This window comes from Hyperolius riggenbachi, chromosome 12 (genome assembly GCF_040937935.1).
Source record: "Hyperolius riggenbachi isolate aHypRig1 chromosome 12, aHypRig1.pri, whole genome shotgun sequence".
Taxonomy (NCBI): domain Eukaryota; kingdom Metazoa; phylum Chordata; class Amphibia; order Anura; family Hyperoliidae; genus Hyperolius; species Hyperolius riggenbachi.
The window spans coordinates 152,160,969-152,233,057 of NC_090657.1; positions in this window are offsets into that span (position 1 = coordinate 152,160,969).

Here is a 72,089-nt window from a genome sequence, read left to right on the forward strand (position 1 = left end):
ATTGCAAATAACACCTAAGCGTTAACTCCGAATAGGAGACCCACAAACTTTTTTTTTTTTTTTGGAATAGATTCCCATTTATGGCGAACCACATTTCTCCTTTGAATCTGACTCCAGGGAAGCAAAGACCCTCCTTCCAGTAGGTGCACTAAGAGCAGCGCGAGCATACGACATGGGCTGTGCTCTTGGAGCCTGAGCACTGGTAGAAGTAATGGCTCCCGGATTGGACTATGCCTCCAGATGAGGGAACTCCTTCCGCACTCCTGGTGACAAAATCCTACTCCGGCATCCCCCGTGCCTCAGGTTCCACCACCTCCAGTTTCAATAACTTCACTTGGCACAGTATCTGTGCTTCAACCATTAGGAGGCAATTTTGAATGATTATGAATGGCCTAAGGAGCATTCTTACCCAGACCAATAAAATATGCTCCCTGTTTCCTGGATAATCCATATCTAAATATGACTTCACTTTCCTAAGGATGAAGGTGGGAATGCCTTAACTAATTTTAAACTACTATTGGGCGGCGTTGTTGGTAACCTCGAGGTGGTGGTTCTCTCTCAATCCATTGAAAATCCATCTAATAGAATTGAAGCCGCAATAATTGGTTCCCTAAATGCTTTAGCCAGTCTTCCTTTCCGAGGCTGGAGCTGTTCTCCCAAACGTACTATTCCAATGAAAACAGTTTTACACGTATGGGAGATGGCCCAGAAGTCCCAATCCCTTGCACAGCAATGTTCACCCTTCACTCCGCTCTGGAATAAGGCACTCCCACACTTCCTCAAAGTTCCAGACCCTGGATTCTGGGTGGGACTGGGAGTTACTAGACTCCGTGATCTGGTTAAAGGGAAGGTTCAAGCAAAATAAAAGCTTAACTTATCTGGGGCTTCTACCAGCCCCATGCAGCCATCCTGTGCCCTCTTAGTCACTGCTGCTCCAGTCCATCACTGGCAGCTTGCCGACCTCAGAGGTCGGCGGGCCGCATTGCGTACATTTTTACGCATTCCCGCTAGTGCAGGAACATTGACATACATTTTTACGCGTTACTGGTTCAATGCGTAAATTTTTACGCATTGAACCAGTAATGCGTAAAAATGCATGTGTTAATGTTCCTGCACTAGCGGGAATGCGTAAAAATGTACGCAATGCAGCCCGCCGACCTCCGAGGTCGGCAAGCTGCCAGTGGGGGACTGGAGCAGCAGTGAGTGACTACAGCAGTGAGTGACTACGAGGGCACAGGATGGCTGCATGGGGCTGGTAGAAGCCCCAGGTAAGTAAAACTCTTTTTTTTTTATTTTGCTTGGACCTTACCTTTAAGGGAGGTTTTTTTAGTATTTTTTTTGACCAAATGAAAGCGCTGTACGGAATCACTAATACTCTCCTACCCGAATGCATAAAATCAAGAGTGAAATCTCCTCTGCTTGTCCTAGGTGTAACCAAGGTGGTGCCGATTTTTTTCCATACACTATGGCTTTGTCCTCAGTTGCTGCCCTTTTGGTCCCAAGTGCATTCCCTGACACAGAAAAGGCTTCCTATGCACATGATTCCGACCGGTCCTAGAAACCACCTATTGGGTGTTATTAACAACAACAATTAAAACAGAAGCAACATGATTACTCTTTAGAAACCTATCATATTATGCAATTAAAGCTATAGTACTTAGATGGGACCAGAGGGCCCCTCCTACAATACAGGACTGTGAATCTCTTATTGGAAAATTACTTCCGGTACTAAAACAGGTATATGAACAAAGGAAAATACCTAAAAAGTTTTTAATAAGGTATGGGCTAAATGGCTTAAACACTAACAGTTCACTTGACTAAGGTGGATATTTTTATTTTTTTCCCCACTATACCCTGTTGATCTTTAACTCTCTCATGGTGAGGACCACACTCGTCGACAGCTCACTGGTTTGTGGATTTTAAGTTGTTTTTTCAGGTCGGCCCCAGAATGTTGTAACTGGGAGCCACCTGTTGCTGTTTTCCTGTTTAAAAAATAAATTTTGATTTAAAAAAATTACCGTACTTCACTTTTAACAAGAAATCTCTTGCCACCGACTCTGAACTCCGCTTGGAAGCCACAATTGACCTCTCCAGCTCGGTTTGTGGATATTTAAAAAAATTGCCTCCCAGGTTCTAATTCAAGAACAGTCACGTCCCCCGAGTGCCCATCAGTAATAACAAACTGCTCCTTCTCTAAAAGTAGTATTGTAGGAACAAAGATTCATTTGACATTTTTCCAGAATTTCCGGAGGCTCAATTTACTAGACACATTCTCAGACTCCATTCTCTGCATCACTATCAAGTGAATTTTATTGGCACTGTAAGGCTCATCACCAAAAACAGTGTTCTCAAAAATAGAATTCATGACCTCAGTTTTGTTTAGCTCTCTCACCCCACTGACTTCCCACAGTTTTCTAGACACCTGGCTATCCCCATCTGGAAAAGTCATATTAGATTTAGCATGAAGTCTCACCACCCCTGGCATCTTGCTTCTCTGCCGTTATTGCCCTCAGTGTCTACTCAAGCATTGATATCTGCCTCAGGGATGGGCTTACTAGCCTTCTCATCACCACCAGATGTTTGAGCATGGCTACTATTAGCTTCACCCTTTCCCACCTGAACACATGGGACACTATTAGGAACGCCACTGCCATCACTTTTTTTTGCCAGTTGCGATGTCCCTTTTGTTCCTCCATTTTTCTAGATGTTGGAACTGGGGAAAAACTCACTTTTTTGTATTTTTTTTTTCCACTTGGAGTAGCAAATTCCTCTGATTCTTTGGACTTTTTATTACACATTCTCATTACATCAACAGAAGGGGCAGAGTCAATACTGCACAGTCATCTCCGCTATCACACAGCTGAACTTCAATAAAGACATCCCCTTTGCCATCAAAGGCAGGCTGTAATCCTTTCCTCTGCACTCCAGCAGCATCAGGAAAAGCATTGCTGTTGTCCAGCCCTCCTCCATGGACGCATGGATTTCCACGTAGAACTTCCAAATTACCGCTACGCGTAAATCGATTGCCGCCTAGCACTTCTGGGTCATTGTGACGTACATCCAATTTGTCGGGGCATACTCCCGGTGAGTGCCTCGTGGATATAGCATCTCTTCCTACACTTTCAGCTGCATCACATTTTGGATCTTCATGCCCGCAGCAGGTACAGGGCAGCTCCCTTTCTAGTCCACAGGTACTGCAGCTTTTTGGTCACTCTACCGGTGGCTACATCACCCACACTCACACCAGGGCCCACAGTGATACTTTGAATCTCAGTGCCACTACCAATCGCCTAAGTGTTTGGGATAAGGAGCTGAGCACCACCATCACACTCCTGGGCCGCTATCACAGGTAAGGCGGAAGTGTCCATCCCAGCACCCACTCACCTGACTAGGAGATTCCATGTCACTGATGGCTTAGCATAGGTTAGTCAGGTATACAGTATGTGCTCCATACGTTAGCCAGCTATATGTGCCCCCAGCATAGGTTAGTCAGGTATAGGTGCTCCCTGTGTAGGTAAGTGTCCCCCAGTATAGGTAGCCTGGAGAGAGGACCAGTGGACACACAGCAGCTGGAAGAGGGGGCCCAACTCCCCCCCCCTCACCTCAGGCCCCCACTCAGCGCTCCTGAGCCCCCCTCCAAAAATAAAAGCAGCTGCAGTGGGCGGGGAACTCTCCTCTTTCTGCTTCCAGGGAGTGACGTAGCTCTGCATGCCGCCGTCTTGTATGTCTCCAATGCTGCTGACAGGAAGTGAAGTAATTGGCGTTGGAGACATAGAAGATGAGGCACACAGAGCTCTATCGCTGCCTGGAACATGGAAGAGGCGAGTTCCCCAAACCACTGCTATTATTTCAGGAAAGGGGAGCCAGGAACACTGAAGGGGGGTCCGAGGTGATGGGACGGGGGAAGTTGGGCCCCCTCTTTGCCGCTGTGCACACTGCCCTACCTTCCTGCATTGCGGACACCTCAGGTTCACTTTAAGTTGGACACATGTTCCATAAATTTCTTTCCATGTGGTTAGGTTAGGGATTGATCACTATCTGCTTGTATTCCAGTAGGGGAGGCATATTGGGCTGTTATCCACCTGTGTATGGCCAGCATTAAGGCTCATACACACATCAGACTATAGTCTTTGGAAAATAAGATCACAGACCAATCTTACCACCCTTCATGTAGTATGAGAGCCATACTCTACACAGTCTTTTCTATGGAGCTGAACTCCACATCAGAAAAAAATCTTTGCAAGATGCTGCACACAAAGATGCTGTACAGACACAAAAGATCAGTATCTGCAAAAGATCTGTTCCTGCCAAAAATCCATTCCTGCAAATTGCAATGATAGTCTATGAGATCTGCAGATCTTCATACACACATGATTTAACTGACATTCATCTGCAGATCAAGCAATCATCCGCAGATCTGAAAATCCATCCTGGTGGATCTGATCTGCAGATGAATGTCAGTTAAATCGTGTGTATGAGGATCTGCAGATCTCATAGACTATCATTGCAATTTGCAGGAATGGATTTTTGGCAGGAACAGATCTTTTGCAGATACTGATCTTATGTGTCTGTACAGCATCTGTGTGTGCAGCATCTTGCAAAGATTTTTTTCTGATGTGGAGTTCAGCTCCATAGAAAAGACTGTGTAGAGTATGGCTCTCATACTACATGAAGGGTGGTAAGATTGGTGTGTGATCTTTCATTTTCAAAAGACTATGGTCTGATATGTGTATGTGGCCTTAGAAATGTTACCAGATCTACACTAAACAGACCTGTATTCACCAATGTACATCTGTTTAGTATGACAGCTGGGTGTTAAGCAGATACATGTATAAATAGTTAGTAAAAAAAATTGGTAACTGTAATTTTCAAATTTCTCTTCCATTGAAAAATTAAAAAAAAGTAATTGAGGTAAAGGTTTCCTTTTAATAAATTTAAGAGAAATAAAAAATATATTAAACAAATTAAAAACCCCATTATTAGATTACATATTGCAGACACTTATCTAAAACTGCTTATACATATTACAAAAAAAATTGTAAGAATATAAAAATGTAAACTTTCTCCAAACAAATTTTTTTTTTTTTGTGTGTGTATCCATAGGGATGAGACTTGTGGGTGTTACAGCTTTAGTTTCAAAGCTGCTTTTGAAATAATTGCAGGGAGGGGATACAACCCCAAAAGGTAACTGTAATATTTGCAGTTGGGGAAGATGTGGTGTACCCATAGAGCCACCCTGATGTGTCAGAGTACCTAAAGTGCCACATAAATGGAGAAATGTGCATTCTCTGCAAACACATCAAATGGGGGCCTCAATAGGTGGCTTGTCCTCTCCCAATGTGCTTCAGTTATTTTTGTTTTACACATGAAGGCTTGATGCTGACACTTGCGCATTTCAATATATTTTTCTCACGTTCCAGTGTCTAGTTCATATCCACAGACCAGTCCAAGTGTATACAGTTCACTAAATGGCCCTTGGGTAACACTTGACTCCTGAGGTGAGACACTGCCAGATGGGCCGGCTTGGGGAATCCCAGCAAGAGAGGTAGAATCTGCCGTGTCCAACATCACTGCTACAATCAGAATAATTTGCACATCCTGATTCAGTAGCAGGTGCTTCAGGAGGCCCTGTGGCCTCAGAACCAGCATAAGTTTGTGCTGGTGAATTCACAGGACACAGCACAACCACCGGCACTACCAACATGGCGGGCGGTGAAGGCTTTTCTATTGCTCGAGCATTTAAAACAGGGCAGGTTGTTTCAACTGCAGGTTCAGGTTGTGGTCTCTCCATGGGTGCAGGGAGGTTGTTACTGCTTTGAGTTCTATCTGCCTCGCGCATCCTTCTCAGTATATGCCGGCGAGCATTGATAAACCAGTTACTGAGCTAAATGCAAAGAAAACAAATACTGGTAAGCACTTCCTTCTATAAGTTGCAAGTGCTAGTAAATCACTTTCCAACACACATTAGGTGGGTCACACTCGGGTCACACTCGGAAAAAAAAACAATACTTCAAAACTGAACACTAGACTAACCCCCCAAAGCAGCTGGGGGGCTATGATGTAGCAACTGTGAGGGTGAAGGCACCTCCAAAATAGCTGGTAGTGGATGACAGATATATCTAGATTATGTGACTAAAAATAATGAAAAAATAGTATGTGGTAAGTAATTTGAGTACATATCCCAACACATTGAATAACTACATTTTCTGGCCTGTGTTGTGGCTCTGGAAGTTCATAAAGTGTACCTGAAGGGAAACGTGTGCCCCTAGGGAGTAATTATCTCTACGGGGATGTCCTTAGATCCTAAAGCTGTAGTTCATGTAGTCCATGAATGTGAATTGGTCTCCATGGAGGAAATCTCCTGGCATGCATTGCAGCAGTCACGAGTGTGTGACTTTGCCGGGGCCTAAATTGCAGCACGGTTGCAGGCTCTTCAAAGGGTAGATCAGCCCCATTTCTATGGGCGTGCAAATAGTGCAGTGGCCCAGAGCACCGGATTAAGTGGCAGGAGGGGGGGGGGGGGGGGTCCAGCCGCCGATCCCACGCAGCCTCCATCTGATTCCTCTCCCAGGCGTCCGTAGCGTTGGTAACAGCGCCTCCCAGTGATTAAGTGACCACATGTCATCACAGGGAGCACTGTCACCAATGCGACAGATGACGGGACAGGAAGGAGATAGTGGCTGCAGGGGATCGGTGGAATTGGTGGTGGAAGGTGAGTGGTAAATACACTATGCCCAATCCACCACCGCTGTGCCTATTCTCAAGGCACCTAGCTAACCTATACTGGAGGCACCTACCTATCTCACCAATACTGGTGGCAACTATACGGGTTACGCTATACTAGAGACACCTACCTATTTAATCTATACTGGTGGCAACTATATACAGGCCAACCTATACTGGAGGCACCTACCTAGCTAACCTATACTGGGGACAACTATGCCTGGCTACCAATACTGGGGGACACCTATAGCTGGCTATACTGGGGGCAACTAGTCCTGGCTAACCTGTACTGCTGACACCTATACCTGGCTCCATGGGGGGGGGGGGCACAATTGTTACGCTAGCCCTGGGTGCGATTTAGCCTAGAAACTGCCATGGGGAAGTTTGCAAAACTCATATCAGTGCTGTATAATATGTTGGCGCTTTATAAATAAATATGTACATGGGGTTAGTTAAGTACCCCCTTCCCAAACAGCACACTTCACACTCTTCAGCTGACCCGAAGTATCTGTAGAACCAAAACAGACATACCTGGGTCATCGTGAGACCTGTCTCCTGAGCCAGCAAAGACTTATAAGAAGGTTCAGGGAATGGTTTGTACCGATGCATGTGAAGCCAGCTCTGCAGCATGTTGGTGGCAAATTTAGGTAGATTTTTCCTGCATTTCCTCACTGCTGCAGTCTTCTGTAGATGCTTCCTCTCACACACACACACCCACACACCCTGATCTATCAAGCTGAAAACTTATGCTCCGACCAAATGGATCCGTTCAAATGGAGCAATAAGAAAATATCCTATTGATTAACATAGGATCTTACATATCTGCTAGTATCCTGTCGATTTTTAGTTTTTAATGTCCGAGTGAATCAGCCCTTAGGGTCTAGGCAAACCCTTGTGTTACTCTGCAATGTATTACAATAATGCATAGCTCCTCCATTGATCTCCTTTGCAGAGCAGGCACCATTCAACTACACTGACAGCCTTGTGTTGCAAATAGAAATTGCATTCTGCAGTGTTTTGTCAAAACTGAGTACAGAAGTGTGCCCATCAGAGTGTAGTCTATACACATTCTGATGTCCCTGCATAAATACTCAACAGGATCCCTTTTTGGCACTAGGTAGAGGGGACTATAGATGTGACCATAACATTTTATTTCACATTCATGCCAGCATCTCTCTAAAAAAACCCGAAACCATTGGATCTTTCACAAAACCTGTCTGGTATCAGATGATTGCTGATGAATAGAAAACACCACCAATACAGGATCACCCCCAATAATGCATCCCCACCACCAGCAGATAAAGCTCACCTGTACAGCCTCACCCACTGCAGATTCTAATGTTCCTAATCACAAGCAGTCAGCTTACTGAAATTTACCAATTCATATAAATACATGAAAGAAGCAGTAGTGTTGTACAGTGTTAGCCATCAGTAAAAAGCAAGGAGTTTTGAAAATGGATGATACCATTTATTGGGTAACTTAGAGATGAGTAAACAGTGAGCTTTCGGCTTAAGGTGCGTACACATGCACGACAGCAGCCAACGACTGGTCCGCCAGCTGGATCGTTCAGGAACAGCCTTATCAGTCTGCCGACAGTGCATACACACGCACTACAGTCTGCTGAAAACCAGCCCAGCGGGAGGTGCCGATAGACCCATCGTTGGCTGCTGTTGTGCGTGTGTACGCACCTTAATAAAAAGCCTTTGTCGGACTGGTTCCTGACCAAAACTGAAAAAACACAGCTTATATACACTGACATACAGAGGAGAAACCTTTAGCAAACATAAATGTAATTAGATGCCTTAACTGTTACTCAGGAAGCTTTCCCAGGCATCCTGGCTAAATTGATAAGATCAACAGTTTCCTCAACATAACATAAAGCAGACTCTGGTGATGGGGAGACATCGTAAATTCCGAGTTCAAATTGTAACCCATTAATAAAGTGATGCGAAAATCGTGTAATCTTGTCCAGGTAGTGTGTAGGTATTGGGAGATCAGTATATTTTGTAATATCCTTTTTTTTCTGCTGTTAATAGTGAACCTGTGGTGTCATGCGATCACGCAGTGGTTGACTTGTTTATTCCACATACATTTCTTTGGGGCATTTTGCACACATGTTCAGGTATACCACATTAGATGAGTCGCAGGAAAAGGTACCTTGTACTTTGTATTCCTGTTGTGTACCTGGTATTAGTATCCTGTCTGTGGAATGGATGTGTTCACAGGTCCCATACTTTTTCCCTCAGAAGGGAATGTTCCATACTGTTCTGGCCTATTTAAGGCACTCCAGACTATCATCTGCTTAAGATTGGGTGGCTGTCGGAACACTAGGAGGGGAGGTTCAGGAAACATCTTTTTTAGTCTCTGATTCTTGTGTAGAACAGGATGAAGTTCTTTTGCTATCTTAAGATTTCCAGGCGTGGGTTGTAGGTGACCACCAGTGGGACACGGCTCTCTTCCTGGTTCTGCTTGTACTCCCGGAGCTGAGTCCTAGGGATGTTGGCTTTCTTGATTTGGGTCTCAGCCATTAGAGGATTGTATCCCTGTTTGATGAAATTCTTCTTCAGGTAACCCAGGTTTTTCTCTCTCTGTCATCCCTATCACAACAGATCGGATTGCATCTTATTGCCTGGCTGTAAATTATGGAATTCTTTGTTTGGGGTGGAAACTGTCATACCTGAGGTATGTGGGATGATCCGTCTGTTTGCGGTAGATGGATGTTTGTAGGCTGTTCTGTCTGTATATGGTGTCAAGAAAGTTAATCTCCCTGTGAGAGTAGCTCAGTTTCAGTTTGATTGTGGGATGAAAGGCATTGAAGTTCCTGTGAAATTAGAAAAGATCCTCGTCACTTGCAGACCAGATGATCAAGATATCGTCTATAAAGCGGAAGTAGGCCATGGGTTTTATATGACGGGTATTTTTCTTCAATCTTTGCCACTAAGAGATTTGTGTACTGCGGTGCAAACCGTGAGCCCATTGCCACTCCCATTTGCTGTAAATAGAGGTCCTCTCCAAAAGTGAAATAATTGTGGGTGAGAACGAATCTCATCAGTCCAGCAATTGGCTTTATACAGGATCTTCTCAAAAAATTAGCATATTGTGATAAAGTTCATTATTTTCTGTAATGTACTGATAAACAGACTTTCATATATTTTAGATTCAAATACACACAATTGAAGTAGTTCAAGCCTTTTAATTTAATATTGATGATTTTGGCATACAGCTCATGAAAACCCACATTACCTATCTCAAAAAATTAGCATATTTCATAAAAGTTTTTAAAACAAACGTCAACCTTCAAATGTTCAGTTATGCACTCTATACTTGGTCGGGAATCCTTTTGCAGAAATGACTGCTTCAATGCTGCGTGGCATGGAGGCAATCAGCCTGCGGCACTGCTCAGGTGTTATGGAGGCCCAGGATGCTTTGATAGCGGCCTTAAAGAGAAACTCCAACCAAGACTTGAACTTTATCCCAATCAGTAGCTGATACCCCCCTTTACATGAGAAATATATTGCTTTTCACAAACAGACCATCAGGGGGCGCTGTATGACTGATTTTGTGCTGAAACCCCTCCCACAAGAAGCTCTGGGACCGCGGTACTTTTGGCAGTTTGTTACAATGTAACAAGGTTCACAGACAGGAATTAGCGGTTTACAGCTGTCTCTAACAGCCAAAACAGCTAGCAGCAGCTACATAACCTGCCCACAGTAAAAATGTCACCATGTAATGTCAGAATGTAAATCGGGGAGAGGAAAGATTTTACAATGAGCAAACACTGACTAAATCATGTATACATAATTATTGTAAAAATGAAGCACTTTTACTACATTATTTTCACTGGAGTTCCTCTTTAACCACCTTAGCGGTATGGACGAGCTCAGCTCGTCCATCACCGCCGGTGGCTGCCGCTCAGGCCCTGCTGGGCCGATTTGCTCGCTGTAAAAAGCAGCACACGCAGCCGGCACTTTGCCAGCCACGTGTGCTGCCTGATCGCCGCCGCAGCGCGGCGATCCGCCGCGTGCAGCGGCGAAAGAGGGTTCCCCCAGCCGCCTGAGCCCTGCGCAGCCGGAACAAACAGTTCCGGCCAGCACTGAGGGTGACGTCCATGACGTCACTCCGCTCGTCGCCATGGCGACGAGCAAAACGAAACAAGGAAGGCCGCTCATTGCGGCCTTCCTTGTTACTGCGGATCGCCGGAGGCGATCAGAAATATGGGTTAGGAGCGCCCTCTAGTGGGCTTTCATGCAGTCAACTTTCAGTTGGTTGCATGAAATCGTTTTTTTTAATTAAAAAAAAAAACCCTCCCGCAGCTGCCCTGGCGATCTTAATAGAACGCCAGGGTGGTTAACCTCATCCAGAGTGTTGGGTCTTGCGTCTCTCAATTTTCTCTTCACAATATCCCACATTCTCTATGGGGTTCAGGTCAGGAGAGTTGGCAGTCCAATTGAGCACAGTAATACCATGGTCCGTAAACCATTTACCAGTGGTTTTGGCACTGTGAGCAGGTGCTAGGTCGTGTTGAAAAATGAAATCTTCATCTCCATAAAGCTTTTTGTGAAGAGAAAGTTGAGACGCAAGACCCAACACTCTGGATGAGCTTAAGGCTGCTAACGAAGCATCCTGGGCCTCCATAACACCTGAGCAGTGCCACAGGCTGATTGCCTCCATGCCACGCCGCATTGAAGCAGTCCTTTCTGCAAAAGGATTCCCAACTAAGTATTGAGTGCATAACTGAACATAATTATTTGAAGGTTGACTTTTCTTTTATTGGTCGGGTGAAATACGCTAATTTTTTGAGATAGGAAATAGGGATTTTCATGAGCTGTATGCCAAAACCATCAATATTAAAACAATAAAAGGCTTGAACTACTTCAGTTATGTGTAGTTGAATCTAAAATATATGAAAGTTTAATGTTTATCAGTACATTACAGAAAATGAACTTTATCACAATATGCTAATTTTTTGAGAAGATCCTGTAGGTGTGCCCAAACCTTGAAGATATTTGCGATAGACTGCAATACCATCATTATGGGGAATGTTGGTGTACAGAGACTCTACATCCATAGTGGCAAGAATGGGCCGATGGCTGCCAGTTGGTTCAGGAGGTGTGTAGTATCCTGTATGTAGCTTGGTCTTTTACAGACTAGAGGTTTCAAAATGTTTTCCAACCACCCTGAGATATTCTCTGAGTTCCATTCCCTGAGATTATGGGCCTGCCTAGTTTTCCCCTCTGTGGATTTTGGGAAGCATGTAAAAGCAGGCTGTTCTCGGCTTTTTAGGGATAAGGGTCTGTACATGAAGCCTGGTGTCCACGGGCAATTGTTTTATCATCCTATTTGGGTGCCATCCTGTACCTTTTTGTTGGGTCCTCCTGTAATTTGGCATAGTGGCACAAAGACATACAACTGTCTTTGTGCCTCCTGGATATAGTCACTGGTGTTCATGACTATGGCATCCCCTTTATCCGCTGGTTTAATAATAATGTCCTTATTCTCCTTCAAGGATGTGATAGCCTGTCGCTCTTGCAATGTTATGTTTTTGAGCCAGTGTTTTTCTTTTATTCAGAACCCTGTCAGAGATTTGGTGTATAAATTTGGCGTATAAATTTGTTGATGTATTTGTCCAGGGTAGGATTTTTCCAGCTCTAGGGTTTTTTTTTTCGTGTGGATCTGGTGTGTGTTGGCTCATTATCAGTAGTGTTGCAAGATTCCTTGTCAGTGTTCCTTGAGTCGTAGCTTCCTGAAGAATTGTTCCATATCACCACAAAGCAATCTTGTCTATGGGCTTTGCAGGGCAAAATGACAGGCCTTTGGACAGTACTGCCATTTCAGCTTCAGTGGCCTGATGAGAGGAAAGGTTAATGACACCTGTGGGTTGCTCTTTCTCTGCTGCTTCTGTATCCAGGTGTCCACTCTTTATTCTGAGTCTCTGAAGTTTTTTCTTGTTTTTAATTAAGATCCTCTGCAATTTCCTATAAAAGGTCTGTAGCTGTTCCCATGCTTCTGTGGGGTCATCAGTTAAAGATGATTTCAGACTTTGCATGTTGTCCTTCACAATCCTCTTCAGGTTATAGCAGATTTTTATTAGGTTGTTTCGTACTTTCTCTGAGTTCCTCCTGCAGATTTGTTCTGCAAACCTGCTATTGTATGTATGTAGCATGGGATTCTGTATCCTCAGTCCTTGTGCTACAAGGTTCTCCTTTTTGCATGTAGTCAAACAGATGTCGCTGTCTAGCTGCAAGTTTCTTTAGGTCTTTTCAGTTCCAGGCAGGGCCGGATTACCGACCAGGCAACAGAAGCAGTCGCTTGGGGCCCCCCATTCAGAGTCAAAGGGGCCCCATCAGCACATAATCCAGCCCTCGCCATCCTGTCAAAGGACGCCGCCCACTGCTGACTGTCTTTAGAGCCGGGCTCTCCTCCAGGGTCCCTCTCCTGCTACTGTACGCTCTGCTGCTGCCCGCTCCTCCCTCCCTTCCCACAGAGAACCACAGCTACAGTGGGCAGGAATGATAGCAGCAGATGACAAACGTCCACTCACCTATCCGTGATACAAGCGATAGAGGTCCCATCATCCGAAACCCATCTGTCTCCTCTACAGTGCCGCTGCTTGCTCTGAACGTCCTGATTCTCAGATCAGACAGGAAGTAGGAAGTAGTAATAGTAGTAACAGAGCAGCAGCACTCTATCTGCAGTGTTCCCCAACCCTGTCCTCAAGGCCCTCCAACAGTGCATGTTTTGTGGAAATCCACAGAGGTAGTTAATCAGCTCTGAGATGTTAATTACCCCACCTGTGCATGTTTGTGCAGTGGCGTAGCTAGAAACCTCTGGGCCCCGATGCGGAATCTGGATGTGGGCCCCCTCCCGGCAACAGCCCCCCCCCCTCGCAACACCCGAAGCACACACATATCTAAATCCCCATGTATGAGAAGGAACAGAGGCGCCAACAGATTAAAAATAGTAGCCAATTAAAACCAGTTAAAATGTTCGTGGCGAGGGTGGACTCGTCTCCCCAACAAAAATACAACCGCTGTGTATGATACAATGATTTTAATCAAATTTAGTGAGTACTCCAAAAACAATTGCAACGCGTTTCTCGGGTCTCAAGCCCGCTTCCTCAGGCAAACATGCAACAGGAGTAACCGCGCAGTAGTGTATGCTAATCCATTGTATCATACACAGCGGTTGTGTTTTTTTGTTGGGAAGATGAGTCCACCCTCGCCACCAACATTTTAATTGGTTTTAATTGGCTACTATTTTTATTCTGTTGGCGCCTCTGTTCCTTCTCCTACATTGGAAATCCACCTGGTGGATGGGTGATTATACCCTTTTCTTTTTCTACGGAGAGCGACTTCTTTTAGCCTGAGTGGGGACAGGTCTAATTTCCCCATACGCATTGAGTGGTTGCCTGAGGCTGGCAACCCACACTTGAGTATAAATCTCATTTATTACTGAATACGCAACTTATCCAACAGTAATACACTATTGGGGGCTCTCGATTCTTTCTTTCTTTTTCTACATCCAAATCCCCATAGCTGTGCATGGCATGGCTATATCAATTCCGCTTTCCAGCAGCATGGCTGCCACGTTCAATTTGCAAACATACGCAGCACCCAGAGGAAATAGGGCAATTAGTAGCAAGATTCCAGTCTGAAGGAAAATAATCGTTGTGCGCAGCATTGACCCGATAATAATTATGTGCGCAGCATTCACCAGAAAATAATTATGTGCGCAGCATTCACCAGAAAATAATTATGTGCGCAGCCTTCACCAGACAATAATCGCTATGTGGGGGCAGTCACCAGACAATAATCGCTATGTGGGGGCAGTCACCAGAAAATCATTATGTGGGGGCAGTCACCAGAAAATAAACCTGTACAAATAAAAAAAATTCACTCACCTGGCCAGCCTCTGACGTGAGCTCCCCGACGTGCAACCAGCCTCCCTCCTGCAGCTCCTCCAGCGGCGATCCTGCAGCGGAGCAGCCAGTTTCTCCCTCGCTGACAGGCAGAGTGCAGGGCTACGGCAAGATGGTGCCCGAAGCCCTGTACTGGAGACACAAATAGTCTCTAGTGCAGGGCTTCGGCAGCCATCTTGCCGTAGCCCTGCTCTGCCTCCGGGAGAAACTGGCTGCTCCGCTGTAGATCCTGCTCTGCCTCCGGGAGCCAGATTTCAACACCTGGGGGGTCCAGGCCCCCGGGCCCCTCCCTTGCCTCTTTAGGAGGCGGGCCCGGTTGCCACGGCGACCCCTGCGACCGCGGGCCCAACGCCCATATGTTTGTGGTTTTCTGCAAAACATGCACTGTTGGTGGGCCTTGAGGACAGGGTTGGGGAGCTCTGCTTTATAGGAGACAGTCTCCGGATGACGGGACCTCTATTGCTTGGCTCGCAATAGGTGAATGCGAGTCATCTGGTGGTTTTATTCTCCCTGCTGCGGCTGCCCTTCTCTGCAGGACTACCATCCACGGGGTGGAGGCTGCATGGTGGATGTGGCTGTCTAGTTTGGGAGGAAATTGGTGGTGGGAGGGGGGCAGTGGCGTACCTAGGGCATTTGACACCCGGTGCTAGGTATTGAAAGACACCCCCCCCCACCCACGGTCTACCACCTGCGCGCCGCGGCGAAAAAATGGGCGTGGCTATGACCGGATGGGGCGGAGCTAATTTAAAAGTGCACCCAAGTTTTAGTCAACCTTTCTCCAGAAAATTCACATCATTGCGCAGCTTTTCTCCAGAAAATACACAAAATGTCAGAAGCTTTCAACATAAAATACACGTAATGCGAGAACATTTCACCAGACATTACACGTTATGTGAGCAGATTTCACAAGAAAATACATTCAATCATGTCGGCAGATTTGACCAGAAAAAAATCATTCAATCTTGCGGTAGATTTGACCAGAACATACACAATGTCAGCACCAGATTTCACCACAAAATACACAATATCGGTAGTTAAACTGACCACAAAATACACAATGACGGTAGTTAAACTGACCACAAAATACACAATGACGGTAGTTAAACTGACCACAAAATACACAATGACGGTAGTTAAACTGACCACAAAATACACAATGTCGGCAGTTAATCTGACCACAAAATACACAATGTCGGTAGCAGATCTGACCACAAAATACACAATATCGGTAGCAGATTTGAGTGTTGGCAAGCTGATAGCCTGGTGGGTAGGTGGTTAAGGGTGAGCAGCCTGATTGCCTAGTGGGTAGGTGGGCAGCCTGCTGGGCAGCAGTGGTGGGTAGGGGGGCAGCAGTGGTGGGTAGGTGGGCAGCAGTGGTGGGTAGGTGGGTAGCATGGTGGGTAGCCTGGTGGGTAGGGGGGCAGCAGTGGTGGGTAGGTGGGCAGCCTGCTGGGTAGCAGTGGTGGGTAGGTGGGCAGCCTGCTGGGTAGCAGTGGTGGGTAGGTGGGCAGCAGTGGTGGGTAGGTGGGCAGCCTGCTGGGTAGCCTGGTGGGTAGGTGGGCAGCCTGCTGGGTAGCAGTGGTGGGTAGGTGGGCAGCCTGCTGGGTAGCCTGGTGGGTAGGTGGGCAGCCTGCTGGGTAGCCTGGTGGGTAGGTGGGCAGCAGTGGTGGGTAGGTGGGCAGCAGTGGTGGGTAGGGGGGCAGCAGTGGTGGGTAGCCTGGTGGGTAGATGGGTAGCCTGGTGGGTAGGAGGGCAGCAGTGGTGGGTAGGTGGGCAGCAGTGGTGGGTAGGTGGGCAGCAGTGGTGGGTAGCCTGCTGGGTAGCCTGGTGGGTAGGTGGGCAGCAGTGGTGGGTAGGTGGGCAGCAGCAGTGGGTAGCCTGCTGGGTAGCCTGCTGGGTAGCCTGGTGGGTAGGTGGGCAGCAGCGGTGGGTAGCCTGGTGGGTAGGTGGGCAGCAGTGGTGGGTAGGTGGGCAGCAGCGGTGGGTAGGTGGGTAGCCTGGTGGGTAGGTGGGCAGCAGCGGTGGGTAGCCTGGTGGGTAGGTGGGCAGCAGTGGTGGGTAGGTGGTGGGCAGCAGCGGTGGGTAGGTGGGCAGCAGCGGTGGGTGGCCGGGCCGGTGCACCTGTAAAAGAAAAAAAAAACATTCACTTACCTGCAGATGAAACCTCTCTTCCGAATCCCAGGCAGCCTCCGCAGCTCCTCTTGAATGTCCCGCGCCGTCTCCTGCTGCGTCATCAGTGCAGGGCTACGGGAAGATGGCCACCGAAGCCCGCACTGGAGACAAAAATAGCCGGCAAGATGGCGTCGGCGGCCATCTTGCCGTCTATTTTTGTCTCCAGTGCGGGCTTCGGCGGCCATCTTCCCGTAGCCCTGCTCGGGTAAACTGAGGGCGGCTATCAGCCGCCCTGTCAGTGCCCGTTCTGCCCTTGGAGGGGAAGCGCCGAAGGAGGGGACCCAGGTGAGGGAGATGTGGGGGGGTATTTCCCCCCTCCCCGCCGACGCTGCCACCCCTCCTTCAGCGCTGCTTCCCCTCCTGTGTCATCAAGGCTTCTGGGGAGGCCTTGATGACACCCCCCCTGGAGCTGACACCCGGAGCGGAGCGCTCCTGGCCGCCCCATGGTAGGGACGCCACTGGAGGGGGGTTATGTAATTCAGTCTGGGGGCAGCTTTCGGGTTGGCAGTGTGCAGAGCTTTCTGTTATTGACAGGCTGGAGATGCAGGGGGTAAAGTGCTGCCGCTGTGATATCTGGCACCCTCTTTACAGGAGTGTCCCGAGTGACAACGTCCCAGCCATTCATCTCTCCCTTTGCATGTTAGCGCTGCTATTCCGTGCATTGTGCACATGCAGAGGAAAGCGGGCTGTTGCCCATAACAACCAGTAGAGCAGCTGCCCCGGTGTGTCCGGCATGTTGCTGTTTACACAGCAGCTGCATCTTCTCATTCTATTATGGGGGGGGCCCAAATCAGTTACTTTGCTTAGGGCCCCATTTAGCCTTAATCCAGCTCTGGTTCCAGGAATGTGCCGTACATTGCGGTATCTTTCAGCATAGTAGAAGCAGTACAGTGTTGTCCCGTGTTAGCTATCAGTAAAAGGAAGAAGTTTTGAATCAGGGATTATACCATTTATTGGCTAACTTAGAGATGAGTAAAGAGTGAGCTTTTGGCTTCTAAAAAGCCTTCGTGGGACTGGTTCCTCACCAAAACTAAAAAACACAGCTTATATACACTGACATACAGAGGAGAAACGTTCTTTAGCAAACAGGTAAACAAGTGTGGTGGTATTGGGAGATCAGTATATTTTGTAATATCCTTTTACATACTAGCCATGTTGGCTCTAGAAAGTGTGAGACCTATGAGACTCCAATTTGTCACTTGTTCCAAGTATTAAAAATCTAAAGAATTACCTATATACCTCCTCATCCTGCCTACTCCAGGTGACAAGGGAGGGGCCGTGTTTAAATGGAGTCCCTGATTAGATCCAACACTGAAATGGTCAGGTTTGTGTCTTAAGGGGGCCATACACTAGGCAACCAACCAATCGACCATCCAATTTGATTATTATAATCGAATTGGATGAAAATTGGTGCTGCTAAGTGCATGTCCGACCAACAAAGCAACCAATTTCCAGACAGAAATTGGCAGCAGGGTCGATCGTGCATGCTGGTAAAATTTCGGGCCGAGGTTGGTTGGTCGGGTGCGCGGCGGTACGGTGGCCGAATTTGTGAACGAGCGTCGACAACGAAACCCCCGCCGTAATGTGTAAATGTATGCAGTGTAGTGCATTTATACATTACCTGTCCGGTGTCAGCCTCCACAGTTTCCGTCCATCTCGCCGGGTTCGGCATACACGCCGGCGGCGCTCTGACATCACGATGGCGCATAGCAGCTGACATGAGACTCTATGCGCCGCTAACGTGTATGCGGCTTACCCGCCGCGATGGACGGTTGGACCTGGTGAGCTGCTTCAGGACAGGTGATGTATAAATGCACTACATAATTTACATACATTTATACATTTTGGGGGCAGTGGCGGACAGTGGCGGCTCAGCCGATTTCCGGATGATTTCATGTTTAAATCGGAAAGGAATCGGCCTGTAGTGTATCGGCAGATTCGATTAGAGATAAATTTTGTCTCTTGGTCAAATCTGCGCATATTCGTTCTAATTCAATTATCTATCATGGAATGAACGAACACCTATTGAATGGTGTGAGTTGGGGTAAGCCAAACTCTATTGCTATGGAAAAGAGGTTGGTTAGCATATGCCATTGCCTTCTACAGTTGTAGGTGAGCCAATTCCTTGTTACACCTGTCTGAAGGGGGCACTATTAAACTGTCTCTCACTGTATAATTTGATAAAAATGTATAATATACTACACTAGCTGACCTAAACCCATTTAAAAACTGGCTCTAGGTCTGTCACTTCTGCACGCCCCCCCCCCGCGTGCACATGTCCGCCGCGTGCACGCTAGCCCGCCCACCTGGCCCCCTGGAAGGTCCTCGTCCTGTCCCAACGGCTGTCAGTGCGGCACATGCGCAGTAACGCAAAAGCACTGACACGGGGACATGGAACGCAGACACACTTGCCTGTTAGGTAGGATGCGAATTGTGGCAGTTTTCCACATGTGACTTTATGGACCCACATGGCTGAGTTCAGTCCACATTGTGTATATAGCTTCAGTGTACCTGGTGGGAAAATGTGCCCCTAAGGGGCACTTGTCTCACAAGGGATGGAAGCCTCTGCACACTTCTTGCACTGACTCCTCTGAAAAAACGCTTGTTGAACTCCCGAGCATGCGCAGTGGCACGGACCCATTTCGGCTGTGCAAGCCTGAGCCACCTGTGCAGTAGCACGGACCTGATAGCGCTTGGCTTTTTTCACCAACGACCAAGCGCATTGGGAGTTCAGCGCTGGAATGGCCTGATGAAGGGAGACCGGGTAGCCTCTAGAACAGGGCTGCCCAATGGGTCGATCACGATCTACCGGTAGATCGCGACCGCCTTCTCGGTAGCTCGTGGCCTCTCGGCCGCGTCTCGTTAAATTTTGCGGCCAGCAGCTCATTATGTCTAGCTGCTGGCCGCTGGCCATTAAGGATGCAGGGGAGGAGAGAGGCGGCGCGGCCGCTACGTTATGGCTGGGGGCGGCGGATGGCAGCCTGCAACGTGCGTGCTTGTAACATGCCTGACGTCGCCCCAGCCATGACGTACCGGCCGCGCCGCCTCTCTTCTCGCGTCTTCTCCCCTGCATCCTTATTGGCCAGCGGCCTGCCTGCTGGAGGTTCCAGGAGTCCAGAGGACCTGGCTAACCTACACTGAGGGCCCCTATACCTGGCTAACCTACACTGAGGGCCCATATACCTGGCTAACCTATACTGAGGGCACGTAACCTATGCTGCAGGCACATATACCTGGCTAACCTACGCGGGGGAGGGGGGGGCGTGCTTAGCATTTGGGACGTTGGTAGATCTCCTGGCCTTGGCAAATTTTAAAGTAGCTCGCGAGCCGAAAGTGTGGGCACCCCTGCTCTAGAAGATCCAGGGGCGTCCCACTCTTTATTCAATCTACCATTTTCTTGGATTTTAGATTAAACTGCTTTTCAAACTGTTAAAAAAAACAGTTTATTTTCTACAAAAACTAATTAAAAGCCATTGACTGAAAGAAAAATCTTTCTTCAATTTTTATTCAAGTAAGTTTATTGAATAAATCTAAATCAAATGATTGTGCTGCGTTAGAAAGTTCATGTCCTAGTACGTTGGTGGGTCCCTCTGAGCCAGAATTGCAAATAACACCTGAGCGTTAACTCCCAAGAGGAGACCCACAAACTTTTTTTTGTTTTTTTTTGGAATAGATTCGCTTTCCCATTTATGGTGAACCACATTTCTCCTTTAAATCGGACTCCAGGGAAGCAAAGACCCTTCTTCCAGTAGGTGCACTAAGAGCAGCGCGAGCATACGACATGGGCTGTGCTCTTGGAGCCTGAGCACTGGTAGAAGCAATGGCTCCCAGATTGGACTATGCCTCCAGATGAGGGAACTCCTTCCGCACTCCTGGTGACAAAATCCTACTCCGGCATCCCCCGTGCCTCAGGTTCCACCACCTCCAGTTTCAATAACTTCACTTGGCACAGTATCTGTGCTTAAACCATTAGGAGGCAATTTTGAATGATTATGAATGGCCTCCGGAGCATTCTTACCCAGACCAATAAAATATGCTCCCTGTTTCCTGGATAAGCCATATCTAAATATGACTTCACTTTCCTAAGGATGAAGGTGGGAATGCCTTAACTAATTTTAAACTACTATTGGGCGGCGTTGTTGGTAACCTCGAGGTGGTGGTTCTCTCAATCCATTGAAAATCCATCTAATAGAATTGAAGCCGCAATAATGGGTTCCCTAAATGCTTTAGCCAGTCTTCCTTTCCGAGGCTGGAGCTGTTCTCCCAAACTTACTATTCCAATGAAAACAGTTTTACACGTATGGGAGATGGCCCAGAAGTCCTAATCCCTTGCACAGCAGTGTTCACCCTTCACTCCGCTCTGGAATAAGGCACTCCCACACTTCCTCACAGTTCCAGACCCTGGATTCTGGGTGGGACTGGGAGTTACTAGACTCCGTGATCTGGTTAAAGGGAAGGTTCAAGCAAAATAAAAGCTTCACTTATCTGGGGTTTCTACCAGCCCCATGCAGCCATCCTGTGCCCTCGTAGTCACTCACTGCTGCTCCAGTCCCCCACTGGCAGCTTGCCGACCTCAGAGGTCGGCGGGCCGCATTGCGTACACTTTTACGCATTCCTGCTAGTGCAGGAACATTAACACATTTTTACGCGTTACTGGTTCAATGCGTACATTTTTACGCATTGAACCAGTAATGCGTAAAAATGCATGTGTTAATGTTCCTGCACTAGCGGGAATGCGTAAAAATGTACGCAATGCAGCCCGCCGACCTCCGAGGTCGGCAAGCTGCCAGTGGGGGACTGGAGCAGCAGTGAGTGACTACGAGGGCACAGGATGGCTGCATGGGGCTGGTAGAAGCCCCAGGTAAGTGAAACTCCTTTTTTTTTATTTTGCTTAGACCTTCCCTTTAATGGAGGTTTTTTAGTATCTTTCTGACCAAATGAAAGAGCTGTACGGAATCACTAATACTCTCCTACCCAAATGCATAAAATCAAGAGTGAAATCTCCTCTGCTTGTCCTAGGTGTAACCAAGGTGGTGCCGATTTTTTTCCATACACTATGGCTTTGTCCTCAGTTGCTGCCCTTTTGGTCCCAAGTGCATTCCCTGACACAGAAAAGGCTTCCTATGCACATGATTCCGACCGGTCCTAGAAACCACCTATTGGGTGTTATTAATGACACAATTAAAACAGAAGCAACATGATTACTCTTTAGAAACCTATCATATTATGCAATTAAAGCTATAGTACTTAGATGGGACCAGAGGGCCCCTCCTACAATACAGGAATGTGAATCTCTTATTGGAAAATTACTTCCGGTACTAAAACAGGTATATGAACAAAGGAAAATACCTAAAAAGTTTTTAATAAGGTATGGGCTAAATGGCTTAAACACTAACAGTTCACTTGACTAAGGTGGATTTTTTTTTTCCACTATACCCTGTTGATCTTTTAATCTCTCTCATGGTGAGGACCACACCTGTCGACAGCTCACTGGTTTGTGGATTTTAAGTTATGTTTTTTCAGGTCGGCCCCAGAATGTTGTAACTGGGAGCCACCTGTTGCTGTTCTTTTCCTGTTTAAAAAATAAATTTTGACTTAAAAAAATTACTTCACTTTTAACAAGAAATCTCTTGCCACCCACTCTGAACTCCGCTTGGAAGCCACAATTGACCTCTCCAGCTCAGTTTGTGGATATTTTAAAAAATTGCCTCCGGGTTCTAATTCAAGAACAGTCACGTCCCCTGAGTGCCCATCGGTAATAACAAACTGCTCCTTCTCTGAAAGTAGTATTGTAGGAACAAAAATTCATTTGGCACTTTTCCAGAATAATTTCCGGAGGCTCAATTAATTTACTAGACACATTCTCAGACTCATCCTCTGCATCACTATCACATAAATGTTATTGGCACTGAAAGGCTCATCACCAAAAACATTGTTCTCAAATAGAATTCATGACCTCAGATTTATTCAGCTCTCTATCACCCCACTGACTTCCCACATAGTTTTCTAGACACCTGGTTATCCCCATCTGGAAAAGTCATATTAGATTTAGCATTGTCTCACCACCCCTGGCATCTTTCTTCTCTGCCGTTATTGCCCTCAGTGTCCACTCAAGCATTGATATCTGCCTCAGGGATGGGCTTACTAGCCTTCTCATCACCACCAGATGGTTTGAGCATGGCTACTGTTAGCTTCACCCTTTCCCACCTGAACACATGGGATACTATTGAACGCCACTGCCATCTTGTTTTTGCCAGTTGCGATGTCCCTTTTTGTTCCTCCATTTTTCTAGATGTTGGAACTGAGGAAAAACTGTCTTTTTTTTTTTACACTTGGAGTAGCAAATTCCTCTGATTCTTTGGACTTCTTCTTACACATTCTCATTACATGATCAGAAGGGGCAGAGTCGATGCTGCACACAGTAATCTCCGCTATTCCGCAGCTGAACTTCAGTAAAGACTTCCCCTTCGCCATCAAAGGCAGGCTGTAATCCTTTCCTCTGCACTCCAGCAGCATCAGGAAAAGCATTTCTGTTGTCCAGCCCTCCGCCATGGATTTCTGTGTAGCACTTCCAGATTACCACTATGCGTAAATTGATTGCCGCCTAGCACTTCTGGGTCATTGTGACGTACATCTAGTTTGTCGGGGCATACTCCCGGTGAGTGCCTCGTGGATATAGCGTCTCTTCCTACACTCTCAGCTGCATCACATTTTGGATATTCATGCCCGCAGCAGGCACAGGGCAGCTCCCTTTCTATTCCACAGGTACTGCAGCTTTTTGGTCGTGCTACTGGTGGCTACATCGCCCACACTTCCCGCACCATCCATAGTCACACCAGGGCCCACAGTGATACTTTGAATCTCAGTGCAACTACCAATCGCCTAAGTGTTTGGGATAGGGAGCTGAGCACCACCATCACACTCCAGGGTCGCCATCACGGGTAAGGCGGAAGTGTCCATCCCAGCACCCACACTCGCCTGACTAGGAGATTCCATGTCACTGATGGCTTTCAACTGCTTCTGCTTGTCATCTACTCTTATGCTACGTACACACATGCGACAACGATCGTTCGTTGAGGACGACGAACGAACTTTTAATTGACGAAAGAACGACCGAAGTAAAGTTAGTTGTAAAAAGTGTGTAACGATCACATCGTTAGAACGAACGTTACACCACGTAAAAGCACTTAATGCGCCTGCGCATAAAATTGTAAAGTTCCTTGGAGAAAAAGTGAAATACGCATGTCCAGCCTGGTACGAACGATCGTTTCCAACGATGTACCACTTTTGCTAACGATCGTCGGTGGTAAAAATCCGCCAAGACAGAACTTTGTTTTGTAGCGATTTGCCTCGTTCGTCGTTTGCCTTAATAGTCGTTGGTTCGTTTTTTGTAACGATCGTCGTTGGTAAAGATCGGGGAACGATCGTTACAAACGACTATAGTCGCATGTGTGTACGCACCTTTACACTTTCACTTCCTGTGGGCTGTTTGGGCATAGGGGTAGACTGTGAGCAAACAGAGCACGTTTATCCACACATGAAAGTGCTTAACTTGAGACATTCCAAGGAGTGCTACCCTCCTCTAGTAACTGTCACTTTCCTCACCCTCAGACCTCATGGCTTTAAATCTTCTACTGCTTACTAGAGTTGGGCCGAACCTCCAATTTTAGGTTCGCGAACTTCCGCGAAAGGTTCGGTTCGTGAAAAAGTTTGCGAACCGCAATAGACTTCAATGGGGAGGCGAACTTTGAAAGTTTTTAAAAAATTCTATCAGCTGGAAAAATGATAGAAAACATGTTTCAAAAGCTCTAATACCTGGAGCCACACCTAATTGAGTGAAATACACATCACTGCTGGAGGACTCGCCCACCCTCTCTCCTCCAAGCAAGGTCCTTTATACCATTTCACTCAGTTGTCTGCCTACACTAATTAGTTATGGGACAGCTGCTACACACTCTGCTAGGGAGATTTTAATTGGCCACCTCCCTCCTCCCTCCTCCCACCTCCCACCTCCCTCCTCCCTCCTCCCACCTCCCTCCTCCCTCCTCTCTAGGCAATAGCAGTGTTAGGAAAAGAGAGAGATATGAATCTACCTGGCTATCTGGGGTTCTCTTTGGACAACTGAACACAAAAGAGAAGGCCATGTCTGGCTAAATATCTGTAAGCAGTGGCTGCATGGTGTAATGGATAAGGGCGCTGCCTCTGACAAAGGAGACCAGAGTTCAAATCTCAGCTCTGTCTGTTCAGTAAGCCAGCACCTATTCAGTAGGAGACCTTAGGCAAGTCTTCCTAACACTGCTACTGCCTATAGAGCATGCCCTAGTGGCTGCAGCTCTGGTGCTTTGAGTCCGCCAGGAGAAAAGTGTGATATAAATGTTATTTGTCTTGTCTACTTTTTCTCTTGTATTGAGCATAAATGGTAAATTTTAGGCCAGCTTCATATGGTACAGTGGTTAGTGTGCTTGTCCACCACACAGTGAGACCCAGGTTCAAATCCCAGCCAATGTGAGTTGGCTTTTGTGCTACAAATCCTTAAAGGGAACCTAAACGGAGAAGGATATGGATTTTTCCTTTTAAAATAATACCAGTTGCCTGAATCGCCTGCTGATCCTGTGTGTCTAATACTTTTAGCCACAGCCCCTGAACAAGCATGCAAATCAGGTGCTCTGACTGAAGTCAGACTGGATTAGCTGCATGCTTGTTTCAGGGTGTGATTCAGCCACTATTGCAGTCACAAAGATCAGCTGGACTGCCAGGCAACTGGTATTGTTTACAGGAAACAGCCATATCACTCTCAGTTAAGGTTCCCTTTAAAGGAGAACTGTAGTGAAAGGTATATGGAGGCTACCATATTGATTTCCTTTTAAGCAATACCAGTTACCTGGCTATCCTGCAGATCCTCTGCCTCCAACACTTTTAGCCCTAGACCCTGAACAAGCATGCAGCAGATCTGGTGTTTGACATTTTTGTAAGATCTGACAAGATTAGCTGCATGCTTGTTTCTGGTGTGATTCACACTACTGCAGCCAAATAGATCAGCATGGCTGCCAGGCAACTGGTATAGCTTAAAAGGAAATCAATATGGCAGCCTCCATATACCTCTCACTACAGTTCTCCTTTAAGCAACCTAATGGTTCTATTGCATTGAGCATAAATGGTACATTTTAGGCTAGCTTCACTTACTACTGTAGTGGTACAGTGCTTAGGGTGACGTGCCCACCACACAGTGAGATCTGGGTTCGATTCCCAGCTATGGTATGATGTATACTGGTTTTTAAAATAGTATAATTCTCTGGCAGAAGAGACCCGAGGAGGGAATAGGTAGAAGGGTAGGTGGGAGGAGGGAGGTGGCCAATTAAAATCTCCCTAGCAGAGTGTGTAGCAGCTGTCCCATAACTAATTAGTGTAGGCAGACAACTGAGTCAAATGGTATAAAGAACCTAGCTTGAAGGGAGGGTGGACTGGTTCTCGAGCAGTGTGTTTGACTGTGATATGGAGGGCCAAAATTTTGCTCAATAGAGCATTATGGGGCGAATCGAACTTCCGCAAAAGTTCGCCTAATGCAGGCGAACGCGAACCCCCAAAGTTCGCCTGGAACCGTTCGCAGGCGAACCGTTCGGCCCAACTCTACTGCTTACCAGTTGTCCATTGCTGGCGCAGCCAGCTAGGGTAGGCTGGTCCCTGCAAGGCCTAGGCCTAAAGCAGGGGCCTCCAGTCCAAACTCCATCTGACAATTAAGCAACAAGATTGAGCTGAAGAAATGGTTGAGGACACTATGCCTGAAAGTCCAGGAGCTCAAACGCATCCAGTGATGCTGGAATCTGCAAAGCAAGTTGTGCTCCATCTAAGGAAAGTGAGTTTAAAGGGAACTGAAGAGAGAGGTGTATGGAGGCTGTCATGTTTATTTCCTTTTAGACAATACCAGTTGCCTGGCAGCCCTGCTGATCCTCTGCCTCTAATACTATTAGCCATAGCCCCTGAACAAGCATGCAGCAGATCAGGTGTTTCAGTGGTTCAGACTTATAAGTCTGATCTGACAAGACTAGCTGCATGCTTGTTTCTGGTTTTAATCAGATACTGCTGCAGAGAAATAGACCAGCAGGGCTGTCAGGCAACTGGTATTGATTAAAAGGAAATAAACATGACAGCCTCCATATACCCCTCTCTTCAGTTCCCCTTTAACAAGCTGTGGCTGGAAGCACACATCTGTCAGTTTTCATTCTGCACACCATGTCTGTGTGTGAAATGCATGTTTTTATCACAGAAGCTAATGTAATTGCTAGAGCAAAAGTGTGCAATGTTTTACTGCTGTCATCTGCATGACCCTGCAGCGTTCATACTCCCCACCCGACGTACCACCCGAACACTAACCACCCAACCCCTATCTTATACCCCTCCCAAGAAAAAACTGCAGCCGACCCATACATTCCAACTTGACCTAAATGACGTAAAGATAATTAGAGAAAACAATGACGTTTGGAATGATACTTTAATAAAAGCATTGACCACAGCTGCTGTAAAAATCACAATAACCTTAATACATCAAATAACATTCCGGTTTAACGTAAACCTTAGTAAATAACATAAGTAAATAACAGAACACATTAAAACCTAACATTATGCAAAACCAGAATGTTTCTTGGCCTCTGTTTTTGCTGATGGTGACTGAAGGGGCCCAATCAAAACATACCAATTAGGCTTTGGCATAGAAACCCCTGTCTTCCAGCCGCCCAGGTGACCCAGGAGCCCCTTGGCTTAAATGCCTTTAACCTTCCAGTTATTTACCATCACGAACCCCCCCTTGACACCCCCCATTTTCTTTGCTATCCACACAATCACCACATTTTATTGATTTTTGGTGTCCAGAGATCATTCCATTCCTATTGCCCCGGGAGTCCCACTGTATTCACATCTACCAGCAAAAAAGTACCGACGCCACAGCCTGAAGTGACTCCTCACTTCATGGCTGCATGCCACAAAGCAATGGCCATCTCCATTCTTTCATGCAAGAGCAAATTAAAGAGATCTTAACCGACGTCAGTCAGGTGCACGCTGTCTTTTCGAAAGTACATCTTCTGGCCCTCGAGCAAGACATGATGAGCAACCAGGCCACCATTGTTCTCAATGAACTTCGACACCCGATTCACTTTGATACGGGCTTTGTCAAGCGCTTTCGGAGAATGCCGTATGATCTCAGACCAAATTACCACCAGATCTGGGACCAAAGCTCTCATCCTTGCAACATCCTCTGTAATGTCCCTGATCAGCAGCTGCATGGGTACCTGACCAAGATCATTCCCCCCCCCCCCTCCCTCTGCTCTCTTAGCCGCCAAGAACAAAAACGAATGGCCCAGAATCCAGATCATACAGCGAGCCTGATCTGCAAAAGCACAAAAAGAGAACATACAAACATAAAACAGTGAACATGAACAGCCCTACCTGAGTAGCATAGTGTTTTTTTTTTTAATATATAAATGCTCCACCCGTCCGGGCCTAATGTACAGCTGAAAGCGCTGAGACTGCCACCTCCCAATCCTTTTTACTAAATACTTCGACAGACCCAACCTGGTGGCTTCAGTCGCTGCCCCAATCCTAAATGAATGCGATCCATAATCACCGACCGCTAAACCCAGCTTAGTCAAACATTTTTTAAAAAATTACAGAAAATTGGAAGCGAGATAAAAATGACCCATCTTTGTGTTGGAGCAGCCCTCCAAGAACGCTAGGGCGAACCGCAATATATCGATGCCACGCTGCAACGGGGCAGGACACGCAACCCGGCAGGGAAAAAATATTAACCTTCACCCCTTTTCCTCGATTAGTTTTAGATTTACCCAGCCAGATTGAAAAGCAGTCCCCCGATACTGTAACCTCCTCGAAAGCCAAACCGCCATTTCCCCGCTCTATCCTTGCTCACTAATTCGCAAAGCGCCATAAAATGCTAAAGAAAATGCCAATTGATATAACACTTCAAAAGAATTACACACCTCAGGCAGGGTGCGAAAGAGACCCCCCCAAAATCTCCCACTTTACTGGCCTGCGTGAGTCGGGAGCCCGTCTGCCCTTCCTCCAACCCCGCAATGCTTGCCGTACCAGGAATATTTTCATGAAGTCCTCCCATCCCATCAGTTTACAAAGAAAAGCTAATGCCGCCAGCCTTTTGTCAATGACAGCAGGGGACACGCCTTCCTTGAACCACCAACACAACAAAGCCAACATTGCTTCCCTGCGCTCCGCAGCCGAATCTGACACACTGAACTTATCTTGCCAGTCAAACCAATGACTCCATACATTGTTGTAAGCCCAAGTGGAATCGGCTACCGACCTCTTTATCCAGGGCCAAAGCACGTCTAGATGATGTCCCATTGGGAAAACTTTGCAAGCAAAATTCAACTTGCCCAGCAATGATTGTAATCAGGCATGCTCAGATGTACCAAAATTCGGGTCGGGTACATTCGAATTCGGGTCTGCATGACATTCGAATTCGCCTTCGACCACAAAATTCGGTTCGAATTCATATTCGGTTCGGGGTTACGCCTCAAAATTCGGTAAAAATTCGTGTTCGCGAATTCGGCTTTTTTTGTGTTTTTTTTTTTTAAAGGGAATTCACATTAAAATAGGTGTACTTAAAAAAACAAAACTAAAAACGTGACGTGTGGCACTGGCAGCAGGCAATTCATTGTGTGGACCCTGACAGCAGGTGGATAAATACAGCAGCAGGAGGAGGAGTGACGTGTGGCACTGGCAGCAGGCAATGTATTGTGTTGACCCTGGCGGTGGGACCACTGACAGCAGGAGGATAAATATACAATAGCAGCAGGAGGAGGAGGTGGAGTGACGTGTGGCACTGACAGCAGGCAATGCATAGTGTGGGACCACTGACAGCAGCAGGATAAATACAACAGCAGCAGCAGTAGGAGGAGGAGGAGGAGTGGCGTGTGGCACTGGCAGAAGGCAATGCATAGTGTGGACTCTGGCGGTGGGACCACTGACAGCAGCAGGATAAATACAACAGCAGCAGGAGGAGGAGGTGGAGTGACGTGTGGCACTGGCAGAAGGCAATGCATAGTGTGGACTCTGGCGGTGGGACTACTGACAGCAGCAGGATGAAAATGAGCGCCGTGTAATATGTTGGCGCTTTATAAATACAATAAATACATAAATAAATTCATAGGTAAATCAATGCAGCAGGCCAGCAGCAGCAGGAGTCAGGTAGAAATACAATAAATACATAAATAAATTCATAGGTAAATCAATGCAACAGGCCAGCAGCAGCAGCAGGAGTTTGGTAGAAATACAATAAATACATAAATTCATAGGTAACCGTAAATCAATGCAGCAGGCCAGCAGCAGCAGCAGGAGTCAGGTAGAAATACAATAAATACATAAATAAATTCATAGGTAAATCAATGCAGCAGGCCAGCAGGAGGAGGAGGAGTCGTCACGTATGGCAGGCAGCAGGCAATGTATTGTAATTCCCAGGCAGGCACCACATGTCCTCCTTTCGCCGACAACAGGTGCCAGGAACGTGCCTTCTATCCAGGCCTGGTTTATCTTCAAAAATGTCAGTCTGTCCACGCCCTCTGTGGACAGATGAGTGCTTCTCAGTGACCACGCCACTGGCTGCACTGAAGCACCTCTCAGACAGCACGCTGGAAGGGGGGCAAGACGATACATCCAGTGCGTACTGCGCAAGCTCGCTCCAGATGTGCAAGCGCTCCACCCAGTACTCCATGGAGTCCACAGGTTCTTTGCTGCCGGTGTCAAGCCCACTGAAGGACCCCATGTAGTCGGCCACCATCCGGATCATGCGCTGGCTGTGACTCTCACCGAAGGTGGCTGCTGCCCGCACCTCCTCTCTCGACTGCTGTACCTTCATGTAGAACGCCTGCGTCAATGACAGCAGGTCTCCTGGGCGCCTGACGCTGCTGCTGGCTGCAGACACCTGCTGCTGTGCTGCTGGCTGCTGGACAGGGACAGAGGAAGGGGAAGGTGGGGGGGAAGGCTTCCTCCAGTCGCTGAACAAGGATCTCCTGCAACTCCCTTGCTCGCTGCTCACGGTCTCTAGCAGGCAGAAACTGATCCCTCCTCCCCCTCAGCCGTGGGTCCAGGATCATGCTGATGCAGGCGTCCTGCCTCGCTTGCATCCGCTTGACCCTGGGGTCTGTGTGCAGGCAGCGCAGCATGTGCGCTGCCATGGGGAACAGGGTGGACCGTCTAACAGACGTCAGCGTCCTCCTCCTCCTCTTGCCCCTGAGACTCTTCCTCCTCTCTCCACCTTCGCACCACTGCTGCTGCGCTCCAATTTCCCCCTTCCCCCAGCAGCAACGTCCAGCACCTCCAACTCCTCCTCCAGGGACTCCTGCGGAGCAGTGGACTGCGCAGGCGGCTGCTGTTCCAGCTGCTTCAGGGCCTCCTCTCCCAAATCCACCAAATCGCCAAGTGCCCTGTCCAGCAGACAAACAAAGGGCACCCACTGGCAGAGGGATGCCCGTTGTTCACTCACCAGGTTGGTTCCCTGCAGGAAGGGAGCCAACACCAAGCAAACCTACTGCATCTGCCCCCATTGTGCGTTAGTGAGGAGCTGGAGTGTGGTGCTGCTTCTGATGCTGGTGCCGGCGACTGTGGCATCATAGATGTACCGGTTGACAGCCCTCCTCTGCTCATCCAGCTGCTCCAACATCGCCAGGGTGGAGTTCCAGCGAGTTGGCACATCTATGATGAGGCGGTGTCGTGGCAGGCCCTCCTGCTGCTGGATGCCTGCCAGTTTTGCTGCGGCAGCTGCTGAGCGGCGGAAAGTGCGCACAATTTTTCCGTGCCGCTTCTAACCGCTCCTCCATCGCCAGGTAGGTGCGCATGAACTTTTGCACCACCAGGTTCAGGACGTGGGCCAAGCAAGGGACGTGGAGCAAGTCTCCACTGCTGATGGCAGACAGCAGGTTGGTGGCATTGTCGGACACCACCAATTCCACAGTGAGGCCTCTGGGGGTCAGCCACGTCCTCTCCTGCTCCCTGAGGTACCGGAGCACGTTGGATGCCGTCAAGGAGTTCTTCCCCAGGCTTTTCATCTCTAGCAGCGCTTGGCAGTGGCGGGCCTTCACGCTGCTGGAGAGACGGGATTGCTTGGTGATGGGAGCTGCTGCTTCTCCCCTGACCCGGTGCGGTGGCACCACGTAGTGGGCGACTGGTGCTGCTGCGCCCGAGGATGGACCTGCTGCTTCCTCGCTCGGGCTTTCCACCAGGCTGACTCAGTGGGCCATAAAGGACAGATAGCGCTCTGTCCCAGACCGGCTGCTCCAGGAATCCATGGTTATGTGGATCCTCGCACTGACAGCGTGATCCAGCGCGCGGCCCACGTTCTCCATGGCAGAGCGGTGCAGTGCTAGGATTGCCCTGCGGGAGAAATACTGGCGGCTGGGGACTTGCCACTCCGGGATCCCAACCTGCAGCAGCGCTCTGTCACTCCCCTCCTGCACAAAATAATATGGCAGGAGCTGGGAGCACATGGCCCGGGCAATCAACCCGTTCAGCAACCGGATGCACCTGTGGGCGGGAGGCAGCACCTTGGTCACACCGGGGAATGCTTTGCTGAGCAGGGTCTGGCGGCGTTTGCCTGCACGGGAGGATGAGGAGGCCACTGTGGAGGGAGCTGATGAGGACTGGCTGCCCGGGGGGGGGGGGGGGGATGGGGGGGTGGGAGTGAGTTGCTGCTGTGCTCCTGCTGCTGGATGGGCAGGAGGGTCTGCTGCTGCTGCTGGATGGGCAGGAGGGTCAGCTGCTGCTACTGCTGCTGCTGCTGAAATCTGTGCAGTGGCTGTCTGGCTCTGACCACTGCCTGCACCACTTTGCATAAGCTTCTCCAACTCATTAAAGTCCTCAATGTCTGCTCTAAGTGGGTCTGCAGGCACGAGGTACTCAATTTGTGGATATCGCGACCTCTGCTGAGACTGAGATTGCAACTGTTGCAAATTGCACGGGTCGGGTCCACTGGGCACTTGAAGTACCGCCAGACTTGGGACTTCAACCTGCTCTTTGAGCTTGAGGACTGGGGTTTTTGGGTGCCCTTAGAGGATTGTGCCTTTTTGGTTGTAGTTAGAGGTTTGCTGCGGGTGGTGGTAGCGACTGAAGCAGCAGGCTGTGGCTCCTGCCTTCCACTCCTTGTGCTGGCCGCCTTGCTGCTGCCGCGCCTCTGCGCCAGAGACGACTCCTCTGATGACGAGCTGCCTTCAACCAACTGTGCTGGTGGCACTGGTGGCACATAGGAAGGATGTATCAAGTCATCATCATCAACCCCAAACAAATCCTGTGAGCCCGACTCAACCAACTCCTCTACCCCAACATCCCCTGCATTACGCCCCTCCTCCTCAGCACCAACAACAAACTTCTGCACCTCAAACTCCTACTCCTTGGATGGCCCGATCATCATCTCCAACTCATACTTCTCCAAAACATCCCTGTACATGGTCACAGTCTGAGGGGAGAAGGGCGTGCTCATTGAGGGCAGGCTGGTCGATGGGGTCACTGTGACCATGGCCTCAAGCGCTGGTGGAGGCCTGCTGCGGACAGGAGTGCTGGTGGCACTAGTCTCGCTGGTGCTGGAGGCCTGGCTGGAAAAGGTGGCGTCCTTCCCCGCCATCATTTCCACCACAGCCTGCACCTGACTCTCCCCAATGGGCCGTGGTCGACGACCCGTCTCAAAGATGGGCGCAACACACTGCTATTGCGCCTCTGCTCCCTCCTCCCTGTGGTCAGTTGCTGGCGGTGGACCAGTCCCAGACCTGCCGCTGCTGGCAGTGGCTCCTGCAATGGCGCTTCCTCTCCTGGTGGTGCCTCGCCCTCTACCTCTACCAGTCATTGTGCACTATACAAATACAGTAAAAAAAAATAAGTAGAAGAGGGCGGGAAAGGGTGTAAACTTTAATAAAGTCTTTGGTGGTGGTGACTAGTAGTAGTAGTAGGCAGTAATAGTACGCACGCAGGTAGCTAAAAAACACCTAGCGTACTACGCTACAAGTAAGTTGTGTGGCAGACAGTCGGTGACAATTACAATCGCTCACACACGGTCAGACGCAATCAATCAATAGGCTCGGGCAGGCGACAGTCACAGGTCACTCACAACGGATGCTGGTGGTGGCCTGTATGTGTTGTAACTCTTATTTATTACACACACTACGGATGATAATAAAATCACACAGTAAAAGTGAAAAAAAATATAAGTGAATGGGTACTAGTAGACTAGTAGTAGACACTAGTAGTATGCATGCACGCAGGTAACTAAGAAACACCTAGCGTACTACGATACAAGTAAGTCGTGCGACAGACAGTCGGTGACAATTACAACAATCGGTCACACACGGTCAGACGCAATCAATCAATAGGCTCGGGCAGGTGACACAGTCACAGGTCAGGTCACTCACAACGGATGTTGGTGGTGACCTGTCACATTCAGTAACTAACACAGTACTGAAACTAATAAAATAACAGACTACAGCAGTAATAATTAACTAAACTAGTACTACTAGTTCACAACTAACTAGAATCCCTAACCTACCTAAGCTAGTAGTAGGCTAAGGCTACCTAGGCTAGCGGGCCTAGCCTGCGCACAGACTAACACTAGCCTAGCACAGTATCAGTGGTGCTCACCGCCAGGTCGTGATCACGCTTACGCGTGGATTCACGACCATTTTGACGCATTCCGCCTCAGACACGCTAAGCCGTGAATAGATTTTCAACCACGAAAATCGGCTTCGGCTACGCGTGAATGCGGACAGAAATCCGCATTCACGCTCGTGAAACCCGGCGCTGAAGTCGTGGTTTGCGGAAATGCGTCAAACTATGCGGAAGTGACACATTGCAGGCCAATCAGAGTGCCCCAGCCAGGCCCTAGCAACCAATCACAGGAGGGGAGCTATGCCCTCCCCTCCTGAATATAAAGCGGCGGCCATGATGGAAAAGCTCTGTCCTTGCTAGACTGTGGTGCTGAGAGGATTATCTCCAGGCCATTGTTGTTTGAGCAAGTGCATTTATTGTGTTAAAAACAAAGCGTTTTTTTTGCTAACACTGCTCTTATACTGTACACAGTTAGCTAGTCAGTGAGTGATTGCTGTAGTTAGTTGTAGTACTAGTCAGTGTAGTGTAGTGGGAGTGTGGAAGTCTAGTGATTATTTAACTGTGTGTAGTGCTGTGCAGGCAGGTTCAGTGCTGCAGTGTAGTGGGAGTGGGGATTATCTGTGTGTAGAGTGCAGGCAGGCAGGTTAGTGCAGCTGCAGTGTTCACTTGTATATTCCAGTGACAGTTTATACACTTGTACTATTTGCAGGCAGCCAGTCACACCGCCGGCGCCGCCACTCTCTGCCAGCGCTGTTCATTCATTCTGTCAGTGACCTTGTGCCGTGCCCAGTGCCCACTGCTCGCTCGCTCGCTGGCATATGAGCATCTCATTACACAGTGTGACATCCTTGTGTGCCCACTGCATCCTTCAGTGACCTAGTTGTATATCCAGTGGCCACTGCTGTGCCCACTGCATCCTTCAGTGACCTTGTACTGTGCCCACTGCATCCTTCAGTGACCTAGTTGTATATCCAGTACCCACTGCTGTGCCCACTGCATCCTTCAGTGACCTTGTACTGTGCCCACTGCATCCTTCAGTGACCTAGTTGTATATCCAGTGCCCACTGCTGTGCCCACTGCATCCTTCAGTGACCTTGTACTGTGGCCACTGCATCCTTCAGTGACCTAGTTGTATATCCAGTGGCCACTGCTGTGCCCACTGCATCCTTCAGTGACCTTGTACTGTGCCTACTGCATCCTTCAGTGACCTTGTACTGTGCCCACTGCATCCTTCAGTGACCTTGTACTGTGCCCATTGCATCCTTCAGTGACCTAGTTGTATATCCAGTGCCCACTGCTGTGCCCACTGCATCCTTCAGTGACCTTGTACTGTGCCCACTGCATCCAGTGAATCATTACTAGCAACATGTCTGGCAGGGTTTCGCGGGGTGAGAGGAAAGGGAGTTCAATTGCCTCAGCCACTTCTGGGACAGCTCTACGTCCAGGGAGAGGACGCCCAGCTGTACATGGTCGTGATGCAGCAGAAAGGGGGGCAGCAAAGCCTGGGCCGAGTCAGCGGACGCCATTGTCCAAATATTTTAAAGTTTCTGGTCCCCGTGTGGTGGTTGAGCAAATGGAACCTGACGTACTCATGGACATCATGACTTCCTCCCAGACCTCTACTGTGAGCACCACTCCAAGCAGCAGCAGCAGCCAACGTCCCACGCTTGTTGTGACATCCACCCCAGCACCCACTGGTCAGCAGCCCTCCCAGGATGACAGCGTTCTGTCCCTCAGTCCGGCTTCTGGGAACCTGCTGATGCAAGAAGCTCAGGACTTACTGGGGACTGATGTGGCAGAGATTGAGATCGGGCCACAATCACAAGCGTTGTTGAGTTCTGGTGATGAAGAAGAGGGGTCTGTGTCTGGGGATGTAGGGACAGAAGAGGAGGCGGGGGAGTCAGAGGAAGAGCTGGATTATGATGATGCTGCTGATGATGACGACGTTGTGGACCCTAACTATGTGCAGCCTGCTGAGTCCGTGGAAGAATGGTCAGAGGCAGAGCAGGATGACGAGTCACCTCGGCCTAGGCAAGGATATCGCCATATGTCAGGCAGGGGCAGGGGCATCGGCAGCAGTGGGCGTGGAGGAAGTAGACAGGACACTGCTTCAGCCGGCACCACCACCATGCAACCCCCGGCAACTACTACCACACATTGTTCCGCTGCACCCTCTGCTAGTGGGGGCCGCAGTAAATTAAAGTCACCAGTGTGGGATTGCTTTGAGGAATGTACTGATGACAAAAGGTATGCTGTGTGCAGGTTATGCAGCAAAAGATTGAGCCGTGGGAAAAGTCTGAGCAAGATGGGTACCTAATCCCTCCAGGGCCACCTGAGAAGCCGCCACTGCCGCGAGTATGCGGAGTTTAAGAGGAAGCAGGCACTGCTGGCAGGGGTTCCTGAGAGCAGAAGGCCCACCAGCGCAGCAGCATCATCCCTCCCTCAGGGTCGTGAATCCCCCACAGCAGCAGCAGTAGTAGCACGCAAGCGCTCTTCCACCTCGGCTACTCAGGACACAGACATTGAGGCTGGCAGCCAGTGTTCGTCTCTCTCCTCTGTCTCCCCTGCATCCCAGCGTCGTCAGACCCTGCTGAGCGACACCTTTCAGGGTCTGACCAAGCCTCTGCCTCCAAGCCACAGGCGGATCCGCAAACTAAATGGCTTGCTGGCCCGGGCCATGGCATCACAGCTGCTTCCCTACTCCCTGGTGCAGGAGGGGAGCGCCATGCGGACGCTGCTCCAATTTGGCATCCCCGAGTGGCAAGTCCCCAGTCGCCACTATTTCAGCAGGAGCGCGATCCCAGCACTCCACAAGTTTGAGGTGGAAAACGTGGCCCGTTCCCTGGACTACTCTGTGGGCAAGCGGGTCCACGTGACCATGGACTCGTGGAGTAGCAGATTTGGGACAGGTCGCTACCTGTCCTTTACGGCCCACTGGGTGACACTGATGGAAGGGAGGGAGGACGAGCGCATCAGCCCAGCTAGTGGGGCCACCACGCGGGATCAGGGGGGACGCAGAAGGGTCCTGTCACGACACTCCCTCAGCACCCGGAAAGCAAGCCCGCCTCGGCGGCAGCAGCAGCGCCAAGCCACGGCACTGCCAAGCCCTTTTAAAATTGGTGACCCTGGGGAAGGAGAGGCTTACGGCCACCAACGTCCTGGCCGCCCTCAGGAAGCAGGAGCGGAGGTGGCTGACCCCCAGAGGCCTGGAAGTGGGGTATGTGGCAGCCGATAACGGGGCCAACCTGGTGGCAGCAGTGCAGCAGGGAAACCTCCAGCACATCCCCTGCTTGGCCCACGTGCTCAATCTTGTGGTGCAGCGCTTCTTGCGCACCTACCAGGGGATGAGCAAACTGCTGCAGGATGCCCGGGCGGTGGTACGCTTTTTCCGCCTGTCAGCCACTGCCTCTGCACTCTTGTCCACCTTACAGCAGCAGTATGGAAGGCCACAACACCGGATGATCATCGACATGCCAGTTCGCTGGAATTCGACTCTGGCCATGTTGGAGCGGCTGTGTCAGCACAGGCTGGCTCTTAGGGCCTACATGCTAGACCCAAGTGTCCCCAGCAACCAGCAAGTCCCCATGATTACTGCCACTCAGTGGACACTGATGCAGCAAGTATGCCTGGTGCTGAGTCCCTTCCTGGAGGCAACCAAGATGGTCAGTGAGGAGCGGGCCTCTGTGTGCCAGTGGGTGCCCTTGGTTTGTCTACTGGAGCAGGCAATGGACAATTTAATTGAGCGTGGGGATGAAGCCCTGAGGCAGTTGGAAGAACAGGAGCAGATGGCAGCACAGTCCAGCTCAGAGGAGGGCTCACAGCAGGTAGTGGAAGAGTTGGAGGTCCCTAACCTGAATGAGGAGGAGGAGGAGGAGCAGAGTGCAGCAGGCGTTGTACGTGGATGGCGGTTTGAGGAGGACAACGACATGGCACAGGAAGAGGACAGGCATGCGTTATGGGACAATGGCGAGGACGAGGAAGATCTTGCTGGCAGGGCCCACTTGTTTCCCATGGCTGTGCACATGTTGGGCTGCCTTCGCAAGGGAGACCCGGGTGATCCAGATGCGTTCAAGGGAGAACATCTGGATTACCTTGATGCTTGATCCCCGTCTGAAGGGGAAGCTGGGAGACTTAATGACGCCATCCACCACCGAGCAACGCACAAGGGAGTTGAAGGAGGCCCTTGTGCGCAGACTACTGGAAGCATTCCCCCAGCCTTCCACCCCCACTGTAACTGCTCTGCCAAGCCAGCAAGAGGTGCCTGCCATTGCCACTAGCAGCACAACAACAACCACCAGCAGCAGCAGCAGCAACTGGCGCCCCGGAGACCTGAAGAGCCTAAGCAAGAGCCTGTATGCAGTGCAGCAGCCCAGAACAGAGGTGCCTGCCACAGCATCCACCACCAACCAGCACAAGCAACGACTGACCACCATGGTGTCTGACTATATGGGGTCATCCAGCGGGCTCAATGACACCGACAGCCCCGTGGACCCCTTGGAGTACTGGGTCAAGAAACTGGACATCTGGAGCGAGCTTTCCCAGTACGCCCTGGAACTCCTATCCTGCCCTCCTTCCAGTGTCCTCTCAGAGAGATGCTTTAGTGCGGCCGGTGGCGTGGTCACAGAGAAGCGCTCTCGGCTCTCCCACGCCTCTGTGGACAAACTCACCTTCCTGAAAATCAACCAGGCTTGGGTGGAAGGTGAGTTCCTGGCCCCTATTGTCGGACACAGGGGGACATGAAGTGGCTGCTGCATGTGCTGTTGTTAACTATGCCTGCCTTTATAAAGACATTTACTACCTGCCTAGTGCCTACCTTGGTTAATTTTTGGGTGTTATGGTACTACTACCAGTAAGTTGCCATGGTCCTCCTTCTGAGCTGCTGAACTGACCGCCCGCTTTGTCCTCCTGACTCAGTCGCTACTACACTCTGCGTTCACACTGCCCGGGTCGCCGGGTGCATTTAATTTTTTAAAGCGGGCAAAGAAAAGCAAAGTTCCAGCACTCAGCGGGAGATGCAACAGGAGGCTGGGCTAGGCTATGCTGTACTGCAAACTGTGAAGAAGTGAGTCCCTCTAGGTTGCGTGCTCCGGCAAGGAAAAAGCAGTATACTTGTAAGCATGAAGAGAGAGGGCAAAGCCAGCACTGCAGTTGGGGTTCTTTTATTGATGAAAGTTCAAACACTCACAGTTGTGTGATAGCCAGGTGTCAAAGCAGGTTGAGTGGGCGCCAGGTCTGAGATTCCCTGCGGACGACCGTTTCGCGCTGGACGCGCTTGTTCACCGCTATGGGAAAGCGGTGAACAAGCGCATCCAGCGCGAAACGGTCGTCCGCAGGGAATCTCAGACCTGGCGCCCACTCAACCTGCTTTGACACCTGGCTATCACACAACTGTGAGTGTTTGAACTTTCATCAATAAAAGAACCCCAACTGCAGTGCTGGCTTTGCCCTCTCTCTTCATGCATTTAATTTTTTGGCCAGCACTATGACGCTGTGCTACTACTACTGTGCTGCTGCTGCTGAACTGACCGCCCGCTTTGTCCTCCTGACTCAGTCGCTACTACACTCTGCGTTCACACTGCCCGGGTCGCCGGGTGCATTTAATTTTTTGGCCAGCACTATGACGCTGTGCTACTACTACTGTGCTGCTGCTGCTGAACTGACCGCCCGCTTTGTCCTCCTGACTCAGTCGCTACTACACTCTGCGTTCACACTGCCCGGGTCGCCGGGTGCATTTAATTTTTTGGCCAGCACTATGACGCTGTGCTACTACTACTGTGCTGCTGCTGCTGAACTGACCGCCCGCTTTGTCCTCCTGACTCAGTCGCTACTACACTCTGCGTTCACACTGCCCGGGTCGCCGGGTGCATTTAATTTTTTGGCCAGCACTATGACGCTGTGCTACTACTACTGTGCTGCTGCTGCTGAACTGACCGCCCGCTTTGTCCTCCTGACTCAGTCGCTACTACACTCTGCGTTCACACTGCCCGGGTCGCCGGCTGCATTTAATTTTTTGGCCAGCACTATGACGCTGTGCTACTACTACTGTGCTGCTGCTGCTGAACTGACCGCCCGCTTTGTCCTCCTGACTCAGTCGCTACTACACTCTGCGTTCACACTGCCCGGGTCGCCGGGTGCATTTAATTTTTTGGCCAGCACTATGACGCTGTGCTACTACTACTGTGCTGCTGCTGCTGAACTGACCGCCCGCTTTGTCCTCCTGACTCAGTCGCTACTACACTCTGCGTTCACACTGCCCGGGTTGCCGGGTGCATTTAATTTTTTGGCCAGCACTATGACGCTGTGCTACTACTACTGTGCTGCTGCTGCTGAACTGACCGCCCGCTTTGTCCTCCTGACTCAGTCGCTACTACACTCTGCGTTCACACTGCCCGGGTCGCCGGGTGCATTTAATTTTTTGGCCAGCACTATGATGCTGTGCTACTACTACTGTGCTGCTGCTGCTGAACTGACCGCCCGCTTTGTCCTCCTGACTCAGTCGCTACTACACTCTGCGTTCACACTGCCCGGGTCGCCGGGTGCATTTAATTTTTTGGCCAGCACTATGACGCTGTGCTACTACTACTGTGCTGCTGCTGCTGAACTGACCGCCCGCTTTGTCCTCCTGACTCAGTCGCTACTACACTCTGCGTTCACACTGCCCGGGTCGCCGGGTGCATTTAATTTTTTGGCCAGCACTATGACGCTGTGCTACTACTACTGTGCTGCTGCTGCTGAACTGACCGCCCGCTTTGTCCTCCTGACTCAGTCGCTACTACACTCTGCGTTCACACTGCCCGGGTCGCCGGCTGCATTTAATTTTTTGGCCAGCACTATGACGCTGTGCTACTACTACTGTGCTGCTGCTGCTGAACTGACCGCCCGCTTTGTCCTCCTGACTCAGTCGCTACTACACTCTGCGTTCACACTGCCCGGGTCGCCGGGTGCATTTAATTTTTTGGCCAGCACTATGACGCTGTGCTACTACTACTGTGCTGCTGCTGCTGAACTGACCGCCCGCTTTGTCCTCCTGACTCAGTCGCTACTACACTCTGCGTTCACACTGCCCGGGTCGCCGGGTGCATTTAATTTTTTGGCCAGCACTATGACGCTGTGCTACTACTACTGTGCTGCTGCTGCTGAACTGACCGCCCGCTTTGTCCTCCTGACTCAGTCGCTACTACACTCTGCGTTCACACTGCCCGGGTTGCCGGGTGCATTTAATTTTTTGGCCAGCACTATGACGCTGTGCTACTACTACTGTGCTGCTGCTGCTGAACTGACCGCCCCGCTTTGTCCTCCTGACTCAGTCGCTACTACACTCTGCGTTCACACTGCCCGGGTCGCCGGGTGCATTTAATTTTTTGGCCAGCACTATGACGCTGTGCTACTACTACTGTGCTGCTGCTGCTGAACTGACCGCCCGCTTTGTCCTCCTGACTCAGTCGCTACTACACTCTGCGTTCACACTGCCCGGGTCGCCGGGTGCATTTAATTTTTTGGCCAGCACTATGACGCTGTGCTACTACTACTGTGCTGCTGCTGCTGAACTGACCGCCCGCTTTGTCCTCCTGACTCAGTCGCTACTACTACCACCAGTATGTTGCCGTGGTCCTTCTGTGCTGCTGAACTGACCGCCCGCATAGTCCTTCTCCTGACTCAGTCGCTACCACCACTGCACTCTGCGTTCACACTGCCCGTGTCCACTGACAACTCTGCTGCGATGTCATTGCTAATTGCTGCAAAAAAAACAAAAACAAAAATTACAAAAACCTCTCTGGAGCCTTTTTGCCGTCAGCCACTCATCCTCCTCCAGCGGTACCTTCGCCGCCAAGTGCCATTGGAACTCGCCTTCACCTCTTTGACTGCTTAACGCGTATATCCCTTTTTAAAACCACTTATTACCAATTAATAGCCCCATTTAAAGTGTTGATTTCACTTTAAAATCCATTTTCTCTAGAAAAAAAATGTTTTTGGGAATTTTTTTATGTTGAAGTTATGTTGCCCCTTATCACCTCGATAATCCATGCTATTTGGGGGACTGTAGCATGTATGGGGGCTTTGTTATTAACGTTAAAAGAAAATTCGCCTCCGGGCGTGAATTATGCCATTCACGGGAAAAAATCCGCGTGGTTGTGTGGACGCGGACGAAAATCCGCATGCGGCGGGGCCGAATGCGGATTTTTTTTTTGCAACCACGCGGATTGCCGAATTCGTGGATGAGGCACATCCGAGCATCCCTGCACAGTATACACTATACACTAGCTGACTAAAAACAATCAAAATACTAGCTAACTATATAAGACAACAATAAATGTTTTTAGGAGGTGTTTAGGAAGCAAAACGCTAGGTTTAGCAGTGAAAAGCACTTGCTCAGACACAGCACAGCACTGGAGAATCTCTCAGTACCAGCAGCAGTCACACAAGTGCGTGGCTCTGCAACATGGCCGCCGCCTTATATAGAGGGGAGGGCCAGGCTCCCCTCCTCTGGTTGCCAGGTCCTCGGCAGGAGGACTTCTGATTGGCCCAATCACGTTATCCCCGAATCCCAAAGCCAAAACCGAACCCACAGCTCCATCCGGCCGAATTCGAGCGCGCACATTCGGCAGGCTTCGTATTCTGGTTCGGCTCGGATCGCAGCGTTCGGGTTCGCATGCGGCAAACCCAAAAAACACCCAAATTTTTCGGGGGAACTTCGCATTCGGGGTCCTGCTGACTGAGCAACTCTGATTGTAATTGTACAAGCTGAACTTTCCTCGCTTTCCCCAACTCCGTAACAAACGACAAAAGATCAAGCAATTTGTCATCAGGTATCCGACACCTGCCTGACCGAATCTATTTCAATCCCCAAGAATTTCATCACTCACCCTGGTCCCTTCGTTTTTTCCGCCGTCACTGGAACCCCGAATTCTGTGAAAACCTGAACCATCGTTTCCAACGGGAGCTCACAGATCCTGGAACCCGCCGGACCAACACAGAAGTCATCCAAGTAGTGTGTAATGGACTCCACTCCTGAGCGCGTTCTCACCACCCACTCACCACCACCCACTCAAGGAACTGAACTTCTCAAAGTGCGCCCATGAAATCGAACAACCCATTGGGAGGCACCTGTCCAGGTAATAACTCCCCTCAAAGTAGCATCCTAACAGATGCATACTGTCAGGGTGGACTGGTAGTAGTCAAAATGCCGATTCCATATTGGTCTTGGCCATCAATGCACCAGCCCCCGCCGTCCGAACAATGTCCAGAGCCAAATCGAATGATGCATAATGAACCGAAGCTAGATCCCTCCCGATGCCGTTGTTCACTGAACCCCCTTTCGGATAAGACAGGTGGTGAATCAGCCGAAACTTACCCACCTCTTTCTTTGCAACCACCTCAAGCAGCTAAACGATCAACCCCCCCCCCCCCCCAATAGGAGGCTCCCGAAAGGGGCCCGCCATTCTGCCCAATTCCACCTTTGTTCAACTTCTCCCGTACCATGCCGACGTGTTCACGAACCGACTTAAAATTTTTCTTACCTAGTGTCTTGAAAACAGCAGAAGAGGGTATCAAAAAACCGTCTGTAAAACCCTCCCTCAAACTCGGCTTCGTCCTGCTTCTTATATCTGTCGAGCCATGGGCCCATCACCTCTACCCTCACCGGCGTCGTCCCTCTTTCCAAAATTATCCCCTGCCCTCTTAAAAGCTGGACCTCCTTTTCCCCGCTTGAAACATTGACGCCGGATGAGAGACGGAACATCCGGAGGGCTCATGACGAAATTTGCAGTTGCTCCACCACTTACACTGGGACTCGTTAAAGGCCCAACACAAACCTTTCTTCCCACCGGTCGGGGCCCCCACAGTTGTGGAGGTGATGCCGCTCGGAAACGACTGTCCCGATGAATTGGAGTAAACCCCTCCCTTCGTATTCATGACTCTGAGCCATATGCCAATGTCCGTATGGCTCCAGTCAAGATCTGGTTTGACCGATATCTGCTGACAAAATTGCTCGTCGTAGCGGAGCCAAGCTAAGCCTCGTAAGTCCTATGTGCCTCCCAAATAGAATCCAGATAGCAAAACAAAGTTGAACATTTGTCAGGAAACTTCATCCCAATAATGCTCCCCAAAATCGTAAAGGCCTGCAGCCATCGTGAAGGCCTGCAGGTTTAACCGAAACCGCCTCCAGTCATCCTCCTCCTTCCTGTGCTCCTTGCCCCTTTGTACACCTCTCGATGTTAAAACGCTCCAGTGGAAGTAACGTGAAAATATCCATGTACTCCCTGCGCCAAATCTTGTCCCTCACCTCCTGATTCGAAGTCCTGTCAGCTACGGTTGTGCCCGGCAGCGTCTATCCATGCTGCCCGGGACGCGACATCAGCATGGAGGGTGTCCAACCTCCTGGCTGGTAACCTTGAAACCGACGTCTGCGGAGGCACAACATGATGGGGAGATGGATGACCCCACCACATTTGCCCATCTCGAACAGACCCGTGAGTGCTCCCTGGCCCATCCATCGGCCAGCTCCCTGTGCCGCTGCTCGCTGGGGGGAACCAAAACCTGGGTAACCCCAACACCATGGGAAGCCTATCGGCATGGGCCCTGGTCACCAACCGCCACCTGCAGGCATGCCCTGCCAACCCTGATATCCCCCAGATGCCCACCAAGGGCCACTAAAATCGCTGCTCCGACCCCCACTAACCTGTGGCAGATCCAAATGAGGGGTGCTATCCCCAGAAGTCTCTACACCCCCAGCCAATGGGCCCCCCCCAATAAACAGCCCTGCTCCTGTCATCCCCGTCCACTGGGAGTCTCCCCTGCCCTGATCCCCGGCTGCCTGATTCTGCGTTGCTGCCCCTGAACTCACTGGCCCTGAAACCCCGCAGTCTTGAACATCCTGGGCGCTCTGCCTGCTCGACACCCCCCCCCCCCCCCCCCGGACTGTGAAGGCATGTAATGGCCGCCGGAGCCACTAGCACTGCCCCCCCTCCCCCGCCCAGCATGCTTCAGGCACATTCGGCAGCTTATTACCCCCGCTGGCCCCTTTTCACTTGGGCACTGACTTCTTTTGTCGGGCGGCAGGTGGTGGGGACAGCCTCGTGGTTTCACGCCGCGTGCACTCACCGTGACGTCAGCTGAAGTGCCTGCTTGCGGGGTGGCTGCCATAGCCTCCTGCAGCCACCCGTCGCCTCACCGACCCGCCTCCTCGTGGATGCGGCGACTCATCGCCGCCATCTCCGTGTCCTCCATCCTGGCCTGCCGCGAAGGGGGGGGGGGGAACTACGGGCACACACAGCAGACACTCTGGCTGCAAAGAGGTAACTGCTGCTACCTCACAGGAAAGGGAAGGGAGGAAGAGGAGGGGTCCCCTCCACTAACTGCCGCCCACCAATCCTGACCCTTCATACAGTTTTAAAAGGGGTAAGCCCCCAGATGACTTAAAATCTTTAACCCCTTCCTGCAGCAAGTTCGTAGAACTCACAAGGGGGTCATGGTGCTGAGACGATGAGGATGCCATGCACTGCATGGGGAAAACACATTCAAGCAGGGATGTTGCTAGCTCCAAAGATCAGTGGCACATGCACCGGATCTATTCTGGGGTGTCCCGGATGTGCCCCAGGCAGAGTAGACACCACACTTTTGATATATGCATAGATTAGATAAAACTGTGCTTCCAATAGTCCAGCTTACTCCCAGTAATATAGACAGTATCCTAAAAAAGACAAATAAAAGGCGCACATAGGCATAGGTGCCCTTAATATAGGTAGCTAGGCATGTGCCCCCAGTATAGCTTAGCCAGCTATAGGGCCCCCCAGTATAGGTAGCCTGACATAGGGGCCCCAGTATAGGTAGCCTGCCATGGGGCCCCCAGTATAGGTAGCCTGCCATGGGGGCCCCCAGTATAGGTAGCCTGCCATGGGGGACCCCAGTATAGGTAGCCTGCCATGGGGGACCCCAGTATAGGTAGCCAAGCATAGGTGCCCCCAGTGTAGGTAGCCAGTAATAGGTGCCCCCAGTATAAGTTAGCTAGCTATGTGCCCCCAGCATAGGTTAGTCAGGTGCTCCCTAAGTAAGTGTCCCCCAGTATAGGTAGCCTGGCGAGAGGACTAGTGGGCACACAGCAGCTGGAAGAGGGACCCCCCTCACCTCAGGCCCCCACTCAGCGCTCCCGACCCCTCCCCCCTCCAAAAATAAAAGCAGCTGCAGTGGGCGGGGAACTCTCATCTTCCTGCTTCCAGGTGGTGACGTAGCTCTGCATGCCGCCGTCTTGTATGTCTCCAACGCTGCTGACAGGAAGTGAAGTAATTGGCGTTAGTGACCTAGAAGATGGAGGCACACAAAGCTCTGTCGCCGCCTGGAACACGGAAGAGGCGAGTTCCCCAAACCACTATTATTTCAGAAAAGGGGAGCTGGGAACACTGAAGGGGCATCCGAGGTGATGGGACGGGGTGAGTTGGGCCACCTCTTTGCCGCTGTGCACACTGCCCTACCTTCCTGCATTGCGGCCACCTCCGGTTCACTTTAAGTTGGACACACACATGTTCCATAAATTTCTTGCCATGTGCTTAGGTTAGGGATTGATTACTATCTGCTTGTATTCCAGTAGGGGAGGCATATCGGGCTGTTATCCACCTGTGTATGGCCAGCATTAGAAATGTTACCAGATCTACACTAAACAGACCTGTATTCACCATTGTACATCTGTTTAGTATGACAGCTGGGTGTTATTAAGCAGCTTCATTTATAGTTAGTAAAAAAAAATTGGTAACCGTATATTTTTTATATTTCCCTTCTATTGAAAAATGTAAAAAAAAGTAATTGAGGTAACGGTGTTTCCTTTTAATAAATTTGAGAGAAATAAAAAAAATATTAAATTAAAACCCCATTATTAGAGGTAAGAAGCGCTTACATATTGAAGACACTTATCTAAAACTGCTATACATATTAAAAAAAATTGTAAGCATATAAAAATGGAAACTTACTCCAAACATTTTTGTTTTTGTATCCATAGGGATGAGTCTTGGAATTACCCATGTGGGTGTTACAGCTTTAGTTTCAAAGCTGCTTTTGAAATGATTGTGGGGGAGGGGATAAAACCCCAAAATGTAACTGTAATGTGTTTGCAGTTGGGGAAGAATGTGGTGTACACATAGAGCCACCCTGATGTGTCAGATTACACAAAGTGCCACATAAATGGAGGAATGTGCATTTTCAGCAAACACATCAAATGGGGGCATCAACAGGAGGCTTGTCCCCTCCCAATGTACTTCAGTTATTCTTGTTTTACACATGAAGGCTTGACGCTGACGCTCACACATTTCAATATATTTTTCTCACGCTCCGGTGTCCAGTTCATATCCACAGACCAGTCCAAGTTTATACAGTTCACTAAATGGCCCTTGGGTAACACTTTACTCCTGAGGTGAGACACTGCCAGATGGGCCGCCTTGGGGAATCCCAGCAAGAGAGGTAGTATCTGCTGTGTCCAACATCACTGCTACAATCAGAATAATTTGCACATCCTGATTCAGTAGCAGGTGCTTCAGGAGGCCCTGTGGCCTCAGAACCAGCATAAGTTTGTGCTGGTGAATTCACAGGACACAGCACAACCACCGGCACTACCAACATGGCGGGCGGTGAAGGATTTTCTGTTGCTGGAGCATTTGAAACGGGGCAGGTTGGTCCAACTGCAGGTTCAGGTTGTGGTCTCTCCATGGGTGCAGGGAGGTTGTTTCTGCTTTGAGTTCTATCTGCCTCGCGCATCCTTCTCAGTATATGCCGGCGAGCATTGATAAACCAGTTACTGATCTAAATGCAAAGAAAACAAATACCGCTAAGTTTTTCCTTCTATAAATTGCATGTGCTAGTAAATCACTTTCCAACACACATTAGGCGGGTCACACTTGGAAAAAAAAACAATACGTCAAAACTGAACTCTGGGCTAACCCCCAAAGCAGCTGGGGGGCTATGATGTAGCAACTGTGAGGGCGAAGGCACTCCCAAAATAGCTGGTAGTGGATGACAGATATATGTAGATTATGTGACTAAAATAATGAAAAAATAGTATGTGGTAACGTGCAGGGGCTGCTGCAGGCTCTCTATCAGCATTTTTCATGGATTATAGGGTCTAAAAGCCGTCAAAGCAATTGCACCTCTTTCAGACCCTAAAACTTGGAAAGAATCATACCGCAGGAGGGGGGGGGGGGACTTCACAGGGATCTGAGCATGTATTGTTTTAACAGAGGGTCATAAATAGTGTGAGCCATTGGGGAGCAACAGGCTTTCTAGCCCCAATATCACCCCCCCCCCATCTATATGCTGTCCTCCATCTTCAACATCCGTGCCGCAGCTGTTGCTTGAAGAGCCCGTGGCAGTAGGAGATTTAGTCCTTCAATTTGAGTACATATCCCAACACATTGAATAACTACATCTTCTGGCCTGTGTTGTGGCTCTGGAAGTTCATAAAGTGTACCTGAAGGGAAACAAGTGCCCCTAGGGAGTACTGCTGACACCTATATATGGCTCCATGGGGGGGCACAATTGTTACGCTAGCCCGATTTGCGTGCGATTTTAGCCTAGAAACTGCCATGGGGAAGTTTGCAAAACTCATATCAGTGCTGTATAATATGTTGGAACTTTATAAATAAATATGGACATAGGGTTAAGTACCCCCTTCCCAAACAGCACACTTCACATGCTTCAGCTGACCCTAAGTATCTGTAAAAGCAAAACAGACCTACCTGGGTCTTCGTGACACCTGTCTCCTAAGCCAGCAAAACGGAAAATTGAATACTTACCTGCCGGTAATTTTCCTTTCCAGATGTGTCCATGGCAGCACAATAGGGTTAAGCCCCGCCTACTTTAACCCCTCTAGGACCTTTAACTATAAATTGCTCCCTAATACTCCACCCCCTAGTCTTTAACTCGGCATTACCGAATCTAGGGTGGGAGCGTTGTGCTGCCATGGACACATCTGGAAAGGAAAATTACCGGCAGGTAAGTATTCAATTTTCCGTTTTCCATATGTGTCAATGGCAGCACAATAGGGAGTTAACTAGCAAGAAGATACAGGGAGGGATGAGGTGTAATGCTGACAATTTATTTATACACACTCAATAATGCACACTTAATACATTTTGACCAAATTGCTTAGTAGAATTAGCTGCAGGGTCAACCCTGTAATGTTTCATAAACGTGTTAACAGAAGACCAACTGGCCGCCTGACATACTTTCTCTGGTGAGACTTTAGTGTATGCAGCCCATGATGCCGCCACACCCCTAGTGGAGTGTGCCGATATTTGCTGCGGAGGAATCATTTTATTAGATCTGTAAGCAGTTTGAATGATTGATACAATCCAATTGGCTATTGTTCTTGAGGATGCAGGCTGTCCCTTCCTGTATCCCGAGGGAATAATAAATAATCTCTCTGTTTGTCTCAAGTCTCTGGTCTGTTCCACATAATTTTTCAAAACATCCCCCACGTCCAGGGGATGAGGGATAGGTTGTTCATTTCCCATCAGTGTGGGTAATGTCCATTCTGGATTGAAGTGAAAGAGGGATGACACCTTAGGGATAAAATGCTGGATCGGTCTGAGTATTACTCTGTCTGGGAAAAATGTCAAGAATGGCTCTTGCCAACCTAGCGCCTGAATTTCGGAAATTCTTCTTGCAGATGACATTGCAATTAAGAATACAGCTTTGTGTGTGAGTTGTACCAATTTACAGTTTTCGGTAGGTGAGTATGGTGGTTTCGACAAGCTATCAAGGACTAGTGGTAGGTCCCATTTCGGGAATATAGTTTTCCGGGGGGGTCTTTGTTTCATTACTCCTCTTATAAATTGAATTACTAGTGGATGTAATGCCCATCTTTTGTCTGTTAATGCGGAGATTGCTGATACTTGAACTTTAAGTGAATGGAAGCCTAATCCCTTATCCATTCCTGTCTGTAGGAATTGTAGTAATTGTGTAATGTCCGGTTTTAGCGGCTCAAAGTTATTCTTTCCAGCAAACTCTACAAACCTTGCCCATATTCTCTGATAGGAATTATTTGTAGATGGTTTCCTAGCCTTTAGTATAGTGTCTATGACTTCATTCGAAAAACCTAGTGACTCCAACTTCCGCCTTTCAATTTCCAGGCCGCTAGTCTTAAACTGGTCGGATTGGGATGAGAAATTGGGCCCTGCATTAATAATTCTGGAATCGTCGGCAGCATTAGTGGCTGCTGGAGTTTCATCTGCCACAGTAACGGAAACCAAGGCCTCCTTGGCCAATACGGAATTACTGCTATGAGAATGATTTTCTCTCTGCTGAGTCTCATCAGCAATTTGTGTATTAGAGGAATAGGCGGGAATACATAAGCTATGTCGAATGTCCAGTCCGCTATCAAAGCATCCGTTGCTAGGGCTGCCGGTGTATATTTCCTGGAGAAAAAATCCTTGCACCGTGTGTTGCGTGCAGTCGCCATCAGATCTAGTTGGGGGTACCCCATTTGTTGGCATATTAGCTGGAAAACTTCGTTGTTCAGGCACCATTCGTTGTTGTCGATGTCGCGCCTGCTCAAGAAGTCCGCTTTCAAATTCTCCGGCCCCGGAATGTAGGTTGCTGTTAATGTGTTGAATGTTTTCTCCGCTAAGGTGAAAATTGGTTCTATCTCCTGAAGTAGTCTCCTGGATCTCGTTCCCCCTTGATGTTTGATGTAAGCCACCGCTGTGCAGTTGTCCATACGTAGCATCACATCCCTGCCTTGTAATAGAGGTTTGAAGCTGTGTAAGGCTAGCTTGGCAGCTCTTATTTCCAGGATGTTTGATGGTATACCTATCTGTGGGGAGCTCCACCTGTCCTGAACAGAGTGAGATTGCATCACCGCTCCCCATCCTCTTTGGCTGGCATCTGTAGTAACCATGCTCTGACGATGGATTTGGATGGGTAGAGGATTGTTGAGGTTCTCCATCTCCGTCCACCAATAGATACTGTCTTTCATAGCTGGTGATATTAGTATCTGCTGCTCCATCTTTTTGGTGTTCCATTGTGCAAGGAATGCAGTCTGCCAGGGTCGACAATGCCACTGTGCCCACTTTACCATCGGAATGGTTGCAGTTAGAGTTCCCAGAAAGCTGAGGCATTGCCTTGCTGTTAGTGATGTGACACAAATCATAGCTCGTGATAAATTTTGTATTTTGGTCTGTTTGTCTAGAGGGAGTCCCACCGTATTCTGGTCTGTTTGAAAACTCGCTCCCAAGAATATGAATTGTTTGGATGGGGTCAGCTGACTCTTGGAGCTGTTCACTTTCCACCCGAACCTTTGTAGTTCCTTCAAGAGAATGTGTTTGTGTGCTAGAATGTCTTGTTCCTGATGGTGTAATAACAGAAGATCGTCTAAGTAGTGGTGTAGTCTGAGTCCACTTAGCCTTAGACGTTCTACTAGAGCTACAAGTACTTTCGTGAAAGTGCGCGGAGCTGTACAAATTCCGAAGGGCAAGCATCGGAACTGAAGGTGCAACTCCCCTACTGCAAACCTCAGATATTTCCTGAATGCTGGATGTATTAGTATATGAAGGTAGGCATCCTCGAGATCTACCGAAATGGCCCAATCCCCTACCATGACTACTCTGGTGATAGTTTGTAGTGTCTCCATCTTGAATCTTTCGAGGTCTATATATGCGTTGAGATTCCTGAGGTCCATTACTGGACGCAGGTCTCCCGTCTTCTTTTTGACAAAGAACAGGTAAGAGTATACTCCTCGTCCTCTTTCTTCCACTGGCACTTCCTCTATTGCATTCTTTGACAGCAAATCCTGTATATAGTTCGTTAGAACTTGTCGTTTGTGATCTGATTTTGGTATGGTCGTTATTTTGAAAAAGTCCGGAGGTCTTTTTGTGAACTTCCATTGATGTCCTTCCGCCACGGTCTGTGTCACCCAGTGATCCCTGATCTCTTCCGCCCAGACTCTGCTGAAAGACTGCAGTCTTCCCCCCACTGGTAGTGTCTGGACAGAGTGACCATCAAAAGCTCTTTTGAGACGTAGACGCCTGTGGATTTTTCTTTTGTTTATTCAATTTCTGGAGAGTTGATTGAGAACTTTGCCATGTCCTTCTATATTCTCTTCCAGGTCTATAAGTAGTATTTCTATAGCGGTTCTGTTGGAATGAATTTCTCGGAAGGAAGCTTGGTCTTTTATTTCTACGGTCCTGAGGGATCATGCCAGATCTTCCTCCCGTTACCCGTTGAATAGCAGTATCCATTTCATCTCCAAACAGCGTCTTGCCGTCGTATGGGATTTGGCACCATTGTTGCTTTGAGGACGGGTCAGCGGAACAGTTCTTCAGCCATAACGCACGTTTTGTCACTACTGAGTGAAGCATCGATCTAGCGGAGCATCTGATTACATCAACTGAGGCCTCCCCCACAAAATCTGCTGTTAGCTTTATGTCATCCAGTGCAGAAATAATAACTTCTTTGTCTGCATCCGTCTTAATTGCTTCCTCTATGTTATGCACCCATGTCCTCAATGCCTCCGATACTGTTGTGAGAGCTATAGCCGGTTTGCAGGCTGCCCCTGCTGAAAGATAACTTTTCTTCAATTCCGAATCCATTTTCTTTTCAAGAGGGTCCTTGAAGCCTACTGAATCCTCTTTTGGTAATGTCACGTGTTTTGCTAGACCAATTACCGATGCATCCACTTTTGGAGGGTCGTTTAGTGATGATAGCTTAGTTTCCTCCATGGGATATAGCTTGTTAAATTTGTTAGTTACTGTAACTTTCTTGTCTACCTTTTTCCATTCCTCTTTGAATAAATCTTCTATGGGTTTGATTAGTGGAAACGGTTTAGTTGATTTTTTTAGGTGCGAGAAATACTCTTTTCGGCTTGTGCCTGGCTCTTCTTCTGTGTGCTCCTCTTGCCACTCCATGGCCTCCCGAATTGAAGTAATGAATGGTTGTACAAGATTGAAGTTGAAGCCGACTTCCGGATTTTCCTGTTCTGTGTCTGACTCCTGAGGAGGCCCGGGCAGTTCTGAAGGCTGAACTGCGGCCGCTTTTGGCAGGTTAGCAATGTACTCGGTCATTGTCTCCTGTACCGCTTCTTTAATCATTTTCGAAATGTCTTTTGGTTGTTCCAGCTCTCTAGACATGCTGGAGAAACAGTCCTGGCATACTAATTTTCCTGGTATCACACTGCTGCCACATGCCCAACATTTCTTCTTTGGAGTACGTGTATTCTGAGATCTATGCCGATTAGGTGATCTACTGTGGTCACGTGTTCTGGACCGTTCTCTTGAGCGTGATCTGTATCCGCAGGGCGAACGCCTTTTATAGTAATAATGTTCATCAACGTATGGCCTCTGTCTAGGCGCCTGTGACCAGCTTCTTTCCTGTTCTTGTGATCTGAAAGACAGATGTCAATCAGATTAGCTCTTTTCCTATAAACCTAAAAAACTTACCCTAATTCTAGCATGTGTACTCATACCTAACAATTTGTAGTTCATCCTCTAAAGGAATTTGGTCACAGCCCAGCGTCTCCTGCTCCATGCAATCTGATCCTGCTGTAATAAGATGTGGAGTAATTTAACCTGTGTACTTTAGCCTTAAAAGAAATCAAATAACATTATGCAGTTTAGTCTGGCAAATCTTACAGTCCTCCATGATCAACCGCTTGCTAGAACCTCCACCGTCCCTCTGATCAGCGTGACAGCGGCGAATTGCGCTGCCACGCTTAAATACCTGCGCTCCGCTCAACAGCCAATAGGAGGGCAGACCAGCCTGGCCAATGAGGGGAGAGGAGGACGGACCTTAGTCCGGCACCCCATTGGTCCGCGCGTAACACGCGCCGGAACGCACAATGGAGCGCACGCCGAGCCGTCCACCGGAAGTTCAGCGAGATAGCTAATAACAAAGAAAACAGAAGCATGGAACAGGCTTACCGGACGCTGTCTTCAGCGGCATTTAGCCACACACGGCCTCCATACCCTAAGCCCACAGGTAAGGCAGTTTATCTGAGCATTGCTCAAGTCATGGGTAACGTTTAATGTTCCGGACCAACACGGAACTGCCAGTCCTGTCATTTAGACTAGCGCTGGCCTTCATACAGGAGAGCATGAACCTGTACGGCATCTTGTAGGTACGAGTATCACATTACACCTAGGTCCAGAGAGGTAATGGCGAGGACAAAAGACTAGGGGGTGGAGTATTAGGGAGCAATTTATAGTTAAAGGTCCTAGAGGGGTTAAAGTAGGCGGGGCTTAACCCTATTGTGCTGCCATTGACACATATGGAAAGTCTTTTCAGAAGGTTCAGGGAATGGTTTGTACCGATGCATGTGAAACCAGCTCTGCAGCATGTTGGTGGCAAATTTAGGTAGATTTTTCCTGCATTCCTTCACTGCTGCAGTCTTCTGTAGATGCTTCCTCCTGTCACACACACACACACCCACACCCTGATCCATCAAGCTGAAAACTTATGCTCCGACCAAATGGATCCATTCAAATGGAGCAATGAGAAAAGATCATATTGATTAACATAGGAGCTTTCATATCTGCTAGGATCCTGTCCATTTTAGTTTTTAATGTCCGAGTGAATAAGCCCTTAGGGTCTAGGCAAACTCTTGTGTTACTCTGTAATGTATTACAATAATGCATAGCTCCTCCATTGATCTCCTTTGCAGAGCTGACACCATTCAACTACACTGAATGGGACAGCGTTGTGTTGCAAATAGAAATTGCATTCTGCAGTGCTTTGTCAAAACTGAGTACAGAAGTGTGCCCATCAGAGTGTAGTCTATACACTTTCTGATGTCCCTGCATAAATACTCAGGATCCCTTTTTGGCACTAGGTAGAGGGGACTATAGATGCGACCATAACATTTTATTTCACATTTATGCCAGCATCTCTCTAAAAAAAAAAAAAACCAAACCATTGGATCTTTCACAAAACATGTCTGGTATCAGATAATTGCTGATGTATAGATAACACCACCAATACAGGATCACCCCCAATACTGCATCCCCACCACCAGCAGATAAACCTCACCTGTACAGCCTCACCCAATGCAGATTCTAATGTTCCTAATCACAAGCAGTCAGCTTACTGAAATTTACCATTTCATATAAATACATGAAAGAAGCAGTAGTGTTGTACCGTGTTAGCCATCAGTAAAAGCAAGGAGTTTTTGAATCAGGATGATACCATTTATTGGCTAACTTAGAGATGAGTAAACAGTGAGCTTTCGGCTTAAGGTGCGTACACATGCACGACAGCGGCCAACGACTGGTCCATCGGCACCTCCCTTTTCAGCAGACTGTAGTATGTGTGTACACACTGTCGGCGGACTGATAAGGCTGTTCCTGAACGGAAGACAGCCTTATCAGTCTGCCGACAGTGCGTACACACGCATTACAGTTTGCTGAAAACTCACCCAGCGGGAGGTGCCGACGGACCCGTCGTTGGCTGCTGTCGTGTGTGTGTACGTGCCTTAATAAAAAGCCTTCGTCGGACTGGTTCCTGACCAAAACTGAAAAACACAGCTTATGTACACTGACATACAGAGGAGAAATATTCTTTAGCAAACATAAATGTAATTAGATGCCTTAACTGTTACTCAAGAAGCTTTCCCAGGCATCCTGGCTAAATTGATAAGATCAACAGTTCCCTCAACATAACATAAAGTAGACTCTGGTGATGGGGAGACATCGTAAATTCCGAGTTCAAATTGTAACCCATTAATAAAGTGATGCGAAAATCGTGTAAACTGTCCAGGTAAACAAGTGTGTAGGTATTGGGAGATCAGTATATTTTGTAATATCCTTTTTTTCTGCTGTTAATAGTAAACCTGTTGTGTCATGCGATCACGCAGTGGTTGACTTGTTTCTCCCACATAAATTCCTTTGGGGCATTTTGCACACATGATCAGGTATACCACATTAGATGAGTCGCAGGAAAAGGTACCTTGTACTTTGTATTCCTGTTGTGTACCTGGTATTAGTATCCTGTCTGTGGAATGGATGTGTTCACAGGTCCCACACTTTTTTTTCCCTCAGAAGGGAATGTTCCATTCTGTTCTGGCCTATTTAAGGCACTCCTGACTATCATGTGCTTAAGATTGGGTGGCTGTCGGAACGCTAGGAGGGGAGGTTCAGGGAATATCTTTTTTCAGTCTCTTATCCTTGTGTAGAACAGGATGAAGTTCTTTTGCTATCTTTCTTAAGATTTCCAGGCGTGGGTTGTAGGTGACCACCAGTGGGACTCTGCTCTCTTCCTGGTTCTGCTTGTACTCCAGGAGCTGAGTCCTAGGGATGTTGTTAGCTTTCTTGATTTGGGTCTCAACCACTAGAGGATTGTATCCCTGTTTAATTAAATTCTTCTTCAGGTAACCCAGGTGTTACTCTCTGTCAGCCCTGTCAGAACAGATCCGATTGCATCTTATTGCCTGGCTGTGAATTATGGAATTCTTTGTTTGGGGTGGAAACTGTCATACCTGAGGTATGTGGGACAAACCGTCTGTTTGCAGTACATGGATGTTTGTAGGCTGTTCTGTCTGATGTATATGGTGGTGTCAAAGTTAATCTCCCTGTGAGAGTAGCTCAGTTTCAGTTTGATTGTGGGATGAAAGGCATTGAAGTTCCTGTGAAATTGGAGAAGATCCTCCTCAATTGCAGACCAGATCAAGATATCGTCTATAAAGCGGAAGTAGGCCATGGGTTTTATGACAGGTATTCTTCTTCAATCTTTGCCATGAAGAGATTTGCGTACTGCGGTGCAAACTGTGAGCCCATTGCCATTCCCATTTGCTGTAAATAGAGGTCCTCTCCAAAAGTGAAATAATTGTGGGTGAGAACGAATCTCATCAGTCCAGCAATTGGCTTTATAGGTGTGCCCAAACCTTGAAGATATTTGAGACAGGCTGCAATACCATCATTATAGGGAATGTTGGTGTGCAGAGACTCTACATCCATAGTGGCAAGAGTGGTGTGTCCAGGCACTGGGCCGATGGCTGCCAGTTGGTTCAGGTGGTGTGTAGTATCTTGTATGTAGCTTGGTCTTTTACAGACTAGAGGTTTCAAAATGTTTTCCAACCACCCTTCTCTGTGAGTTCCATTCCCTGAGATTATGGGCCTGCCTGGGTTCCCTCTTTGTGGATTTTGGGAAGCATGTAAAAGCAGGCTGTTCTCGGCTTTTCCAGGATAAGGGTCTGTACATGAAGCCTGGTGTCCACGGGCAATTTCTTGTGCATGGTGTTATACAACTGTCTTTGTGCCTCCTGGATATAGTCATTGGTGTTCATGACTATGGCACCCCCTTTATCCGCTGGTTTAATAATAATGTCCTTATTCTCCTTCAGGGATGTGATAGCCTGTCGCTCTTGCAATGTTAGGTTTTGAGCCAGGGTTTTTCTTTTATTCAGAACCCTGAGATTTGGCGTATAAATTTGTTGATGCATTTGTCCAGGGTAGGATTTTTTCCAGCTCTAGAGCTCCATCCACGTTTTTGTGGATCTGGTGTGTGATGGCTCATTATCAGTAGTGTTGCAAGATTCCTTGTCATAGTAGTGTTCCTTGAGTCGTAGCTTCCTGAAGAATTGTTCCATATCACCACAGAGTGCAATCTTGTCTATGGGCTTTGCAGGGCAAAATCACAGGCCTTTGGACAGTACTGCCATTTCAGCTTCAGTGGCCTGATGAGAGGAAAGGTTAATGACACCTGTGGGTTTCTCTTTCTCTGCTGCTTCTGTATCCAGGTGTCCACTCTTTATTCTGAGTCTCTGAAGTTTTTTCTTGTTTTTAAGATCCTCTGCAATTTCCTATAAAAGGTCTGTAGCTGTTCCCATGCTCCTATGGGGTCATCAGTTAAAGATGATTTCAGACATTGTATATTGTCCTTCACAATCCTCTTCAGGTTATAGCAGATTTTTATTAGGTTGTTTGGTACTCTCTCTGAGCTCCTGCTGCAGATTTGTTCTGCAAACCTTCTATTGTATGTAGAGTGGGATTCAGTCCTTGTGGTACAAGGTTCTCCTTTTTGCATGTAGTCAAGAAACAGATGTCGCTGTCTAGCTGTGCAAGTTTCTTTAGGTCTTTTTTTTTAGTTCCAGGAATGTGCAGTATATTGCGGTATCTTTCAGCATAGTAGAAGCAGTACAGTGTTGTATCATGTTAGCCATCAGTAAAAGCAAGGAGTTTTGAATCAGGATGATACCATTTATTGGCTAACTTAGAGATGAGTAAACAGTGAGCTTTCGGCTTATAAAAAGCCTTCGTCGGAGTGGTTTGTGACCAAAACTGAAAAACACAGCTCATATACACTGACATACAGAGGAGAAACATTCTTTAGCAAACGGGTAAACAAAAGTGTGTTGGTATTGGGAGATCAGTATATTTTGTAATATCCTTTTACATACTAGCCATGTTGGCTCTAGAAAGTGTGAGACCTATGAGACTCCTATTTGTCACTTGTTCCAAGTACTAAAAATCTGAATTACCTATATACCTCCTCATCCTGCCTACTCCAGGTGACAAGGGAGGGGCTGTGTTTAAATGGAGTCCCTGATTAGATCAAACACTGAAATGGTCAGGTTTGTGTCTTAAGGGGGCGATACACTAGGCAACCCAGCAATCGACCATCCAATTCGATTATTATAATCAAATTGGATGAAAATTGGTGCTGCCAAGTGCATGCCCGACAAAGCGACCAATTTTCAGGACAGAAATTGGCCGCACGGTCGATCACACATGCTGCTAAAATTTTGGGCCGAGGTTTCGGCGGTATGGTGGCCGAATTGTGAACAAGTGTCGAGACAATGAAACCCCTGCTGCAATGTATAAATGTATTCAGTGTGTAGTGCATTTATACCTTACCTGTCCGTTGTCAGCCTCCACACAGTTTCCGTCCATCTTGCCGGGTTCCGCATACACGCCCGCGGCGCTCTAATGTCCTGAAGACGCAGAACGGTTGACATCTGACGCTATGTGCCGCTAGCGTGTATGCGGCTTACCCGGCGCAATGCAGGGTTGGACCCGGTGAGCTGTTTCAGGACAGGTAATGTATAAATGCACTACATAATTTACATTTATACATTTTGGGGACAGTGGCGGCTCAGCCGATTCCCGGATGATTTCAGGTTGAAATTGGACGGGAATCGGCCTGCAGTGTATGGGCAGATTCGATTAGAGACATATTTATCTCTAATCAGATTCGATTAGAGATACATTTTGTCTCTTGGTCAAATCTGCCCATATTCGTTCTAATTCAATTATCTATCATGGAATGAACGAACACCTAATTGAATGGTGTGAGTTGGGGTAAGCCATGCTCTATTGCTATGGAAAAGAGGTTGGTTAGCATATGCCATTGCCTTCTACAGTGGTAGGTGAGCAAATTCTTTGTAATGCTGGGTACACACCATGCGATTTCCTGCTCGATCGGCAGTATCGATCGATTATTTTTGACATTTTCGATCGATACAGCCATCGATTTTGCATACTTAACATGAGAAAATCAATGGCTTTATCGTTTGAGACCCGATTGAACATGTCTGAAATAGTCGATCGAATGGGAAATTGAGTGGGAAATCGCACCGTGTGTATCCAGCATTACACCTGTCTAAAGGGGGCACTATTAAACTGTCACTGTATAATTTGATAAAAATGTATAATATACTACACTAGCAGACCTAGAGCCCGTTTTTAAATGGGTTTAGGTCAGTCACTCCCACATGCCCGCCGCGTGCACGCTAGCCCGCCCACCTGGCAGGTCCTCGTCCTTTCCCAATGGCTGTCAGTGCGGCACATGCGCAGTAACGCAAAAGCACTGACACAGGGACATGGAACGCAGACACGTTTGCCTATTGGGTAAGATGCGAATTGTGGCAGTTTTCCACATGTGACTTTATGGACCCACATGGCTGAGTTAAGTCCACATTGTGTATATAGCTTCAGTGTACCTGGTGGGAAAATGTGCCCCTAAGGGGTACTTGCCTCACGAGGGAGAAAGCCTCTGCACACTTCTTGCACTGTCTCCTCTGAAAAAATACTTGTTGAACTCCCGGGCATGCGCAGTGGCACGGACCCACTTGGGCTGCGCAAGCATGAGCCACCTGTGCAGTAGCATGGACCTGATAGCGCTTGGCTTTTTTCACCAACGACCAAGCGCATTGGGAGTTCAGTGCTGGAATGGCCTGATGAAAGGAGACAGGGAAGCCTCTAGAAGATCCAGGGGCATCCCACTCTTTATTCAATCTACCATTTTCTTGGATTTTAGATTAAACTGCTTTTCAAACTGCTAAAAAGAGTTCATTTTCTACAAAAGCCATTGACTGAAAGAAAAATCTTTTGTTCAATTTTTTTTTTAATTAAATCAAGTTTATTGAATAAATCTAAATCAAATGATTGTGCTTCGTTAGAAAGCTCATGTCCTAGTACGTTGGGGGGGGGGGGGGGGGTGTCCTCTGAGCCAGAATTGCGAATAAAACCTGAGCATTAACTCCCAAGAGGAGACCCACAAACTTATTTATTTATTTATTTATTTATTTTATGGAATCTATTCGCCTTCCCATTTAAGGCGAACCACATTTCTCCTTTGAATCTGACTCCAGGGAAGCAAAGACCCTCCTTCCAGTAGGTGCACTAAGAGCAGCGCGAGCATACGACATGGGCTGTGCGCTTGGAGCCTGAGCACTGGTAGAAGCAATGGCTCCCGGATTGGACTATGCCCCCGGATGAGGGAACTCCTTCCGCACACCTGGTGACAAAATCCAACTCCGGAATCCCCCGTGCCTCAGGTTCCACTACCTCCACAGTTTCAATAACCAGGGCCGAGCCTGGGCGGGTGCTGCGGGTGCATCGCACCCAGGCGCCTGTCTCCGACAGGCGCCGCCCAGCCTCCGCTCACCCCATCTGGCCGCCGCTCTCTCCCTCCCTTCCTCCCTCCCTGTAGCCGCCGCCGCCGCTGCGTCAGACCTCGATCAGGCGGCGACCAATAGTGCGGGCGCTAGGACCCAGCGCCCGCACTGATATGCGGAAGTGACATCACTTCCGCATATAGAGCGGGTGCGTCCGGCGCCCGCACTTACTAGTCGGGTCGCCGCTGATCTTGAGGTCTGCTGAGTGCTGGCTGACTGACTGCCAGGTAAGGGGGGGAGCGGCGGCGGCTAGAGGGGGGCTCCCTGTCACTCGCTCACCAATGGGGCTCCCTGTCACTCACTAATGGGGCTCCCTGTCACTCACTAATGGGGCTCCCTGTCATTTACTAATGGGGCTCCCTATCACTCACTCACTAATGGGGCTCCCTATCACTCACTGACTAATGGGCCTCCCTGTCACTCGCTCACTAATGGTGCTCCCTGTCACTCAATAATGGGGCTTCCTGTCACTCACTAACGGGTCTCCCTGTCACTCACTCACTAATGGGGCTCCCTGTCACTCGCTCACTAATGGCGCTCCCTGTCACTCGCTCACCAATGGGGCTCCCTGTCACTCGCTCACCAATGGGGCTCCCTGTCACTCACTAATGGGGCTCCCTGTCACTCGCTAACTAATGGGGCTCCCTGTCACTCGCTCACTAATGGGGCTCCCTGTCACTCACTCACTAATGGGGCTCCCTGTCACTCGCTCACTAATGGGGCTCCCTGTCACTCGCTCACTAATGGGGCTCCCTGTCACTCACTAATGGGGCTCCCTGTCACTCACTAACGGGTCTCCCTGTCACTCACTCACTAATGGCGCTCCCTGTCACTCGCTCACCAATGGGGCTCCCTGTCACTCGCTCACCAATGGGGCTCCCTGTCACTCACTAACGGGTCTCCCTGTCACTCACTCACTAACGGGTCTCCCTGTCACTCACTAATGGGGCTCCCTGTCACTCACTCACTAATGGGGCTCCCTGTCACTCACTCACTAATGGGGCTCCCTGTCACTCACTCACTAATGGGGCTCCCTGTCACTCACTAATGGGGCTCCCTGTCACTCGCTCATTAATGGGGCTCCCTGTCACTCGCTCATTAATGGCGCTCTCTGTCACTCGCTCACCAATGGGGCTCCCTGTCACTCGCTCACCAATGGGGCTCCCTGTCACTCACTAATGGGGCTCCCTGTCACTCACTAATGGGGCTCCCTGTCACTCACTAACGGGTCTCCCTGTCACTCACTCACTAATGGGGCTCCCTGTCACTCACTAATGGGGCTTCCTGTCACTCACTAACGGGTCTCCCTGTCACTCACTCACTAATGGGGCTCCCAGTCACTCGCTCACTAATGGGGCTCCCTGTCACTCACTCACTAATGGGGCTCCCTGTCACTCGCAGGGATGCTCGGATGTGCCTCATCCACGAATTCGGAAATCCGCGTGGTTGCAAAAAAAAATCCGCCTTCGGCCCCGCCGCATGCGGATTTTCCTCCGCGTCCACGCAACCACGCGGATTTTTTCCCGTGAATGGCGTAATCACGCGCGGATTCACGCCCGGAGGCGGATTGTCTTTTAACGTTAATAACAAAGCCCCCATACATGCTACAGTCCCCCAAATAGCATGGATTATCGAGGTGATAAGGGGCAACATAACTTCAACATAAAAAATTCCCCCAAAATTTTTTTTTCTAGAGAAAATGGATTTTAAAGTGAAATCAACACTTTAAATGGGGCTATTAATTGGTAATAAGTGGTTTCAAAAAGGGATATACGCGTTAAGCAGTCAAATAGGTGAAGGCGAGTTCCAATGGCACTTGGCGGCGAAGGTACCGCTGGAGGAGGATGAGTGGCTGACGGCAAAAAGGCTCCAGAGAGGTTTTTGTACATTTTTTTTTTTTGCAGCAATTAGCAATGACATCGCAGCAGAGTTGTCAGTGGACACGGGCAGTGTGAACGCAGAGTGCAGTGGTGGTAGCGACTGAGTCAGGAGAAGGACTATGCGGGCGGTCAGTTCAGCAGCACAGAAGGACCACGGCAACATACTGGTGGTAGTAGTAGCAGCACAGTGTCATAGTGCTGGCCAAAAAATTAAATGCACCCGATGACCCGGGCAGTGTGAACGCAGAGTGTAGTAGCGACTGAGTCAGGAGGACAAAGCCGGTAGGCAGTTCAGCAGCAGCAGCACAGTAGTAGTAGCACAGCGTCATAGTGCTGGCCAAAAAATTAAATGCACCCGGCGACCCGGGCAGTGTGAAGGCAGAGTGTAGTAGCGACTGAGTCAGGAGGACAAAGCGGGCGGTCAGTTCAGCAGCTCAGAAGGAGGACCATGGCAACTTACTGGTAGTAGTACCATAACACCAAAAAATTAACCAAGGTAGGCACTAGGCAGGTAGTAAATGTCTTTATAAAGGCAGGCATAGTTAACAACAGCACATGCAGCAGCCACTTCATGTCCCCCTGTGTCCGACAATAAGGGCCAGGAACTCACCTTCCACCCAAGCCTGGTTGATTTTCAGGAAGGTGAGTTTGTCCACAGAGGCGTGGGAGAGCCGAGAGCGCTTCTCTGTGACCACGCCACCGGCCGCACTAAAGCATCTCTCTGAGAGGACACTGGAAGGAGGGCAGGATAGGAGTTCCAGGGCGTACTGGGAAAGCTCGCTCCAGATGTCCAGTCTCTTGACCCAGTACTCCAAGGGGTCCACGGGGCTGTCGGTGTCATTGAGCCCGCTGGATGACCCCATATAGTCAGACACCATGGTGGTCAGTCGTTGCTTGTGCTGGTTGGTGGTGGATGCTGTGGCGGGCACCTCTGTTCTGGGCTGCTGCACTGCATACAGGCTCTTGCTTAGGCTCTTCAGGTCTCCGGGGCGCCAGTTGCTGCTGCTGCTGCTGCTGCTGGTGGTTGTTGTTGTGCTGCTAGTGGCAATGGCAGGCACCTCTTGCTGGCTTGGCAGAGCAGTTACAGTGGGGGTGGAAGGCTGGGGGAATGCTTCCAGTAGTCTGCGCACAAGGGCCTCCAACTCCCTTGTGCGTTGCTCGGTGGTGGATGGCGTCATTAAGTCTCCCAGCTTCCCCTTCAGATGGGGATCAAGCATCAAGGTAATCCAGATGTCCTCCCTTGAACGCATCTGGATCACCCGGGGGTCCCTGCGAAGGCAGCGCAACATGTGCACAGCCATGGGAAACAAGTGGGCCCTGCCAGCAAGATCTTCCTCGTCCTCGCCATTGTCCCATAACGCATGCCTGTCCTCTTCCTGTGCCATGTCGTTGTCCTCCTCAAACCGCCATCCACGTACAACGCCTGCTGCACTCTGCTCCTCCTCCTCCTCCTCATTCAGGTTAGGGACCTCCAACTCTTCCACTACCTGCTGTGAGCCCTCCTCTGAGCTGGACTGTGCTGCCATCTGCTCCTGTTCTTCCAACTGCCTCAGGGCTTCATCCCCACGCTCAATTAAATTGTCCATTGCCTGCTCCAGTAGACAAACCAAGGGCACCCACTGGCACACAGAGGCCCGCTCCTCACTGACCATCTTGGTTGCCTCCAGGAAGGGACTCAGCACCAGGCATACTTGCTGCATCAGTGTCCACTGAGTGGCAGTAATCATGGGGACTTGCTGGTTGCTGGGGACACTTGGGTCTAGCATGTAGGCCCTAAGAGCCAGCCTGTGCTGACACAGCCGCTCCAACATGGCCAGAGTCGAATTCCAGCGAACTGGCATGTCGATGATCATCCGGTGTTGTGGCCTTCCATACTGCTGCTGTAAGGTGGACAAGAGTGCAGAGGCAGTGGCTGACAGGCGGAAAAAGCGTACCACCGCCCGGGCATCCTGCAGCAGCTCGCTCATCCCCTGGTAGGTGCGCAAGAAGCGCTGCACCACAAGATTGAGCACGTGGGCCAAGCAGGGGATGTGCTGGAGGTTTCCCTGCTGCACTGCTGCCACCAGGTTGGCCCCGTTATCGGCTGCCACATACCCCACTTCCAGGCCTCTGGGGGTCAGCCACCTCCGCTCCTGCTTCCTGAGGGCGGCCAGGACGTTGGTGGCCGTAAGCCTCTCCTTCCCCAGGGTCACCAATTTTAAAAGGACTTGGCAGTGCCGAGGCTTGGCGCTGCTGCTGCCGAGGCGGGCTTGCTTTCCGGGTGCTGAAGGAGTGTCGTGACAGGACCCTTCTGCATCCCCCCTGATCCCGCGTGGTGGCACCACTTAGTGTTGGGCGAACATCTAGATGTTCGGGTTCGGGCCGAACAGGCCGAACATGGCCGCGATGTTCGGGTGTTCGACCCGAACTCCGAACATAATGGAAGTCAATGGGGACCCGAACTTTTGTGCTTTGTAAAGCCTCCTTATATGCTACATACCCCAAATTTACAGGGTATGTGCACCTTGGGAGTGGGTACAAGAGGAAAAAAAAATTTAGCAAAAAGAGCTTATAGTTTTTGAGAAAATCGATTTTAAAGTTTCAAAGGGAAAACTGTCTTTTAAATGCGGGAAATGTCTGTTTTCTTTGCACAGGTAACATGCTTTTTGTCGGCATGCAGTCATAAATGTAATACATATAAGAGGTTCCAGGAAAAGGGACCGGTAATGCTAACCCAGCAGCAGCACACGTGATGGAACAGGAGGAGGGTGGCGCAGGAGGAGAAGGCCACGCTTTGAGACACAACAACCCAGGCCTTGCATGAGGACAAGAAGCGTGCGGATAGCATGCTTTGTACCACCATGCAGTCATAAATGTAATAAAGATAAGTGGTTCAATAAACAGGGACCACGCGGCAACGCTAACCCAGCAGCAGCACACGTGATGGAACAGGAGGAGGCGCAGGAGGAGAAGGCCACGCTTTGTGAGACACAACAACCCAGGCCTTGCATGAGGACAAAAAGCGTGCGGATAGCATGCTTTGTACCGCCATGTAGTCATAAATGTAATAAAGATAAGAGGTTCAATAAACAGGGACCACGCGGCAACGCTAACCCAGCAGCAGCAGCAGCAGCAGCACACGTGATGGAACAGGAGGAGGCGCAGGAGGAGAAGGCCACGCTTTGTGAGACACAACAACCCAGGCCTTGCATGAGGACAAAAAGCGTGCGGATATAGCAGCAATGCTTTTTGCCGCCATGCAGTCATAAATGTAATACAGATGAGAGGTTCAATAAACAGGGACCGGAAACGCTAAACCATCCCAGATGTTCATCGGTCATGTTACTTGGTTGGGGTCCAGGAGTGTTGCGTAGTCGTTTCCAATCCAGGATTGATTCATTTTAATTTGAGTCAGACGGTCTGCATTTTCTGTGGAGAGGCGGATACGCCGATCTGTGATGATGCCTCCGGCAGCACTGAAACAGCGTTCCGACATAACGCTGGCTGCCGGGCAAGCCAGCACCTCTATTGCGTACATTGCCAGTTCGTGCCAGGTGTCTAGCTTCATGCCCGGTTTCAGGTCCAGCGGTGCCAGCCACAAATCCGTCTGTTCCTTTATTCCCCTCCAAATTTCCTCCCCTGTGTGCTGCTTATCCCCAAGGCAGATCAGCTTCAGCAACGCTTGCTGACGCATGCCAACAGCTGTGCTGCACTGCTTCCACGATCCTACTGCTGCTGGTGCTGGGTTAGCATTTCCGGATGAGGTACAGCTTTGAGATGCGTTGGAGGAGAAGGAGTCAGAGAGGTAGGTGCTGCTGTTGTTATCCAGCTGTTTGCGGCGTGGGCAACACCCGCGCCGTAGCAGGTGAGGAATCGCTGCCAGGCTCCACAAGGTTCACCCAGTGCGCGGTAAGGGAGATGTATCGACCCTGGCCGAACGCACTCGTCCAGGTGTCAGTGGTGAGGTGAACCTTGCAGGCAACGGCATTCTTCAAGCTTCGGGTTATTTAGCTGACCACGTGCTCATGCAACTCAGGCACTGCAGAGCGCGCAAAGTGGTAGCGGCTGGGAACCACGTAACGTGGGATGGCCACTGACATCATGCCCTTGAAGCTGTTTGTCTCCACCACTCGATATGGCAGCATTTCGCAGGCCAGAAGCTTGGCTATGCTGGCTGGCTGTTACTGCCACGGCCCGGGGGTCATTTGCTGGCAATTTCCTCTTGTGCTCAAACATCTCAGAAACAGACAACTCAACCGTAGCGCTGCACACCGAAGGGCTGTTGGTTGTTGTGTTTGATGAACACTGGGAGACCTCAAGAGCACTAGTCCGGAAAGTGACAGTGTCAGCATCGTCTGATGTTTGTGAATGTTGTGAACCACGCAATGGCTGGGCTACTGCTGCTGCTGAGGCGGGTCTGGTGGTGAGTCTGGTGAACCCAAGGGAGGCAGTGTTGCTGGTGGTACCCTGTCCTGCCGCGTTTGCCCACAGAGTGGGATGTTTGGATAGAATGTGGCGGCTCATGCTGGTGGTGGAGAGGTTGTTAATACTTTTCCCCCTGCTCAGGCGGGTCTTGCACACCTTGCAAATCGCCATGGTAACATCCTCAGTGCAGTCTTCAAAGAAAGCCCAGACTTTAACTGGCTGAGGACTCGGACCTCGTGCGTGATGTGCTGGTGCTGCTTAACCCACTGCTGGACGCTTGAGAGGTCATCCAAGTAATTATCTGGTCCTGTTCTTTTGGATCTGTGAGGGTTGTTGTCCTGGACAACATGGGCAGTATTGAGTGGGTTTTCTTGGGTGCTCCCCTGTGGCCTGTACGTGAACCGTCAGGGGAAACACCTCTTCCCTTGCCCCTCCCTCTTTCACCGGATTTCTTCCTCATTTCACTTATCCTTAAAGTACACGCTGACTGGCAGCAGTACAGTGGCAGTACAGAAATGCTATACAGTGGTGGGTGAGCGGTGTACCACTATTGTCAGCAGTGACACAGAGCACAATGCTATACAGTGGCGGGTGAGCGGTGTACTACTGTTCCCAGCAGACACAGAGTGGAAGTAAACACAATGCTATATAGTGTGGCTGAGCCGTGTACACAGAGTGGCATTAAACACAATGCTATATAGTCTGCTATATAGTCACCCCGAACAGGGTGATGTTCTGCAGAACCCGAACAGTGGCAAACACTGTTCGCCCAACACTACTGGGAGGGAACGCAGATTTTAGTACCTAAACACACGATACAACATGTTTTCCGGGGTCGGACTCTGAGGCACATACAGATGGTCCCGATCATCATCCTCATCATACAACTCTTCTCCTGAGTCTGACCCACCCACCACCTCTGCCACCCCAACATCCCCAGACACAGACCCCTCATCGTCCTCAACATTAACTTGGGATGCTGGCCTGAGCCAGACCTCCTCCTCCACATCAGGCCCCATCATCTCCTCAATGGCAGCCCTCATTAATCGCTCTGGCGACGGACTGATGGACACAACGTTCTCCTCCGGGGAGGGCTGCTGCTGACCACTGGCTGCTGGGGTGGATGTTATAGCTTGCGTGGGGCGTTGGCTGTTGCTGTTGTTGGGAGTGCTGCTCACAGCGGAGGTCTCTGGGGAACTCATGTTGAGCTCATATAGTGGTTGACGGTGAGTGGAGTATTACTGATCCCAGCAATATACACACTGACTGGCAGAGTACGCAATGCTATATAGTGTGGCTGAGCGAGGTACACAGAGTGGCAGTAAACAGAATGCTATATAGTGTGGCTGAGCGAGCGGTGTACCACTATTCCCAGCAGACACAGAACAGTGAACAGAATGCTATATAGTGTGGCTGAGCGAGCGGTGTACCACTATTCCCAGCAGACACAGAACAGTGAACAGAATGCTATATAGTGTGGATGAGCGAGCGGTGTACCACTATTCCCAGCAGACACAGAACAGTAAACAGAATGCTATATAGTGTGGCTGAGCGAGCGGTGTACCACTATTCCCAGCAGACACAGAACAGTGAACAGAATGCTATATAGTGTGGCTGAGCGAGCGGTGTACCACTATTCCCAGCAGACACAGAACAGTGAACAGAATGCTATATAGTGTGGCTGAGCGAGCGGTGTACTACTGTTCCCAGCAGACACAGAACAGTACACAGAATGCTATATAGTGTGGCTGAACGAGCGGTGTACTACTGTTCCCAGCAGACACAGAACAGTACACAGAATGCTATATAGTGTGGCTGAACGAGCGGTGTACCACTATTCCAAGCAGACACAGAACAGTGAACAGAATGCTATATAGTGTGGCTGAGCGAGCGGTGTACCACTATTCCCAGCAGACACAGAGTGGCAGTAAACAGAATGCTATATAGTGTGGCTGAGCGAGGTACACAGAGTGGCAGTAAACAGAATGCTATATAGTGTGGCTGTGCAAGCGGTGTACTACTATTCCCAGCAGACACAGAGTGGCAGTAAACAGAATGCTATATAGTGTGGCTGAGCGAGGTACACAGAGTGGCAGTAAACAGAATGCTGAGCGAGCGGTGTACTACTATTCCCAGCAGCGACACACAATGACTGGGGGGGACCCTGGCTAGCGTGGCTGGAGCGCGAACTACCCTGCCTGCCTACCCAAAGCTAAACCCACAGACAAATGGCGGAGATATGACGTGGTTCGGGTATTTATTTACCCGAACCACGTGACAGTTCGGCCAATCAGAGCGCGTTCGGGTCCGAACCACGTGACCCGTTCGGCCAATCACAGCGCTAGCCGAACGTTCGGGGAACGTTCGGCCATGCGCTCTTAGTTCGGCCATATGGCCGAACGGTTTGGCCGAGCACCGTCAGGTGTTCGGCCGAACTCGAACATCACCCGAACAGGGTGATGTTCTGCAGAACCCGAACAGTGGCGAACACTGTTCGCCCAACACTAGCACCACTAGCTGGGCTGATGCGCTCTTGTCCTCCCTCCCTTCCATCAGTGTCACCCAGTGGGCCGTAAAGGACAGGTAGCGACCTGTCCCAAATCTGCTACTCCACGAGTCCATGGTCACGTGGACCCGCTTGCCCACAGTGTAGTCCAGGGAACGGGCCACGTTTTCCTCCGCAAACTTGTGGAGTGCTGGGATCGCGCTCCTGCTGAAATAGTGGCGACTGGGGACTTGCCACTCGGGGATGCCAAATTGGAGCAGCGTCCGCATGGCGCTCCCCTCCTGCACCAGGGAGTAGGGAAGCAGCTGTGATGCCATGGCCCGGGCCAGCAAGCCATTTAGTTTGCGGATCCGCCTGTGGCTTGGAGGCAGAGGCTTAGTCAGACCCTGAAAGGTGTCGCTCAGCAGGGTCTGACGACGCTGGGATGCAGGGGAGACAGAGGAGAGAGATGAACACTGGCTGCCAGCCTCAATGTCTGTGTCCTGAGCAGCCGAGGTGGAAGAGCGCTTGCGTGCTACTACTGCTGCTGCTGCTGTGGGGGATTCACGACCCTGAGGGAGGGAGGATGCTGCTTCGCTGGTGGGCCTTCTGCTCTCAGGAACCCCTGCCAGCAGTGCCTGCTTCCTCTTAAAGTCCGCATACTCGCGGCAGTGGCGGCTTCTCAGGTGGCCCTGGAGGGATGAGGTACCCATCTTGCTCAGACTTTTCCCACGGCTCAATCTTTTGCTGCATAACCTGCACACCGCATACCTTTTGTCATCAGTACATTCCTCAAAGCAATCCCACACTGGTGACTTTAATTTACTGCGGCCCCCACTAGCAGAGGGTGCAGCGGAGCAATGTGTGGTAGTAGTTGCCGGGGGTTGCATGGTGGTGGTGCCGGCTGAAGCAGTGTCCTGTCTACTTCCTCCACGCCCACTGCTGCCGATGCCCCTGCCCCTGCCTGACATATGGCGATATCCTTGCCTAGGCCGAGGTGACTCGTCATCCTGCTCTAACCATTCTTCCACGGACTCAGCAGGCTGCACATAGTTAGGGTCCACAACGTCATCATCAGCAGCATCATCATAATCCAGCTCTTCCTCTGACTCCCCCGCCTCCTCTTCTGTCCCTACATCCCCAGACACAGACCCCTCTTCTTCATCACCAGAACTCAACAACGCTTGTGATTGTGGCCCGATCTCAATCTCTGCCACATCAGTCCCCAGTAAGTCCTGTGCTTCTTGCATCAGCAGGTTCCCAGATGCCGGACTGAGGGACAGAACGCTGTCATCCTGGGAGGGCTGCTGACCAGTGGGTGCTGGGGTGGATGTCACAACAAGCGTGGGATGTTGGCTGCTGCTGCTACTGCTTGGAGTGGTGCTCACAGTAGAGGTCTGGGAGGAAGTCATGATGTCCATGAGTACGTCAGGTTCCATTTGCTCAACCACCACACGGGGACCAGAAACTTTAAAATATTTGGACAATGGCGTCCGCTGACTCGGCCCAGGCTTTGCTGCCCCCTTTTCTGCTGCATCACGACCACGTACAGCTGGGCGTCCTCTCCCTGGACGTGGAGCAGTCCCAGAAGTGGCTGAGGCAATTGAACTCCCTTTCCTCTCACCCCGTGAAACCCTGCCAGACATGTTGCTAGTAATGAATCACTGGATGCAGTGGGCACAGTACAAGGTCACTGAAGGATGCAGTGGGCACAGTACAAGGTCACTGAAGGATGCAGTGGCCACAGTACAAGGTCACTGAAGGATGCAGTGGGCACAGCAGTGGGCACTGGATATACAACTAGGTCACTGAAGGATGCAGTGGCCACAGTACAAGGTCACTGAAGGATGCAGTGGGCACAGCAGTGGGCACTGGATATACAACTAGGTCACTGAAGGATGCAGTGGGCACACAAGGATGTCACACTGTGTAATGAGATGCTCATATGCCAGCGAGCGAGCGAGCGAGCAGTGGGCACTGTGCACGGCACAAGGTCACTGACAGAATGAATGAACAGCGCTGGCAGAGAGTGG